The sequence below is a fragment of the Zingiber officinale genome, chromosome 11A (assembly GCF_018446385.1).
Source record: "Zingiber officinale cultivar Zhangliang chromosome 11A, Zo_v1.1, whole genome shotgun sequence".
Classification (NCBI taxonomy): Eukaryota; Viridiplantae; Streptophyta; class Magnoliopsida; order Zingiberales; family Zingiberaceae; genus Zingiber; species Zingiber officinale.
Genome location: NC_056006.1, coordinates 52833785 through 52905873, shown reverse-complemented (window position 1 = coordinate 52905873; position 72089 = coordinate 52833785). Strand labels below are relative to the sequence as shown.

General features: G+C 39.3%; 1 protein-coding gene across 1 annotated transcript; it reads left to right on the top strand.

Annotated features, from left to right (window-relative positions):
• Window positions 1-26100: 26100 nt before the first annotated feature.
• Window positions 26101-26815, top strand: LOC122031932. Its single transcript, XM_042591164.1, has one exon. The coding sequence runs from the start codon at window positions 26123-26125 to the stop codon at window positions 26501-26503; it is 381 nt and encodes a 126-aa protein (XP_042447098.1). The 5' UTR covers window positions 26101-26122; the 3' UTR covers window positions 26504-26815.
• The last annotated feature ends 45274 nt before the right edge of the window (window positions 26816-72089 follow it).

Below are 72089 nucleotides of genomic sequence, written 5' to 3'. Positions count from 1 at the left end.
TTGAATATCGACTAACATCAACAAAGAAAGGATGTAATGGAAAATGAAATACTAATATAACTTGTTCCCTAAAGATAGCGATGCTCTCTAGGGAAGGATGATGAGGATGGTCTTCCGGAGTGGGAATGACTATATAGGAAGAAATGTCGTGGTGAGAATGGAAAAACATTACATATACCACTCATTACCCTCACCCATTTTTGAAAAGAAAAGATTACATGAGCCAAAGAAGGAGGAGAGCAGAGAGTTAGAGAAGAAAGAATGAAGACGAAGATTAAAAGAAAGCATGGTTTTTTCGTAGAATGTTTATAAGGATCCTGTGAAAAGGTGTTCTAAACAAGGTCGTCATATCATAACAGCAAAAAAAATGAGGGACTAATTGTGAACCATGGGATGATAAAGATAAGGCGGTGGAAAAAGAAAAAATGGTACACCTATAATGATGTGCACATACGTGTCACCAATAAAAAGCCCACAACAGTAACTGATTCGATAAGCAGTCATCTTGAGATAACAGTGCTTTTATCGAGGTAAACCTAGTTTTCTGTGTAACTCTCCAACTATAGACTCGAATGAGCTTTTATAACTTGAATGGAAAAATAGTAAGTTAAGACTTGATCAAATTTATGCGAGTTAATTTTTCACCCTAAATGAATTCAATTTTAACCGGTCTTAAATATCTTTTAAATAGCAATTTGTTATATTCTAAGGATTCTGGTATAAGATGACATAAACCTGACCAAAAGTCCGCTCGACCTTGAGGGTTGGGCGCCATAGTCCACTCGGCCTTAAGGGTCGGACATCATAATCTGCTCTATGATAACCATTATTTAGTCATGATATTTTGATTCATATAAGCATGTCAATTGATCTTCTCATGTGTTAATTCCACGTTTACATCACAGTACATGAGTTATATTCATCTGCGGACTTAATTACAAATTATATCATATTTGCGGTATTTGATGCTAATATTTTGTTATATGTTTTGTAGGATCAAAAGGGTCATGAACTTGATCAGATCAGACCAAGTTTGGATTCAAATCTAGGGCTAATTGAAGAGATTAAGTTCTGAAGCAATATGGACTGTCCATCCAAGATCGGAGCGGATCTGAGTCATCCATCAAGGATCTGGTCCATCCAAGCCAAAGGGTAGTAGATCACAACCATTGATCAAGATCTGAAGATTTGGAGCAATTGCCACTGTTGGATCGATCCGAGGAAATCACAGCCGTTCATCACAGATCTGAGATCTGATTTAAATCACATGAGAAGCTACAGTGTTCCTTTGTCAACTTCTACAGTGGGAGACGAAGAACAGAGGAGGTGCGATCCTTCTCCGGCGATTCCAATCCACTCCACCGCCGGCGAGCAAGCGAGGTCAAGGGCACTTCCCTTCCTCCGGTGATCTTTCACAAGCAACCGGAGATGCCATTTCAATCATCTGATCTCAAACCACTGCCGCGACTTCATGCAAGAAAGAAGAAGCAGAGAAGGTGAAAAATCTGGTGGTTTCAGCCGATTCTTTTGTCTTCCGACCGCGATCTTTCTTCCCTGAAGCTCCGCACCCATCTGAATGAGCAGAAGTATTTGCTTCTGCCTTTCTTCTGATCCTGTTCCATTCTAGCCGAGTCTGTCTTCTCTTTTACTTTCATGACTGAGTTTTTTCTCTGAAACACATCAGATCCAAGCTAGGGTTTCCTAGTTTGATTAGTGAGAATCTTTTGGATGCTAGTTTTCTTATCTCTATTTGAATTGCTGTTCTATTGTAGTTTATCATGGCATAGTTGATTCAAATTCCCTTGCTATTATTTTGGAACCTTTGATTAATACCACTGTTCGTGATTCTTGATGTCTACACATAGATTTGCTTAATTGTTGCATTAGGTTATTCTTGTTTACCATTTCTTGCAGTAGTTTAGATTAGTTAGCTTCTTTGTTTGTTAATTTCCAAGAATTGAATTTGCAAATGTAGCATAGCTTTAGGTCCTTATTTCTTTTCTCTGTTCAAAAGTTAACTCTAAAATTCTCAATTAATCCAGAAACCCCAAGCCAACAATAATTGATCCTAAGACTATCATTCTACCATTTACATTCCTTGAGAGAGATGATCCGAGTTATCCTATACTGCATTAGTGTAGAAAGGGATTCGGTGAAATTATTTGATACCCAAATCACGACAAAATCAGGTATATCAAATTTGGCGCCGTTGCCGGGGAATGTAGCGGTGTTTGATACCTTAGGATTGTTTCTTTTTCTTTTTACATAAAAATTTGAAAAAATTTGTTTCAATTGCTTCCATGTTCATATATCCATGTGTTTGATATTATATGCTCCTGTGTCTTCTGATTTTATTTGCTAGTGTTTCAGTGTAAGAGAAGGAAATTTCTTTGACCATGGATCCATATTATCAGTACTATCAGCCTCAGACTTGGTTCTATCAACCTGAACATCAGTACTACTCACCTGTGGATCAATCAAATTTTAGGTCTGAGGTTGCACATAGTCAGTTTACTGACTCATATCCAGCATATCGAAGCCCACAGGGAGTTCAAAATGATCATATATCTACGCGAAAAAAGATTCGTGGTATTCAACAATTCGAGGAGGAGACATTGCATGAATATTGGAAAAGATTCAAGGAACTTTGCTCCAGTTGTCCTCAACATCAAATCAGTGATCAAATTCTTATCTTACATTTTTATGATGGGTTGTCGCCGATTGATTTGTACATGGTGGATAAAGCTAGTGGAGGGCCTTTGATTGACAAGACTCCTGATGAAGCTACGAAACTTTTGGAAACCATGGCAGCCAATCCTCAGCAATTTAGAAATGGACAACCGGTTACCTTAAGAGTTGATGAGACCTTCCCTACAAATATTGAGGTGCTTGAACAGAGGGATTGTAGTGTCTTTGACAGACCTGATCTTGATTTTATTACTTCACAGGACTCCTCTAGTATTTCTTGTTATGATTCTGTAGTTGTAAGAATTTCTGACTCTACTGATACTGTTATTGTAGATGTTACTGATAATGCAGGTACTGATGTGGATGATGATGTAAGTGTAGGGGATTGCACAATGGAAGCAATACCCCAAGAATCACCTGAACCAGATGTTGATGATGAGAGTGTAGGGACTTGTGCTATGGAAGCAGAGCCCCAAGAATCACTTCCCTTAGACACACCACCTGAGCCAGGGCCTGAACCATTACTTGATGATGAGGAGGTCACAGTCACCATTCTAGAACCTCCAGGTACCTTTCAACATGACAAAGTTAGTATTTCTTGTGATTCATTAGAAGATTTTATAAAGGTACCATTTATTGATTTTGTTGGATGTGATGCATTTCTTGAATCATGTAATATAGAAACTAATATTTTCCCATACTTGCAAGAGGTGTTGTCTTCCTTTGGCTTTGTAGGTCGTCGTAGGCTTCCAAAATGGTTGCTCCATCTAAACCGCCTCCGACCTCCAGGAAGAATTTTCAAAGGAAAAATGTTGGATGAAGTGGACTTGACTGCAACTACAATTATTCCACTTCCAACTTGGATTTTGCAACTCAACCGACTCCAACCACCAGGAAAAACCATTCCAATACCGGCATGGATTCTACTCTTAAATCTTCTTCAACCTCCAGGAATAAAGGGGAGTTCGTTCCTTGTTTCTCTTTTTGCTTTACACTTTCTTTTACGTTTATACTTTACATTTGCATTGATTTCATATTTTGCACTTTGTCTAGTCTACATAGCATTTCATTTGGAATAAAAATTCTCCATGAAATTGTTCTAGTAATACTTTTTACATGGTAAAAGTTCTTTAAGTTTGACCATCAATTTTAGGTCATCTTACATGATTGAAGTCTCTACTTGCATGATATTGGTTAGTGTGGTGGTGGATTCCAATTTGATCAATTTGGTTAGATTGCATGAAAATACCTAGAGAGGACCACTTTAAGCCTATACTATAGTATTTCTTTTGTGTGACATGTACTTACAATAATTGAAACTCTAGAACTTGCTTTGCTTCTTTTCAAAGTCACAATAGCATATGTGTGCATGGGAATGAAGGTTTTTGTCATTCTTATTCTATCATAATTTCTAAATCCTTTTCCCACAATTTTCTTGAAATATTCTCATCATGCATTCTAATTCTTGATTACTTTGCTTTGCCTTCATTAATTTGAGAGTTTTGGTTGAATTCTTGATGAGTTGAATTGACTAGATGGACAAATTTTAAGTGTGGGGGAGGAATGATGAGATGATAAATTTTTGGAAATATTAAAGATGTTGCAAGGATTCATGAATATTGGTACCATTATTCAACTCTTGAGTTGCTTAGTGGAATTTTGGAGTTGAAATTTTTATGCAACTTGGATTATCCTTGCTCTTTTATTGGAGCTTTAAAAGAGGATACAACAAATCAGGATATTTGATACTTGAGTATTGTTTAATGATTCATGCCTTTATAAAAGTTGTATTTCATGGATGAAGAGAAGGACAATGGCAAATACACCAAGATGGAAGAACAGCATTTTCGTGACAATTACTTATGAGTTTCTGTTCAGCTCAGTTTTGAAGGAAGTTGCAACAAGCTGCAAGTGAGATGTTTCTATAAATTCAGAGCTTGCACTGATCAGGAAACAATTTTTAATTGGCACAAGAACTTCCTATATATCACTGATTTCAATTTCAGTTTATGAATTCATCATGGAGTAGAGAAAATTGGATGGTGTTATTTTACAGAATGGAATTGTTCACTGGTTAGGAGAGAAATTTTTAGAAATTTGAATCTTTAAGACTCCATCAAATAGAAATTTCTGAAGCTAAGATCAGAAAATTGGAAAATGTGTATTAGTGCTAGTTTGTGCCAAACCTTTTGTGTGTACCAACTTGGTATTGCTAACTTTTTAATTCATTAAGGAAGTATTTAAAGGTATTTTTCTGCTGAAAACAACTTTGATAACACTCTTATTTACCTATTGAAGTACTAAGATGAACAAGAATCTATTTCTGAAATTGTGATAGCAAGGTTTGGACTAAATGCAGTAATGATTCTACAGCTTAGAAATTTAAGAGTTTCTGTTACAGCAGCTCCAAATCTGTTTCTGAAAGATGTTCTGGAAAGTTGCAAGGTCCTGAGATCTGAAGTATCAAGTGATGAGGAAATGAAATGGGCTAAGTAAGATAGAAGCTTATGCAGAATGCAGAATGCAGCGTTGCAGAAATTTCAGAAGCTAGAAATTGCTAGATGTCCAAATTCAGAAATCTATTGGAGGAAGCTGTGATTGGTGCATCAATTCCTTATTGCTGTGTGTCAATATTTGGGTTACAGATTTCTTTAATCAGCAAGAAGTCTAAGTGGAGCTTTTGATTTTGTACTTACTCTGTTAATATTGGACAAACACCAAGTTGGATTAAGTTACAAGATCCTAGATTACAGGTTTTCAGAGGTGGTATTTCAGCTCTTAACAATTCAGAAATATTTGGGAAGATTTAATAACTTGACTTACTACTACTTGATCCCTGAATTATAGTAGGATGCAAAACTCAAAACATGGAAGTTGAGTTGAATTACTGAATTTTCCTGCTGAACTTGTCAGGCTAAAATATGTTACTTTCTCTTGTTGTCATTGATGTTGATGAAGCATGCTTGATAGACAATGGAATCATCCATCATCTGGAATTGGAAATGTAGGGAAATACATCACGGAAACAAACGTGAGGAATTTGTTGGTGCCAAATTTATACTTGGTGTTCAAAGCTTCTGATTAATGAAATCCAAGTAGAACACAAATTTTCCATCGATACTTGGTGTTTCTACCACTTTAAACCTCTCATGATTTAAAGCCTTTTGATGTATGGTTATTTCTTTTGGTGAATCAAATTTTAAAGGAAGTTTACATTGTGATCTAGATTTGATACAGTGTTCAGTAACAATACAAAAAATTTCAGCAAGTGTGTGCTAAGTTCTCCTTGCGATTCTTGAATCAATGGAAGACTCAAGACAAAATTGAGCCACTGAACTCTTCTTTTCCTTGTTGTTGCGGCTGTTGAGGAAACTTTGAAATGGAAGTTGAATCCTTGATATGATTTTAGTGCTATTATCAAAGGTTGAAGTTGGGTAGCAGTATATGCATTTCTTTGATCAGTGAAGCTCCTTACTAATCTGATGGTAGCTGTCTTTTGAAGATTTCTGAAAAATTGAAACTGAACTGAGAACAAGTTATCCAACAAATTGAAACAGAACACGAAAATGCTGTAAGCAGAAGCCAGACAAGAAACTAGAAGCATCAAGTATATGAAAATAGAAGACCAATGAAGCTGTAAATGTGGTATCAACAGCAATAAGTTTGTTCTGTGACTATCAAAATTTATATCAGAGAGGCTATATCTGTTCTTGTTGCTATAATTCTGGAATTGTTTAGCTAGAGTTTCCATGAAGTCTAATTTTGAGACTGAAATCGGAAAATAGAATTCTGTAGATGCAGTTGTTGCAGGAGCTTAATTGGTGTTCCATCAATGCAATAGGAATGTATTTCTCAAGCGAATTAGAATGGAGTATTACTTGTTTAAGAGATCAGATCAATAAACTTTTAAAAATCTGAATTCTGAAACTGCTGGTTTCATATTTTGTTGTTGTCTTTCCAGAATTCGAAATCTAGATTTATCAAAATCTGTTATAAGTGCAGAATTTGAGATATGCTAGTGATGTGCAGTTGTATGCCAAGTTTCCTTTGAAAAATTCTCTAGTCAATGTGAGAAGCAATTCTGAAATTCAACTTGGTTTACCAAAATGCAGGAATGAATTCTGAAATTCTACCAAAATGTAGGAATGAATTCAAAGATGAAGGATGTTGTTTGAAAATCAACTTGATTTAAGAATATTTACTTTGTTAATCAAGGGATATGTGTAACCTGAAATTTTCAGAGTTATGAAATTTATTCTGTGGAGTTTTTAAACAAAAGTGAAGAGTTCAAGCAAAGTCTTTAATGTGTAAGATGATATCTTCTTGGCTTAAGTTGGAGTTCGAGAGCTTCAACCAATTGATTGCAATCTAAGATGAAATCTCTGTTATTGAAGTCAGTAAGTTTTAGAAAATTCTGAACTTCTGTGTACCAGACTATCTGCAGAATTGTGTAAATCTGCTGGAATTTTGTAAAATCTGCAGGATTATAAATAAAAGCTTAAACTAAGGAATTGAAGAACTATTTTCTTCTGATTCTTGAAACTATTTTCTGGTATCAAGTAGTTTGGAGCTTCAAGAAATTGAATTCTATGATCAAGCTGCATTTTAGTTTTTGTTCAGTAAGTTGACACTGCTTTGTGTCAGGATTTTAGTTCTGTAGTTGTGGATTTTCAAGAGTTAGCATCTTTAGTGTTTCGATGTTTGGTAAGGAAATAAGTCAATAATGGCAATTAAGTAGGGGCTCAATATTGTGGTGCTAGATTCATCAACTGTAATGCTGAAAACACCACAGAAACAAAGGGAGCTGTAGTGCTAAGTATATGTGATGATATCATCTTCTACTGCTTAACTTCTGAATTCTTGAAATTTGACAATGCAATTGTGAGGAACTTCTGAATGTAGAATGAGCACTAGAAGGGTGTTGGATACAGTTTTTGCAGATGCAGAATGAACAATGAAGTGTGGGAACTCTTTCAAGTAGTGGAACTCTTTTTGGCAAGCTGATGTGAGATTATTTTAGTTTCAAAATGCTGAAATTGAAGTTCAAAAATAGTAAAGAAAAAAGAAAAAAAAAATGGTACATCAAAAGAGTATCAAATGTGGAGGAAGAGTATCGAAAATTTTGGATTGCCATCAAATTAAAGGAGAGGTTAGCTTGATATTTTGAAGTAGTAATGATAAATGGTATTCATCTCTTTTCACATCAAAATGGTCAACTCATCAAGTATATTCCTCTAATAATCTCATCTTCTCAATTTCTTCATTAAATTCTTTTCTTTTGCCTATTTCATTCACTTTCATTGTCCTTTTTTATTCCATTTTAATTCTTGTTGATTAAATCCTTTAGATTCATGTATGCTATGTTTTATAGTGGTGGAGAATTAGAAAATAAGCAAGCTTATGGTAGTGAAATGTTGTGAGTTGCATTGAGTTGAACTCCACTTATACACATGTTTGAGTGTGAGAGTTAGAATAGGTGAGTACCTTGTGAGATTGCATCTTGCTTAGTTTTTCAATTGGATTGAAATCACCATACTTACTGATTATTGTTTGGATTGAATTCATGATTATTTATGATTTTTAGATGGTCTTAGTTAAATTCCTTTTATTATCTTCTAGGTATTGCTAGGGAATTATTGTGAAGAGGGTTTTTAGTTGTTTCTTTATTTTGTTTACTTGCCCGGGACGTGCAAGAATAAGTGTGGAGGAATTTGATAACCATTATTTGGTCATGATATTTTGATTCATATAAGCATGTCAATTGATCTTCTCATGTGTTAATTCCACGTTTACATCACAGTACATGAGTTATATTCATTTGTGGACTTAATTGCAAATTATATCATATTTGCAGTATTTGATGCTAATATTTTGTTATATGTTTTGTAGGATCAAAAGGGTCATGAACTTGATCAGATCAGACCAAGTTTGGATTTAAATCTAAGGCTAATTGAAGAAATCAAGTTCTGAAGAAATATGGACCGTCCATCCAAGATCGGAGCGGATCTAAGTCATCCATCAAGGATCTGGTCCATCCAAGCCAAAGGGTAGTAGATCACAATCATTGATCAAGATCTGAAGATTTGGAACAGATTTGGAGCAATTGCCACCGTTGGATCAATCCGAGGAAATCACAGTCATTCATCACAGATCTGAGATCTGATTTAAATCACATGAGAAGCTACAGTGTTCCTTCGTCAACTTCTACAGTGGGAGACGAAGAACAGAGGAGGTGCGATCCTTCTCCGGCGATTCCAATCCACTCCACCGCCGGCGAGCAAGCGAGGTCAAGGGCACTTCCCTTCCTCCGATGATCTTTCACAAGCAACCGGCGATGCCATTTCAATCATCTGATCTCAAACCACTGCCACGACTTCGTGCAAGAAAGAAGAAGCAGAGAAGGTGAAAAATCTGGTGGTTTCAGCTGATTCTTTTGTCTTCCGGCTGCGATCTTTCTTCCCTGAAGCTCCGTACCTATCTGAATGAGCATAAGTGTTTGCTTCTGCCTTTCTTCTTATCCTGTTCCATTCTAGCCGAGTTTGTCTTCTCTTTTACTTTCATGACTGAGTTCTTTCTCCGAAACACATCAGATCCAAGCTAGGGTTTCCTAGTTTGATTAGTGAGAATCTTTTGGATGCTAGTTTTCTTATCTCTATTTGAATTGTTGTTCTGTTGTAGTTTATCATGGCATAGTTGATTCAAATTCCCTTGCTATTATTTTGGAACCTTTGATTAATTCCATTTTTCTTGATTCTTGATGTCTGCACATAGATTTGCTTAATTGTTGCATTAGGTTATTCTTGTTTACCATTTCTTCCAATGCAGTAGTTTAGATTAGTTAGCTTCTTTGTTTGTTAATTTCCAAGAATTGAATTTGCAAATATAGCATAGCTTTAGGTCCTTATTTCTTTTCTTTGTTCAAAAGTTAATTCTAAAATTCTCAATTAATCCAGAAAACCCCAAGCCAACAATAATTGATCCTAAGACTATCATTCTACCATTTACATTCCTTGAGAGAGACGATCCGAGTTATCCTATACTGCATTAGTGTAGAAAGGGATTTGGTGAAATTATTTGATATCCAAATCACGACAAAATTAGGTATATCACTCTACTTATAAGCAATCTTTATCTCATTCGATTTATTCTCTAGACGGGCTTTATTGCATAAGCTAAAGGGGAAACATCAGCTACTAATCGATGCACTTTTAGAATAAAGGTGCTTACTAAATTTAACAAAAACTTAAAGACTAACATACAGTGAATATCAATACCTGAGTCATTAAATTCACAAGTTAATAGAAAACAAGGAAAATCATGAAAGATCGGGATATAGGTCAAGGGAAGCATTTTGAGTTATCTAGTCATAGTCTACGGAACGGGTAGGAGGATTAGAAGTTAAGAATCTGCCTTCTTTTAGCTATTCCATTGCACCTTTTGCTCCAAGTATAAATTCTCTAACAATGGAATGAGCAATTGATATATTAAACTCAGGTGTTTGGAAAAGCTCATTTTTCTTTGCATTAAACCGCTCATCCTCCCTAGCCTGATAGGTTTTTAGCTCTGCCTGGATTGTTGTCACCTCCATATGGGCAGTCATCAGATCTAATATCAAGGAGTCCTGCTTGGCCTTTTGTGCTGCCAGTTTAGATTCTTTAGCAATTAGCTCAGTAATATGTGCGACCTCCTATGTTTGTAATTGAGTAGATAGTTGCACATTCTTGGCAGTTTGTTTGCCCAACTTTGTCTGTGTAGCCACTCAAAGATTTGTCTCCTATTGAAGTTGAGCTTTAACATAATCCAGAGTGGCCTTCCACTGGGTCGCTTTCTCGAACTCAACTTTGGTCAACTCTCGAGCCTCTTGGAGTTGAGCAGATAATTCTTTTATTTGCTCGGAGGCCCTTATGGACACTGCCTCAAAAGTTTACTATTTTAGCAGCTCATTTTCTTGAGCTAAATCATGCAATTATTGAGCAATGCTTATACTAATTACCTAGCACTGAAAAATAAGTACAGTTAGGAGTAGTTGAAATAAATGAAAGATAATCAATTAAAGTTATAATACCTTAGTCTACTCATATGAAATCTCATTCGCTAACTCTTTAGGGAGAAGCTCATTGAGCCAATTTTTGGCATCTGACCAAGCATCTATTAGACGATCTCCTAATAATATGGGGAGAGTAGAGGGAAGGAGAGATGTGAGAGAAATTGAAGCTTGGATGGAAGGTAGAGAAAAAAAGGATGTGTGATGAGCCAGACTCTACTTGTACAGTCACAGTGGATTTTCCCTGATGAGAGGTCAATAAGCTTGGAGCTAGTAAATCACCCGGTAAGGAAAAATCTTCTTGAGTAGGAATAGGAGTAGGTGTTGAGAGGATGGGATAATGAGAGGATAAAGTCTGTTCGGGAGATGGCTCTCGTTCATCCTCTGGGGCGGTATCTTCTGTAGCAGAGAGTGCTTGTCTCTTGGAAGTAGGGGCAAGGGTGAGTTTCCTCCCCTTGCGCTTTTTCTTTAGGGCAACTTCCTGCTCCAAAGGAATAGTGTCAGGTATTGAGGGTGGAGCAAGTGGCAACTCTCCAGAGATAGTGGCTTCAGCTCCGTGGCTTACGGGAGTCCCACTGGCAAGAACGGTTGAGGGTAGACCTCGCTCGGTTAATAGCTCCTGCTCCTTAGTGAGGAGCTCTTCCTTGGCTGAGACAATCTCTTTAGAAATCAGAGATTTCAAAATCTTGGCCACTGTATAGAACAAAAATTGTCTAAATTAGTGGTAACATATAAATCAAATTATCACAACTTACCAAATAGTGGATAGTTTCTTCTGGATGGGGCTTAAACCAAATAGGTACAAAAATCCCTCTTGCAACCACTAGTGAATTATGAACCATTGGCCGCTTAGTTTAGGAAGATAAGAAACAAAGATAGGATCCTATTTAAGATTTACAGGATCAAGAAGAGGAGGAAAAGAAGATTGCCAAGCAGTAGACCAAGTGACAGAATCAGGCATTTCTATAAAGAAGAAATGAGATTTCCCGCTCTTGTTTGAGAACGACATGTCCTCGAAGAAGACTACCTTTAGACGAGACTGAAAAAGGAAAGCTCTAGGTTCTAATTTTTTGGGGTAAGCAAATAAGTACAAATTACGGGGGGTGGGATGAGTGCTGAACAGACGAAACAACATAAATATCCCACACATATACCGGAAGGCATTCGGAATGAATTATTATAGGGGGATACGAAAATACTGACTTATCTTTGATAGAAAGGGGTGGACAGGAAAACGCAAACCAACCACTAGTTGATCGGAAAAGAAGGTTACATGATTATCAGGACAAGGGTGAGGATGATTATCCGGAGAAGGAAGACGGAAATGATAGTTATGAGGAATTTCATATCGGGAATATAGGTAAGCCCAGTTAGAGGCATCAAAACTTGAAGAGGTAGAGGAATACTAAGGGATGAAAGATTCTTAGGCCATGATAGAACAAAACTTAGACAGAGGACGAGTAACTTACTGAGGTATCTGGGTCTCAAGAAGGAAGGAATGTGGAAGAAGGAAGGTCACCGAAGGGAAAGATCGAAAAAGATACAAGGCAAAGTGCAGAGGGTGCATAATGTTTAGGTTGAAATAGCCCGCTTTTTGCGTTGCGGAAACCCCGAAGTCTTGCCACGTATACGTGCGAAGATATATAAAATTTTACATGTACATGTTTGTTATCCTAGATCTACCTTAGATCTACATGAAAAGGTGTTACTTTGAGCCCTAGAGCCAATCATTTGATGATTGTTGTATGGACTCATTGTATCATATTTCTTATGTATATAAAGACATTTATTTATGGTTATTATGCTTACTTGTATTGGTGCCAAATAACTAAGTATAATAGCGTCCTTGAGTAGAAGGTTCTTACCTATATCAATCGATTGGTTGAATCGATAGTGAGATGATATAGGGAACAATACTCTTAATCATTCCTAGTCAAGTATTAACATTCAGGGACAATGTTAATGCGACGAGACTAGCATGTAGGTCAACTCGATGACTTGATCTCACAAGTCATGGATATGGAGATATCAAGTTGACACATGGGTATGCATTGGAGAATGTATACTGAATGACCTGCCATGAGAAAGTATCATGGATCGTTATATGAGTGTCATATACTTTCTCATGTGACTATTAGTATGACTATTAGTCCTTGGACCTGAAGTCACCATGGTTCCCTACATAAGGAGTTACATACTTTGGCTTCGTCAAACGTCACCCGTAATTGGGTGGACTATAAAGGCGATTAATGGGTATGTAACAAATTATGCGGAGGGATGTGAGTGATGTAGATGAGATCTATCCCTCCTATATATCGGGAGTGACATCACTATTCTTGATAGAGTGAGACCACTAAGTGCATGGTCATGCCCAAATGAGTCAATATGAGATGTTGAGCTCATTTGATTGAGTGAGTTTACTTGGGATTCAAGATTTAGATTGATTAGAGGATGACACGGTCTATACCTCATATTGATCAATCTAGATGTCAAGGATAGAAGGACACTTGTCACATATTGTGAAGAGTCACAATTAGTAGTCACAAGGTGATGTTGGATCTCAACATTCTTGTAACTTGGGTAGTAATGATGTGTTACTAGATACCGCTCATTACTTATTCTTCTAAATGGGTTTAGGAGCATTGCCAACGTTACAAGAACCTATAGGGTCACACACAAAGGGCAATTAGATGGAGATTAGGCTCATTTGATGTACCTAGAGGATTAGGTTCATATGATGAACCAAATTGGATTAAGAGTAATCCAAAGTAAACTAATTGAGTTGGACTCAATTTGGTTCATGTGTTAAATGAGTCTAATTTGGACTTAGACTCATTGAGCCAATTTAATTCAATGAATAGAGATTCATTAAATTAAAATTGACTTGAACCAATGGTTAGATTTGATCAACCATGGGAGAGAAGTGGTCAAGTTTGACTTGACTTGAGAGGAAGATGAAAGGTCAAGTTTGACTTGACCATTGCCACCTCATTTATGAGTTGGCATTAAGTGGGCCAATGATGATGTTCCACATCATCAAGATTATCACATGTGCGTGCCACATCATGAGGGAGATCAAGAGTTGTGACTCTTGATATCCCATGGGGTTTAAAAGCCCCTTCTTGAAGTGCCCGGCCACTTTAACACAATTAGAGCATTTGGTGCTTTTCTGTAACCTCTTTCTTCTTCCTCTCTACCTTTCTTCTCTCCCTCTCCTCCACCATTGCTGATCCTCTAAGGTTGCTAGCACATCTTTAGAGGTTCTCTCCATCGATTTGTTCGTGTGGATACACATAAAGGGTTGTAAACTTGACAACCTTGAGATCCGGCGAACCTTGGACGAGCGGGATACACGAAGGGCTTCGCTACAAAGGTATAAGTCTCTTCCTTGTAGATCTAGGCTAGAAAACATGTACACGAAGTTTTTGCGAAATTTTATAACTTCGCACGGATCCGGTGGCATGGGATTCGAGGTTTCCGCAACGCAAAAAGAGGTTTTTGCAGCCCAAGAAACCCAACAAAAGGGATATACCTTTGAAACGAAGCCCTTCGCAAATCTCGCTCGTCCAAGGTCCGTCGGATCTCAAGTGTGTTCAAGTGTACACACCTCTAGAAGTATCCACACGAACAAGAGATGGAGAAGAAACCTTAGAGTGTGCTAGCACCCCAAGGACTCTCGGCAATGGAGGAAGAGAGGGAGAGAAGAAGAGATGAGGAAGAAGATGACTTGAATGAGTTTTACTCTTGTAACTCACACCATAATGTGGCCGGCCACAATAGAGAGGCTTTATACCTCCATGGAATATCAAGAGTCAAGACTCTTGGTTTCCCTCATGAGGTGTCATACCATGAAGTTGCCTTGATGATGTGGCACATCATCATTGGCCGGCCCTATGTCAAGTCACAATGATATGGCATTTGGTCAAGTCAAGGTCAAGTCAAACTTAACTCTTCATCTTCCCTCTCAAGTCAAGTCAAACTTAACTTAAATTCTCCCATGGTTGATCAAATCTAACCATTGATTCGAGCCAATTTGATTTAATGAATCTCTATTCATTAAATTAAATTGATTTAATGAGTCATAATCTAAATTAGACTCATTGGACACATGAATCAAATTGAGTCCAACTCAATTAGTCTAATTTGGATTACTCTTAATCTAATTTGGTTCATCACATGAACCTAATCCTCTTGGTTTATCATATGAACCTAATCTCCATCTAATTGCCCTTTGTGTGTGACTCTATAGGTTCTTGTAACTTTGGCAATGTTCCTAAACCCATTTAGAAACATAAGTAATGAGAAGTATCTAGCAACACATCATTACTACCCAAGTTACAAGAATGTTGAGATCCAACATCACCTTTGTGACTACTAATTGTGACTCTCACAATATGTGACAATATCCTTCTATCATTGACATCTAGATTGATCAATTTGAGGCATAGACCGTGTCATCCTCTAATCAATCTATATCTTGAACTCCAAGTAGACTCACTCTAAACAAATGAGCTCAATATCTCATATTAACTCATTTGGGCATGATCATGCACTTAGTGGTCTCACTCTATCAAGAATGATGATGTTACTCCCGTCATATAGGAGGGATAGTGTTGGTGATCGGATGGGCGGCTTGAAGGGGGGTTGGATAGACGACACCCCCAAATACTCGCTTCTTACTACGATGTTAGCTTGCGCAGCGGAATACAAACAAAACAAACAAGCTAAACACTAAAAGAAATACAAAGACTAAGAAAGACAAGCAAACCAATTAACATGTCGATGTAACGTGGTTCGGAGATATCTTGCTCCTACTCCACGGCTGTCCTTGAGGTGGACGATCCCTATCCGTCGGTGGATTAGCCCCTGGTAAACTCCGGCTATCTCAAGTCGCTCCTTGTGGGTGGAGAAACCTCATCACAATACCAACCAAGACTCTTGAGACTAGTAGACTACTAATTAGGGTTTAACACCACTAATTTCGTCAGGGATAACCAAGCTTCTAAGCCTTGGTTATATAGGCCGCGGGTTGAAAACCCCGCCTACTAGTCGACTGCCAAAACATGCAGTCGAATGCCCTCTATGGAAATTCGACCGTTACATCCCAACGACTCGATACCAGTCGACTGCTAAAACTTGCAGTCGACTGGTGCAGTCGACTGCTAAAACATGCAGTCAACTGATCCACACTGACCGAATGAACAGAACCATTCTGTTCGCACCCAATTGACTGCGCGGTCGACTGCACCAATCGACTGTTAAAACATGCAGTCGATTGCTACAGTACTGCTACAATAATGCTACAGTATTGTTATAGTAACGTTACAGTACTGCTACAGTAAAATCCTAAAACTAAGATTTTACTCCGAATACAATCTCTCGTGCACTCGTACCCTCACTCTTATGACTCACTTGACGCTTCTTTTGCAGCTTTAACCTCTTGCCTTCAAGCCTACTTCCTTTGGCTCTCGTCCCTAGGATGCATTCAAGCCCGCGGCTCGTCTCCAATGCCATCCTTCGCGTATGCCTCGAAGTCGCTTCCCTCGGCCCTTGTCCTCGTTGCCTTGTCCACGGTCCCTCGGATGCTTCATCCTTCACCGGACCCGAAGCCATCAACCTGAGTCGTATGTGTATCCTGCATACCTGTACACTCACATACACATATCAAATAACAAAGGTGAACCAAACTTAAACCCTTTGCCCAAACACCAAAACACATGGTCCCACGGACCATTGGAATTGCTCCAACAATCTCCCCATTTTTGGTGTTTAGCAATACGTTTAAGTTAGGGAAAATAATAGCAAATAAATATGCTAAAGCAAATGGACTTACGTTGCCAAGGCTACACACTTGGACTTATACCGCCGAATGGACTTACGATGCCAAGGCTACACACTTGGACTTACAACGCCGAATGGACTTACGATGTCAAGGCTACACACTTGGACTTACAACGCCGAATGGACTTATGTTGCTAAGGCTACACACTTGGACTTACACCGCCGAAAGAATGCATCATGCATTGGAACCTATCCCAAGGCTCCCCCTACACCTATGCTCCCCATTGAGCTAGGATTTTACCACAGGTTTTTTAAGAACCTATCCCAAGGCTCCCCCTACGCAAAGGCCCTTTCAGGTTTTCCCAACTTAACCTTACTTCTCCCCCTTTGCCTAACATCCAAAAAGTTCTCCAATAATATCCCAAATGTTGAAAACTTGTCATCCAAATTGACCCTAAACTCATGTATTTATCCTCCATGGATCTCATATACCTATAAGAGCTGACCCGGTCAAAATTCAGTGCTGAAAACACTTTCAGACTGGTATCCGTCGACTGAAAGAAGTACCAGTCGACTGTCCCCATGAAAATGAGCTTACAGAGACATTCTGTGCTCAGAAATACTGTTACCAGTCGACTGGTACACTATTCATGCAAAAATCAATCTTTTCTGGCCAACTTCAGAAATGCGCCAGAAATTCCACAGACCTCCAAAATTTCTCAAATTTTGTGGAGAGATCTATTATATCAATGTATACTTGGGAAAAATATATAGAAAAAATATATCTATCACCAATCCCAAAATTGACACAAAACATAAAACTAGCTAAAAAGTTCAATTGAACCTTGACCTAAAATCCTAGTTTTGGCTTCCTCTTGATGTATTTACCCATACTAACCCATAATGCATCCCTAGAATTGGTTTATATGGCATCTTTACATCCAAAACCAATTATCATGCTATATAAACCAAATGTCATATTTTCAAGCATAAAACACAACTCAATTGTGCCAAAACCCTAGGTTTGAGACTCAAGTCCGTCTCCAAACCATTTGACACATTTCATGACCCAATCTAGACTCCCAAGTAGTACCCACTTGAGATCCATTTTCCATGGGTCCCAACTTGACTCTTAGAGCTCCCCCTAGAGCTCTTAACCTTAGCCACCTCCCTAGGTGACTCATCCACAATGGCTAGGCCACATCGATGCACCTCCGATGACACTTGGCCTACAAACCTAACTTTCTTAACCTTGAACACTTTATCCTTGGTTAATTTTTCCTTACCTTTAAATGACTTTCCCTTGCCATTTATTGACTTCTCCTTATTATAGTCATATGCAACCTTAGCATAAGACTTTCCCTTAGCTTTGGAGGACTCTCCCTTGCCATGATCATTTGTCACCCTAGCATATGATCTCTCATTAGTCTTGGAGGGATTAGATCGGTATCCCAAGCCCGATCTATCATGGTTGGGTCTTTGGCTACCCAACACCATATTTAATTCCTTAGATCCAACATTGAATCTCTTAAGGAATTGTTCTAACTTATCAAGCTTTCCCCTTAAGGCTTGATTCTCCTTCTCTAGGTTCCTAACCCTAGAGTTAATTTGTCCAAATTGGACATTCCTAGACCTACCCTTTCTAGGCATATGTCTCCTCTTCTTGGGATTAATACCTTGGGTCTCCTTAGGTCTACTATTTCTAGATTTTTCATGAATGGGTCTCCTAGGGTTTTGATCTACAATTACCCTACTCCTATTATGATATTTGAAATCAAAATTTTGCATGGCTACATAATGATAATCATTATTTTTCCTAGCATACATGGGATTATAAGAATTTGAATTACGATTCAAGTTAGGGTATACCTCCCTTACCCTTGAAGCTCCCCCTTGATTTAAGCCTCCATTCTTTCTCCACTTCTTCTCCTCCTTCTTCAAATGCGCCAACTTCTTGATTTCTTTCTTCTTTGGGCATTTGGTGTGGTAATGACCCTGTTGGGTTTTTCGGGCCGCGAAAACCGCTTTTCGCGTCGCGGAAACCCCGAATCACCCAAAGCCGTAGATCCGTGCAAGGAAAAAAATTTCAAAAACACAAATACGAGTTTTATACTACGATCTACAGTAGATCTACAAAGGAAAAACCATTTTACCTTCGATGCGTGCCCTTGCAAAATCCCGCTCGTCCAAGGTACTTGTCGGATCTCCAAAGTATCAAGGTAGATACTTCTCTAGTGATATCCACACGAACAAGGAGTGTCTCTCACACTCAAAGGATGGAGAAGAGAGCCCCAAGTGTGCTAGAACTTTCTAGAGCTCTCAGATAGGATTTAAATGGAGGGAAAAAGAAAGAAGAAAGGAAACTCTTACACTCAAGAAGTAGTCTCCTCTTTTGTGACCTTCACCCTTTCTTTCTTCTCTTGGAATACAACTCAACCACCTTCTCTCCCTTCATGGAACCCACGACCAAAAGAGAGGAGAAAGCAAGAGAGAGCTAAGGAGGAAGAAGATGGAATGAATGAGAATGAATTGCATTCACTCTCCTTCATGTGTGTGTAACCCCCTTCCCATTTAATGTGGCCATTAAAGAGGGGATTTGTAACCTCCATGAGGTGTCACACACATGTGCAACCATGATGATGTGGAGCATCATCAATGGTCCACCTTATGCCAACTCACAAATGAGGTGGCAAATGGTCAATTCAAAATTGACCTTTGATCTTCCTTCTCAAATCAAGTCAAACTTGACCAAATCTCTCTCATGGTTGATCTAATCTAACCATTTGATTCAAGCCAACTTAATATAATGAATCTAATTCATTTAATTAAATTGATTCAATGAGTCATAATCTAAATTAGACTCATTGAACACATGAATCAACTTGAGTCTAACTCAATTAGCCCAATTTGGATTACTCTTAATCCAATTTGGTTTATCACATGAACCTAATCCAATCGGTTCATCATATGAACCTAATCTCCATCCACTTGTTCTTTGTGTGTGACCCAATAGGTTCTTGTAACGTTGGCAATGTTTCTAAACTCCTTTAGAAACATAAGCAATGAGCGACATCTAGCAATACATCATTGCTACCCAAGTTACAAGAATGTTGAGATCCAACATCACCTTGTGACTACTAATTGTGACTCCTCACAATATGTGACAAGTGTCCTTCTATCCTAGACATCTAGATTGATTAATGTGAGGCATAGATCATGTCATCCTCTAATCAATCTAAATCTTGAACTCCAAGTAGACTCACTCGATCAAATGAGCTCAACATCTAATGTTGACTCATTTGGGCATGGCCATGCACTTCGTGGTCTCACTCTATCAAGAATAGCGATGTCGCTCCCGTCATATGGGAGGGATAGATCCCATCTACATCACTCACATCCCACTGCATAATTCGTTACATACCCAGTAATCGCCTTTATAGTCCACCCAGTTACGGGTGACGTTTGACGAAACTAAAGTACATAACTCCTTATGTAGGGATCCATGGTGACTTCAGGTCTAAGGACTAATAGTCATACTAATAGCCACATGAGAAAGTATATGACACTCATATAACGATCCATGATACTTTCTCATGGCGGGTCATTCAGTATACATTCTCCAATGTATACCCATGTGTCAGCATGATATCTCTATATCCATGACTTGTGAGATCAAGTCATCGAGCTGACCTACATGCTAGTCTTATTGCATTAACATTGTCCCTGAATGTTAATACTCGACTAGGAATGATTTAGAGTAGTGTTCCCTATATCATCTCACTATCGATTCAACTAATCGATTGATATAGGTATGAACCTTCTACTCAAGGATGCTATTATACTTAGTCTATTTGACACTAATACAAATAAGTATAATAACCAAACAAATGCCTTTATTAATATACAAGAATATGATACAATGAGTCCATACAATCATCAAATGATTGGCTCTAGGGCTCTAACTAACAGACCCATGTCTCCACACGTGAAGCATCTAATGTGTCTTTTCTCTTTCTTCTTCCTACAACTCAAATTAGATTCAAAATGAATTGAATTGAGTTTAGGAGATACCTTCTTCTTACCCATTGGACATCTACTCTTATAGTGTCCTCTTTCATTGCACCCAAAGCATACAATGTGATCTTTTGACTTTACTTCGGTGGAGGTGCTCACTAGGTTGACTTCCAAGACTTCCAAGACTTCTTCTTCTTCTTCACTTGTCTTGGATTCTTCTTCAACCTTTGAGGATGTAGATGCTACCTCATCTTCCTCATCCACACTTGTGGATGGCCTTTCTTCATCCTTTTCCTCAAATGTGACCAAATTCACTTCCTCTTCTCCTTTTGATGTTGAATTGGTCTCCACATCCAATTGGTCCTTCTCTACTTGAGCTTTTTCATCCGTTTCTTCGGATTTTTCCTCCTCTTCTGTAGACAAAGGTTCTTCCCATTGAACATTCTTTATCTTTCTCCACAAATCATGAGTGTTCTCGTATTTTCCTACATGGCTCATCACGTCATTAGGCACAATATCAATCAATATAGATATTACCTTGTCGTTTATCTTTGATCGTGTGGTTTGCTCCTCCGTCCAATGTCGTGGTTGGAGCTTCTTGCCCTTCCTGTCCTTCGGGACTTCGAACGGTTCCTATACCACCATCATGGTGTCCCAATCCGTATTGAAGAACACCTCCATCTTCATCATCCAATACGTGATGTCCCATAAGCCTCTACCTTCAAGCTTTGGCGGTTCTATCAAGCCGGTCATCTTGTGCTTCCTTGGCGGTTAGTCCAACGGAGAGCGTCCTTGCTCTGATACCACTTGTTGGTGATCAGACGACCGGCTTGAAGGGGGGTTGGATAGACGGCACCCCCAAATACTTGCTTCTTACTACGATGTTAGCTTGCGCAGTGGAATACAAACAAAACAAACAAGCTAAACACTAAAAGAAATACAAAGACTAAGAAAGACAAGCAAACCAACTAACATGTCGATGTAACGTGGTTCGTAGATATCTTGATCCTACTCCACGGCTGTCCTTGAGGTGGGCGATCCCTATCCGTCGGTGGATTAGCACCCAGTAAACTCTGGCTATCTCAAGTCGCTCCTTATGGGTGGAAAAACCTCACCACAACACCAACCAAGACTCTTGAGACTAGTAGACTACTAATTAGGATTTACCACCACTAATTTCGTCAGGGATAACCAAGCTTCCAAGCCTTGGTTATATAGGCCGCGGGTTGAAAACCCCGCCTACCAATCGACTGCCAAAACATGCAGTCGACTGCCCTTTGTGGAAATTGACCGTTACATCCTAACGGCTCGATACCAGTCGACTGCTAAAACTTGCAGTTGACTGGTGCAGTCGACTGCTAAAACATGTAGTCGACTGATCCACATTGACTGAACGAATAGAACCATTCTATTCGCACCTAGTCGATTGCGCGGTCGATTGCACCAATCGACTGCTAAAACATGCAGTCGGCTGCTACAGTACTGCTACAGTACTGGTACAGTAACGCTACAGTACTGCTACAGTAAAACCTTAAAACTAGAATTTTACTCCGAGTACAATCTCTCGTGCACTCGTACCCTCACCCTTTTGACTCACTTGACGCTTCTTTTGCAGCTTTAACCTCTTACATTCAAGCCTACTTCCTTTGGCTCTCGTCCCTCGGATGCATTCAAGCCCGTGGCTCGTCCCCAATGACATCCTTCACGTATGCCTCAAAGTCGCTTCCCTCGGCCCTTGTCCTCGTTGCCTTGTCCACGATCCCTCGGATGCTTCATCCTTCACCGGACCCGAAGCCATCAACCTGAGTCGCATGTGTATCCTGCATACCTGCACACTAACATACACATATCAAATAACAAAGGTGAACCTAACTTAAACCCTTTGCCCAAACACCAAAACACATGGTCCCACGGACCATTGGGATTGCTCCAACAGGATAGATCCCATCTACATCACTCACATCCCTCCGCATAATTTGTTACATACCGAGTAATCGCCTTTATAATCCACCCAGTTACGGGTGACGTTTGACGAAGCCAAAGTATGTAACTCCTTATGTAGGGAACCATGGTGACTTCAGGTCCAAGGACTGATAGTCATACTAATAGTCACATGAGAAAGTATATGATACTCATATAACGATCCATGATACTTTCTCATGGAGGGTCATTCAGTATATATTCTCCAATGCATACTCATGTGTCAACTTGATATTTCTATATCCATGACTTGTGAGATCAAGTCATCGAGTTGACCTACATGCTAGTCTCGCCACATTAACATTGTCCTTGAATGTTAATACTTGACTAGGAATGATTAAGAGTAGTGTTCTCTATATTATATCACTATCAATTCAACCAATCGATTGATATAGATAAGAACCTTCTACTCAAGGATGCTATTATACTTAGTTATTTGGCACCAATACAAGTAAGTATAATGACCATAAAGAAATGTCTTTATTAATATATAGGAATATGATACATCGAGTCCATACAATAATCATCATATGATTGGCTCTAGGGCTCTAACTAACACATTCCACACTTGGTCCTATTGATCACCCAGCCTCAAAATTCTCAGGTCCTGCCTGCGCGACTCTAAAGCATTGTGTATGGATAAGGCTAGTCAGGTACACATTCAATCCAGTATAAGGACTCTAGGGATTTATTCTAAACCTAAAGAAATAATGCGCTCGGTTAGTAAATAGTTGGCCGGGTTCAAAGGATCCCGTTCAGATGAAAGGTCATCCGAACTCTAGGCACTTGAGTCTTATGAACCTCTTAATATACGATCGGCTAGATAAAGGTCGGTTAAACATGAGACTCTGTGTACGCCCGGTTGTGTAAATTATAAAAGGCATTTTGAAAATTAATACGGTTAATTCTAAGGGTTTCAATGAAAATTTTCCATTAAAGAAGAAGGAAAAATAAAACAAATCTAAGTCCTTGAATATTGCATTAGTAAAAATCAACCAAGAATAATATTATTATTTATTACTTTACATTTCACATATTTTCACTTTATTCCTTCTTATCATAATATGAATATGCAAAATAAAATTGAGGAAGTCTAAAAGAAAAAAAGTTACAATAAAAATATTGAGAAAATAATAAAAAGAAATAGTGAAGGAGTAAAAATGGAGAAACGAGAGAAAATAATTACATTAAAATTTAAAAAATATTATTAAAAAAATTAAAGATGTAACAAATATTAACACTTAGAACACTAAGACATACCGTCATAAAATAAAGTAAAATATAAAAGGAAACTATTAAAATAAAACTAAAAGAAAGTTAGAAATATGTATTAAAAATACATTATCCAATTTCTTCTTTGTTCCAGATAGGTCAACATCTTTAGAAAGAAAAAAAATATTTACAATTTCAGTTTAAAAAACAAAGAGTAGATAAACAAAAAATATAATCATAAATTCATAAGTAAGATGCTCAAATACTATACAGTGGTATCTACTATTGAGAATGAAACAATATCAAATACCTTATATAGTGTTGGGCAATCTTTATCGAAGATATAAGGGAATCAATATGATCAAATCAAAACATGAAGGTAGAATGAACAAATCATGAGAAAAAATATTAGCCAATCTAGAGAAAAATGTTTGAGATTATTATGACTAATTGATGTTGGACATATACTCTAAAGGTTACTTTATTATAAGCTAAAAGGTGTCACATTGATGGAAATGGGAAAGTAACTCATGTAGAGATAACAATAGCAAATTTTGATAAATCAATTTGAGCAAAAAGTAACAATACAAGAAAAATAACATTTTTAATTCTCTCAAGATGGACATAGGCATAACAAGTTTTGTTTTGCAAAAAAAAAGGAAATAAATAAATTAAGCATAGAAGTCCAAGCATGATCTTCATCTTAGTTCAATATTGATGATTATAGTAATCATGATTCCAAAAATTTATGAAACACCTAAACAAGGGAAAGTTTGATATGCTTTATATAAAGATAAGAAGAAGAAAATTTGATCAAAAGGAATCACCTTGTGAAACTCATCCCAGAGCTTATAGAACGAGGCATTGTGCGGCCCATGCATGATGTGGCACAGCTCATGGAGCATTGTATCAAGAACATGCTTGAATGGGAAGAAATCCCATTCCTTGCCAAGCCACCTTAGCTGAAGCTTCACCTCGACGTCACCACCAATATTTAGACCTAAAAGAGTCAGATTGGCGAGGCTACAACAACCCCCCAAAAGAATCGATAAACAAAGGTTGAAGAAATGGAAGAGTAACAAACCAGGGTAATGCTAAGAAGATATTAGGGCATTGTGATGGTCGCCATAGCTCAAGGGCAAAGGAGGCGAAGAGAAGGGTCGATCAAGTGGGCTTGAGTTTCAGAAGTCGATCACCTTATCGTTGAGTTGATCTTTCTATTTGACGAAGGAGGCATCACAGTGGCAAGGAAATTTTGGGTGCACGCGATCTCAACTAAAAAAATGCAGATGTAGGTGAAGAGATATTGGGTGTGGTCCCGAAATAAAAAGTCTTTTAATAGTGCACCTTTGCGCGCTGTTAAAATTTAATTTAAACAACACGCATTCTATGCTGTCAAAAATATATTTGACATCATATTATTTTTACACGTCGTTATTTATAAAAATATGATACTCTTCGAAACACACTTAATTGAGTGTACCATAAAAACTATTATTAACGGCGTGCCCTAATTGTGTGTCGTTGATGACACACTGCGAAAAATCATATTTGTTATAATGTGATTAGATGAATTAGATTTTTCATCATGGCCACTTAATGAAATTCCTTGTGTATGTGAGTCTTTAATTGAAGGCTATTAGTTGTGACTTGTTTAGTATTAAAATTGTCGAATCTCTTTGATATATATTGTGGTTGGTTCATCAGATCTTTATATTCCTTTCCAGCATTATGATGGGTGAAAATATATTATCTTTCCCTATATGGCCTAAGAAAGTATAAATTTTTTCATTTTGAACCTTCCTTCAATTATAAAATTCATCAACAATAAATACAGTATTTGAATATTCTAATGGCTTGTTAAAGATAAAACAAGAAAATTAATAAGATTTATCTTTAAATGGTGTATATGCCATTGTTCATACTAAGTAAATTGAAATCTTCAAGTTTAATATTTTTATTTAATAAATATTCTTAAAAAAAAAGTTTGTATGTTTTTAGATTCAAATAAGTTAGATAAACTCTTCTCATGGGTTAGAATGATATTTTTAAATTTATTAACATAATACTAGATCACATTCTAAAAAATTAAGATCAACTTCTTTAATTTTTATATTTTTAAATATGTTAGGAGGAATTTTAGATGGAAAATAATATTATAGAAGTAGCTGAGTCTAATTCATTTGCTCTCGAAAATTTTTAACAATCATCCATATGAAATATCTAATGATTTTTGGATAAATGTAATGGCAATTTGAAAATGAGATCCAGCATTTTACTAAAATACCCTCCAAATAACTTTTTAAGCTTAAAATTATTAAATTGATCTCAGCCATGGCCCAATCACACGGCCCATTGACACCCATGTGACTTTGTCTATGTGAAACCCTTATGTGAGGTCGGATGCTCGTTCGGTTCCGCCAACTCACCGAGGCGGCTGGAAGTGCGATCTCAGTCCCACCGATGGTGTCCCCCGACGGTAGAACCCCGACGACGGGAAGTAAGCCGCTCGGGCTGATGGCCAACGCGGCGAAGCGGAAACAAAGCTTCCTCCAGTTTTTCCTCATGACCGGCATCCTCATGCTCAGCATGAGGTCTTTGAGCCAGAAGTACCGAGTTAGAGACCTCTCCGACGAGAACGCGCTCCTTCGCGAGGAGCGCGACGCTTTTTCCCTACGATCTTCCGCCGTCAAGGAAGCCCTCTTCCAGGAGGCCGCACTTGACCCCTCTGGCCTCCTCGCTGACCACCTCCGCAGCCTCTTCAACGAACAATCCGACCATTAAGGTCGCTCCCTTCGCCGATCAGGTCCATCTCTCCTGTCCTTCGTCGGACGAAGCTTTGCTTTGGAGTTCCTCTTCTTTCTTTGCTTTATCCTCTTGGTTCTTTTTAGGGTTTACTGCTGAAGCGAAGTGGTTTCGTTTTTTTTTTTGTATGATCAGGCACATTAGGCTTTGCTATCCTTTGTGCTTGCCCTCATCGAAATTGATATTTCCCTTAGTTGTATTACCTTCTGTTTGAACTTCCACCTATCTAATCATGTAATGCATTTACATAAAGGGAAAGGAAATATATTTGGGCCGAAGGTGGTTATCTAATCTCATGTTGTGAAAAATTGCCTGTTCTTGTCAGATTCTACATTCATATTCCGTGACTGTTGATGTTTCACTATATTGTTTGTTATAGTGGTAGAGGTAAGTTGATGTTTCAATTTTCTGGGATTATCTATGCTCATGCTATATGAATTTTCCATGGTTGGAATCATGTTTTAATGCATGTCAGTATCAGCATGAGCAACTTTGATCTTGTCTGAACTAGAGCTTACCTAGGAAATATCTCCAGCGAACATTAAAGAAAATGCTTGCAACAGTTTCGTTTGAGGATTATTCTCCACTTCACAAATCACTTTTCATGCAATAGAAATGTGTGTTTGACTTATATCACGCATTTCTGTTGGTATCTACTGCTCAGTAATGAACATTATACATACTAATTGCAAGTAGCAACATTCTCATAAATCATATGCTATTTCCCCTCACGGGTTGGCATAGTTGATACCAGCATGGATGGTTGCTCTAATAGATCTTGGGGTTAATTTCCAACGGGTGCAAAATGTCTCGTTGGGTGTCTGACTTCCCATGCAAAGGGTTGTTGCCCAAGAGCAAAATGCCCTCCATGATTTATCCTGCGTGCATTTTGCCGTGGGGCCGACAATATTAGGCCGTTTGGAGTCAGCGATATCATTTTTTGTTCTAATAAATCATATGCCATTTATGAAATCATAAACTATTAAAAGACTGAAAAAAGAAAATCTTTTTTCAATAATCTTCTTAGAAATAATAGGTGATGGTTTTCATATGATCTTCATAGTGTAAGAGATGGTTTGGTGTAACCTTCTGTAGTGAATGGTAGTTGCAGTTGTAAGTTTCCTAATTTCTTTCCAATGGCTTTCATTACACCAAAAGCAGCCACACAAATGTTATTCTTCAAATTTATCTACTAATCTGATGCATAACAGTGGTGAGGAAGTAACCGCAGGAGGACGAGCGATCTAGTAATCTATCCTTGGTATGATTATGGTAGGAATATCAAATTTGTCACTCCTTGGCTCATGTACTCAGTCTAATAATACACCACTGTTCTTTTGAGACACGTAATCATACACTACTGCCATTTTAATACATAGACTCTTCATCTACCCTTCGATATTCATGTCACAAATGCAAACATGGACATGGACATTGACACTCTGAGTAAACGCTCCACATCCACACATATATGTATGGATCACATATACACTTCTGTTGGACAGTTAGAGGGTGGATCCACACTCGTGTCGCTGCCCATGTTGAACACCCAAGCCTAACACTAGCATTCCGGGTGCGCGACCTTTATCCATACATAGCGATCCCATCCGGAAGCTGAGTCAGACGGACCGCCGTACGAGGTGGATGGAATGTTGATCGAGTCACGATGTCTCGGAGGGGGGTATACTGAGATGACTTCCGTGTTAACCAAGTCTTCAAAAGTCCCCTGGTCAACACTACCTGCAGCCAGTGAGCGGGTCCCCCCCGGTATTCCGAGGCTCGAGGCGGATCCAACGAACATATAAGTAACAGACTAACAATAAAATAATGAAATAAATGAGAGATGAGTACAAAAAACGTACCCTGGCCCAGGGGGGCGCCCTCGGATGGGGCGCTGCTCAAATGGTCGAGACTCGGAAGAGTAGACGACGCCCGATCAGAATGAAGGGCTGGATCTGACGACGCAAAGCCGAACGCGGAATGGAACCGGAAGACAAGCTGCTGGTCGGGATAAAACACCGACATGCAGGCCGGGAGGAACTAGCGGCACGCAGGACTTGAGGTACTAGCGGCACGCAGGCTGAGAGGTACTAGTGGCACGCAAGCCGGGACACGAAATCAGCACATAAATTAGAAAAGGAGATTGGCACGTAGGCCGGGATACGAGATCGGCTCGTAGGCCGAGACACGAGATCGGCACACAGGCCGGGACACGACACACAGACGAGGTCAACACATAAACTGGAACACAGTGCACAAGCTAGATAGGTGCGAAGACCCGAACACAGTAACGACATGAAGGCCGGAGACAATCTAAATGAAAGGAACCACGCGGATGCTGGATCGTAATTAAACATGTATGACCAGATGGATCGGAGGGACACTCACTGATGAGGACGGTCAGGAGGACATCGTCAATCGCCAGAGACGATGTTGCCTGGCTGTGGATGGCGTCGACCAGCAACAGAGGGCGTTGCGAGATGGATAGAGTCTGCGACGGCAATGCTGTGCCAACTATGGCCAATTGCGAGCGGAGGAGAGGAAGCTACCAGCAGGTAGCTGCGAATGCCGGAAAGAAGAGGGAGACGGATCTGAGGCGGCTCCGGCGAGAGGAGAGGAGAGAGAGGAGCACCGGCGGGAAGCTAAGCTTGGGAGAGAAAGGCGTGTCTTCGTTTCTGGTGTCTCGGCGGCGGACGGAGGAAGGAGAGGAGCGGAGGTGGTGGTCGACGACGGCGCCGGTGAGGAAGAAGAGGACCAGCTGCGGTGCTGGCCGCAAGACGAGAGAGGTGGCGGCACGGTGAGGAGAGGTGGCAGCACGATGAGGAGAGGGAGTGGAGAAAAGGAGGCGGATCTGTGGCCGGCTTCACGAGGAGAAAGGAGGAAGAAAGGTGGGCGGCCTGTCCAGTGGCTGTGTCGCCAGGAGGAAGAGAACAGGGGCCGGTCTCTCCTGCGGGCGCGTCGCGAGGGGGAGGAGTCCAGCAGCGGCGTTGCGAGGAGAAGGAAGAGGAAGGTCCCGTATGTAGCCGGTGGCGAGGTCTTGAAACGATGAGAAGGAGCTCCTTCTCTCTGTGGTGGCGGCGCAGCCCTTCCCCCCGAACCCCCCTCTCCCTCTCGTGTATCAACAGTAACCTAAAAGGGTGCTACAACGATTTGACTAAATTGCTCTCTCCTTTCCCCCTAATTCCTCCTATGCCCTCAACATATATCCACATCACATAGGATGCTTGTAACATAGCTAGATGGTAGACAAGACAAGGAGAGGGAAGCTCAAGCAGAGGCAGTGGAGATGAGGGAGAAAGACAAGTTTTCTTCAATTTCTTTCTATCCAAATTGTCTAGAAAGGAATGGTAAAAAAAGTTCAACACCGATACCTATATTGACCAAACTGGATTACGAATTTGTTGGTCAACAATTGTCTGATTGAACGGGTTAGCAAGTGCTGACCAATCAATCTCTTTCACTTCCCCTCTCTTGGTCCTTTCCTTGCATTCTCCATTCCAGACAAACAAAACCAGACCTTTTACTTGGAATAACATTTTCCTTTGCCAATGCTTACACTCAGCTCCTTTTTCTTATTTATTTATTCCCTATTTTTAGACCTTTTTCGTGGGAAAATATTTATATAATCTGTATGCAAAACTTGCTACTTGTCTTAAATAGGTCATCTCTTTTGTTTAGACAGTAGCGTGTTCACTATGCATGGAAGATTGCCAATTGTTCTTCTGCAGTCTATGTAGCTTTGTCCTTTGACGGATAGTATGTTTGATATTCTCTTTTAGTTTTGACTTCCATTCTGGATTCTCTTTTGGTTTTGACTACTTTTAGGATTAATTGCTAAAAAATAGAATGAACTTTGTCATGTGTTACAAATCTAACGTGAACTTTAATGTCTATTGAATTTATCTCACTTTTTTTAAGACATAACAAATCTATCACAAATTTAGATTGTTGTTAATCTGTGGAAGTACCAGTCAACAAAATTGTCAGATTAAATGTTATGCGTTTAGTCATTTTCATTTATTTTTGGTTATTCCTCACCTGTGGAAGTCCACTGCAGAGGCAACTCCTTTTCCACAGCCACCATTCCTGCAGACTTTGCTGGCAGTGGTGCCACCGGCACCCTCCTGTGCGCTCTGCGACCGAACATCCAGTGTGGTCCACATGTGGCTGGTGGCAGAGAGTTGGTGCAACTAAAGTGTCAGGCATGCATGTTTGCTTGTAAGTTTTACAGGGAAGAAAGAGATTATGGAAAACTAACTGTTGCCTGAAGGTTTATAATATTAGTGTCAGTAGTGGGTGGGTGGGTGGGTGGGTGAGAATTGTTCACGTAGATTTATCAAATAAAATAAAATTTGTGATATTTTTAGCAATTAATTTTTTCTTTTATTCTCTGCATTCTTGCTGCCACTGAAGTATTTGAGGTGGAAGGCATGGCTTCCAAAACACAATCCTGTAATTATTGCTAGGACGGTAAACGAGTTGAGTCGAGCATTGAGATGTTTAAATTTATTTGATAAGATAATTAAGTCAATCTGAGCTTAAAATGAATTAAGTTTTTGAAATGATTGTTTAATCTTGAGTCGGTTTATTTTTTATGATTTTGAGTTTGTTTGAAGCTTGACTTGAGTTTGATCCATTTAGATGCTGTCGGATTCTCAATTCAAACTTAGCTTGAGCTTGATTCAAATTTAATTTGTTTAGATGTTATCGAGTTCTCAATTTAAGTTTGTTTGATTGATTATTGAACTTAATAATTTATAATTATTTATTTATTTTATTTTATTATTTATTTAGTATATTGAAAAGAGTTTTATTAATAAATATGGTTCATGAACGTTGTTCAAAAATATTGGTCACGAATGTTAACAAGTTAAACACATGTTTTCAAGTTTATTTGTTTATTTAACGAGTTATTCAAATTGATTTTTTAAATTAATTTTGTATATATTGAACGAACATAAATAAATTCTTTCTAAGTTTGTTCATGAATGTTGGATCGAGACGCGCTAGAGGGAGGGGGTGAATAGCGCTCGTGACTTTCACTCGTTTCAGATTCGTAAAACACTCGAGAAGTAGTAGCGGAAATAGAAAAAATAACAAGCACACAGAAGACTCCAAGATTTACTTGGTTCGGAGCCTAGGGCGACTCCTACTCCAAGGCCCGCGATCGTTGATCACTTTCGGTGGGCAACAACTATAATATCGCAAATCTTTTACAAGCAAATAAGTACAGGTATTAGACTTTAAAAGATTATACCGACAAATACAAAAGATGAACGAAGTGGTCGTCGATTGTCGGAGTAGCAGAGTCTGGTTGAAGCTTTCGGAGCAGCGTACAAGATCACAAGTTCTTCTGTTCAAGTTCTGTTTTGAAGCTGCACCCCGAGGCTCCCTTTTATAGCTCTGAAAAAACTGATCCAGATCCCCAAGGCTCGAGATCAAGTTTGACCCGAGGAGGATCAGTCGACCGATCCCCGTTCGGTCGACCGATCAGATGACCTCCACCTCATCTGATCCGCTTGCTCTGCCTCGATCCGATCAACTTTTATCAGAGGTTCAGTCGATCAATAAACAGGTTCGGTCGACCGATCAGCTACTCCGACTCAGTCCAACCTGCCTTATCCAATCGACGCCCAACCTTAGTTCGGTCGCCCGATCCCTAGGTCCAGTCGACTGATCCCCTGGTTGAGCCCGGTCCAACCTCTGGAAATCTAATCTGCTGGCTTGGGGGTTCGGTCGATCGATCCCAAGGTTCGGTCGACCGATCCCGGTCAGTCCTAACCCTGCATGAAAATATTAGTTTCCTGCAAAACAGAGTTAGAACACAAACGATTATATATAGAAATAAATTTGACGGTCTCCAGACTGTCCGCTTCTGATTTCGGATTTCCACCAAGAAACCCTAGCTCGAACCGACGCCTACTGTTCCCTGTTCCGGGGAACGCGTCCTCACCAACTCTACTCAGGAGATTTTACCTTTGCTCAGCGTCCGGTCCGATGCTTTCGGTCTTCATTCTAGACGTCCGGTCCACGACCCGTCTAGACTTCAACCCGGTTCGCGTCACTAGGATTTCAACCTAGGGTTACCACCCCCTAGGATTTTTGCCCGAAGTTCCGACCCGTCAAGACTTTCCGCATAGGGTTACCACCCCCTATGACCTAGGGTTACCACTCCCTAGGGTTTTCCCTTGCCTAACCGCAGCTAGGACTTTCATGAACCATTCAATCATACACATTAGTTAACAATTAAACTTAACTTTGAATCCCTTTGTCATTATCAAAACTTGAGTTCGATCGTCGGATGCTTCCCGCACTAACAATCTCCCCCTTTTGATTATGGCAACCGAAATTCAAAGTTAAGAAAAAAATACAATAAAGATCAGCATAAATTAACACAAGCATAAATAAAACATAAGTACTTTAAAGCTCCCCTTAATAGAAGCTCCCCCTTAAAATAAAACATAAGTAATTTTCTTTAATTTCTTTTGAATTTTCTTATACTCTCTCCCTTTGCCATATATCAAAATAAATAAAAGGGTAAAATGAGTATAGACATAAACACTTAGCTCTTTTTAAAAAATTTTCTTGTAAATGTTTAGCTAAGTTAGAAATTTTGCCATATGTTTGGAACCATAATTTTTTCAAGGATTTTAAAATTTTAATTTAAGAAGTAATTTTTAAAATTTCCAAATAATTTCCAAAGTATGCTTTTAAAAGAGTTTTCAAATGATTTTTCAAGGAATTTTAAAAGATTTAAATGAAATTTTTAAATAAGTTTTTGAAATAATTTTTCAAAGAATTTTAAAATAAGTTTTGAAATAATTTTCAAAGGATTTTTTAAATAATTATCAAAAGATTTAAATTAATTTTCAAAAGATTTTTAAAATAATTTTTAAAAGATTTTTAAAATAATTTTCAAAAGAATTTTAAAATATTTTTCAAATAATTTTTTAAGAATTTTTTAAATGATTTCTAAAGAATTTTTAAAATGATTTTTTTTAGGATTTTTAAAATGATTTTTCAAATAATTTTTTAAAGAATTTTTGAAATGATTTTTCAAATGATTTTTTAAAGAATTTTAAAATGATATTTCAAATAATTTTTAAAGAATTTTTAAAATGAATTTACAAATAATTTTTTAAAGAATTTTTAAAATGATTTTTCAAATAATTTTTTAAGAATTTTCAAAATAATTTTTCAAATAATTTTTAAAGAAATTTAAAATAATTTTTCAAATAATTTTTTAAATAATTTTTAAATGATTTTTCAAATAATTTTTTAAAGAATTTTAAAATGATTTTAAAAAACAATTAAAATGATTTTTTAAAGAATTTTAAAATGATTTTTCAAATAATTTTTTAAAGAATTTTAAAAAGATTTTTCAAATGATTTTTTTAAAAGCATTTTCAAAATGATTTTTCAAATAATTTTTTAATGCATTTTTAAAATGATTTTTCAAATGATTTTTTAAAAAATTTTAAAATGATTTTTCAAATAAATTTCTAAAGAATTTTTAAAATGATTTTTCATATAATTTTTAAAATAATTTTTAAATGATTTTTCAAATAATATTTTAAAAAAATTTTAAAATGATTTTTCAAATAATTTTGAAATAATTTTAAAATTATTTTTCAAATTATTTTTTTAAAAGACTTTTGAAAATGATTTTTCAAATAAATTTTTAAAGAATTTTTAAAATGATTTTTCAAATAATTTTTAAAAATTTTAAAATGTTTTTTCAAATGATTTTTAAAGAATTTTTAAAATGATTTTTTTAAAAGAATTTTCAAAATGATTTTTCAAATAATTTTTTAAAGAATTTTGAAAATGATTTTTCAAATGATTTTTTTTAAAGAATTTTCAAAATGATTTTTCAAATAACTTTTTAAAGAATTTTTAAAATAATTTTTCAAATAATTTTTAAAGAATTTTAAAATGGTTTTTCAAATGATATTTAAAGAATTTTTAAAATGATTTTTAAAATGATTTTTTTTAAAGAATTTTCAAAATAATTTTTCAAATAATTTTAAAAGAATTATAAAATGATTTTTCAAATTATTTTTAAATAATTTAGGTTAATTGGGTTTAGTTGATTTTGATTAAATTTTGAACAATTTGAACTTATTTGAACCTAGATCCATCTCACCCGATTTTAAATTATCGATCAGGTAATCTTAAGTACTTTTGTGAGATGATTATCTTTAATTTAGGTTATTTCTAAGGATTAATTTACATTTGAGTTAAACGTAGGTTTTCCAATTAGTCAATTAAATATATCTTTTCCATGATTGATTCCTAGGTCAGGGCGAGGCTCTAGGTCTTCTTGGGTATGAGATCATCCACCCCTTCCTAGACAAAATCGCTCAAAGAAATATATATTTAATTTTCTTTTTGAAACTCCTAGATTTAACTAGCAAGTGTAAATTACGTCTAGATCCTTAAGCTATTCTAGTCTAAGCATGTATATTGCAAGGAAAATAAATAACCAAGCATCAATCAGTTCTATCTATTGGTAAAGATGGTCTTTCTATTGGCTCCCCCTGGATCATAGCCTCGATATGGTCTATCAAGGTAATGGATCTGATCCTTTGGGACCCAATATTGTCCAAGTCTAACTTGATTAACCAAGTTTGACTTGGGGACCCATGCTTGAATTATGTTTCTATTATTTCTATTTACTAACGACAGATATGATTTGTACTTTGTTTTGGTCTTAAATCCAAGTCCGGATTTGTTGTAAATGGCTCGCTATTTTCCAAGAATTAGATCCAGATTCTTAGAACCCAAGGTGAGCCGTTCCAACGTGTCCTTGAGTTCTTTAATTTGAGTTTTCAAATTGGAATTTTCTTCCTCAAGTTGTTGGACTTGAGTTGAACTTCCAATTTGAACTGGCTTAATTAAATAACTCGAGGCAGTTGCTTCCTTAAGGGCTATTACCTCCTTTTGGAGTGACTTGACCCGAACATTGGATTTAGCTAATTTCTTAAGCAAGTAAGGAATTAACTTTTGCAAATCATCTAATTGAGTTTCGGCAAGTAAGGTACTTACAGTGGGGTTTGGTCCTTCGGAAACGAATGTGGATTCGTGGCTTCGCTTGGACTCAGTTTCTGACTTGCTCTCCATTTCGGATTCGAACTCGGACTCTGTGTCGACAATGTTCGCTTGCACTGGTAACGCGAGGAAGCTCATCGGTTCTTCTTCGTCAGTCTTGGATTCATCTGATGACTCAGACCAAGTTGCCTTCAATATCTTTCTTCTTTTCTTCTTGTTTGGACAATCTGGCTTGTAGTGCCCCTTCTGGTTGCAACCGTAGCAGGTGACTTTAGTCTTGTCCTCCTTGGTTGTTTGAGTCACCTTTTCAATTTGCATATCTTCCGCACAAACTTTACCAGTTCGGAAATAACCTCGTCGTCGTCTTCTGCGTCTGATTCATCTTTGGACTTGAGTTTGGTTTTGCGCCTCGACATTGGTTCACGCGTTCTGCTGGTACCTACAACCAAAGCAACACCTTTCTCGGCCGGACGTGAGTTAACCTGTTCGTGTAACTCAAACTCTGCAAATAATTCATCTAACTTAATCGAAGATAAGTCCTTGGATACCTTGTACGCATCTACCATGAATGCCCGCAAGGTATTCTTAGGGAAGGCGTTTAAAGCATACCTCACTATGTCCTGGTTCTCAACTTTTTGTCCGATTACATGTAGACCGTTGAGTAGGTCTTGTATCCGGGCATGAAACTGGCTGGCTGACTCACCTTCCTGCATTTTAATATTATATAATTTATTGAAAATTAAGTCCCTCTTACTTACCTTAGCGTCGGAGGTGCCCTCGTGTAGTTTGATCAGCTTCTCCCATAGCTCTTTGACGCTTGAGAAGGGTCCTACTCTGTTGAGTTCCTCCTTTGTCAGCCCGCATTGTAGCATGCAGGTTGCTTTGGCATCGACTTCAACCTTCTTCTTTATACTAGCGTCCCAGTTGATGCATGAGACTAGTTCTCCCACGCCGTCACGTGGAAGTTCGAGACCGGTCTGGATGATAATCCACATCTCGATTTGCGTCTTGAGGTGGTATTCCATCCGGTTCTTCCAATAAGAAAAATCCTAGCCAGAGAAGAGTGGCGGGCGGACTGTGCTAAAGCCTTCTTGGAGGGTTATTTTAAACCTTGCACACAGAGAATACGAAAACAGAATATCCCAGGACTTGATCCTGGATTAGCAGTGCGGTATGGAATTAAAAAAGAAAAGCGAGCTCGAGTGGTGTTGCACTGACTTCGAGAAAAATCAATTCGAACGAACAACTAGATCGGAATATAGTAATTATACTAATTCCGATCGACTCTGAAAAATTTGAAAACACCATAAAAAATTTGCTTGACTGGAGGTTGCACCAAATCGAAACGACCTCGCTCTGATACCAATTGTTGGATCGAGACGCGCTAGAGGGGGGGGTGAATAGCGCTCGTGGCTTTCACTTGTTTCGGATTCGTAAAACACTTGAGAAGTAGCAGCGGAAATAGAAAATATAACAAGCACACAGAAGACTCCAAGATTTATTTGGTTCGAAGCCTAGGGCGACTTCTACTCTAAGGCTCGCGATCATTGATCGCTTTCAGTGGGCAACAACTATAATATCGCAAATCTTTTACAAGAAAATAAGTACAGGTATTAGACTTTAAAAGATTATACCGACAAATACAAAAGATGAACGAAGTGGTCGTCGATTGTCGGAGTAGCAGAGTCTGGTTGAAGCTTTCGGAGCAGCGTACAAGATCACAAGTTCTTCTGTTCGAGTTCTGTTTTGAAACTGCACCCCGAGGCTCCCTTTTATAGCTCTAAAAAAACTGATCCAGATCCCTAAGGCTCGCGATCAAGTTTGACATGAGAAGGATCGGTCGACCGATCCCCGGTTCGGTCGACCGATCAGATGACCTCCACCTCTTATGATCCGCTCGCTCCATCTCGATCTGATCAACTTTTATCAGTGGTTCAGTCGACCGATAAACAGGTTCGGTCGACCGATCAGCTGCTCTGACTTAGTCCAGCCGGCCTTATCCAGTCGACACCCAACCTTGGTTCGGTCGACCGATCCCTAAGTCCGGTCGACCGATCCCCTGGTCGAGCCTGGTCCAACCTCTGAAGATCTGATCAGCTGGCTTGGGGGTTCGGTCGACCTATCCCAAGGTTCGGTCGACCGATCCCGGTCAGTCCTAACCCTGCATAAAAGTGTTAATTTCCTGTAAAACAGAGTTAGAACACAAACGATAATATATAGAAATAAATTTGACAGTCTCCAGACTGTCCGGTTCAGACTTCGGATTTCCACCCGGAAACCCTAGGTCGAACCGATGCCTACTGTTCCCTCTTCCGGGGAACGCGTCCTCACTTACTCCATTCAGGAGATTTTACCTTTGCTTAGTGTCCGGTCCGATGCTTCCGGTCTTCATGCTAGACGTCCGGTCCACGACCCGTCCAGACTTCAACCCGGTTCGCGTCACCAGGATTTCAGCCTAGGGTTACCACCTCCTAGGATTTTTGCCCGAAACTCCGACCCGCCAAGACTTTCCGCATAGGGTTACCACCCCCTATGACCTAAGGTTACCACTCCCTAGGGTTTTCCCCTTGCCTAACTGCAGCTAGGATGTAAAATACTGAAAAATGGCGAATAATGATAAGGGAATTTTTTGGAATTTTTGAAAATTTTCTGGGAATTTTTCGGAGACCTTATGGCTTCGGGTACGGGGATAAAAAAAACTGGGTCCGGGAAAGCCTGTTTAGGCTACCCCATTTAAGCGAGAAAAAGTTATTTTTCATTTTCTTTTTATTCTTTTTTTCTTTTATTCTTATTTTTTTTCTTCCCCACGTGCTTTTCTTTTTCTTCGCCGTTTTTCCTCCCAACTCCTCACCCGTGCCCTAACCTCCCTTCCCAACCGGCGCTGCAACACCACCTTCTCTCTCGTGTACAAGGTGATCGACCAAGGCGAGTCCACGCATCATCCGATTTGCCCTAGGTGCCACCGACGCCGACGCCCTCTCCGATCTCCACTATGCTGCCAGCGAGCTACTCCTCAGCCCTAGCATCGGCCGCCAACACTGTGCCTTGCCGACGCCGTCACCACTCGCCGGGGAGATCCCAGTCGCCGACCCTCCCCTGTGCCCTAGCACCACAGTCGTGCCACTGCCGAGCCTCTCCCTCTTCGTGAGTTACTATCGCACCATTAAAGGATCTCAGCGTAGATCACCGACGTCGACTTAGGGTTCAGAGCAATCTCCCCTTCTGCACGAAGGAGCCGAGCCCTAGTCTCACCTTCCGTGCCCTAGACTCATCATCGGGCCGATTTTTTTTTCTCGTCTACCTGTTGCCGACAGAGGGAATGAGGGGCTCCATTTCAGGATATTGTCATGCTTAGTTTCATGCATCATTCGCATGATTGCATGCTACGTGATAGGCTGCTCCATTATTGTAGAGCATATCGCCAGTTTCATCACTGTTTGGTGCTCCGTTGGTCCGCTCATGGGTAGCGTGACGCAGCGTGGTAGCACGTCAGTTTTGCTCTGTTCGGTGCTCCGTTGGTCCGCTCATAGGTAGTGTGACGCAGCGTGGTAGCACGTCAGGGATCCCTCCCCGTCATAGTGTACCGGGAGATGAGAGCATTGCGCTCCCCCATTTATGATTTGGGGTAGGAGTATGTGTGTACTCCGACAGCATCTCGTCCATTCGGTCACTCATCAGGAGCAGTGACGTCAGAGTGTACGGTTGTCACAGCCCTACCCACTCAGTCTCACCATTTGTGTGTGAGATGACTGACTGACGTCAGGGGTGACCATGTCTTTGGCACCATATGCATTTATTGCATTTATTGCTTGTGCTTGCCGCATTTATTTGTTGCATTTGGTTGGATGCATTTGTTTGACATGCATACAGGAGGCATATTGTGTATCTGATTTAATGACCCTTTCGTCTGGATAGGAGTTCCTGGTGAGTACAGCTTCCTCAGTTACCTTTCAGTTTTGCGTATCTCCTATATATGATTAGGGAGCTGTATTCCATGTTTATTGCTGTTAAATATATCTTACTAGGCATGTCTATTAGTATTCGCTGAGTTGTTGAATTCACCCCCCGTGGATACTATCTTTTTCAGGTACCAGGTTGTTTATGGTGTCGCTTGGAGTATCCTGTCTGCTGGTCCCTACGTCACCTCAGAAGATCTGTCTCCGCTTGTATTTATGTTGTTTTGATATACGGAATTTGTGTATTTGGCTTTGTATTCCGGTGTTGTGCCTGGAGTGTTTGTGTTGTTGTGTGGTGTAAGCCTAGCCGGCTAGCTGTTTTTGTTCTTTGGTTTGTATTGGGTTTCTGTCATTTTCCGTTGTGTTGATTTTGTTCCAGCCGTGTGGGCTGATGATATAAATATAACTGCGTGGTTGTGTGTATATTCCAGCCGTCTGTGGCTGATGTATATTATGCCTGTAGAAATGCTTCAGATTGTCACCCATATAGGGGAGGTGCTGCCGAAATTTCTTCGGACAGGGATTCCTCTGGGGGTGTGACAATTTAGTGGTATCAGAGCAGGTATACGATACTTACTATGTGTTCTGAATTTACAAAATTTAGCTGATACCAATTTATTTGGTATCAGAGATCGGCTTACGAGTCTTATTTTCCTTGTGTTTCAGATTTCGTATTTTGGTCTTCTTGATGTGACTTTTCGGGTTTTGGGATCTGACAGCGGCAGGACATCTCCAAGCTACAGGAGGTATGTGGTATTTTGTTATCCTACATTTTTGTTAGTATATGCACTGTTGACTATTACAGTTTATGACATGTATTAGCACTCTTTACTAGTACCTGTCTAGTTGATATAGCATATATTTTATGTATTAGGTAAACCACTGATGATGATCGACCTTGATAGAGATTAAGGGTTACAGTTTCTGGTGATTTATCATATCATGCACCAGTAGATTTTAGCTTCTGTTATTACTTGTTGGTTAGTAGATTGAGATACATACCAGCCTCTGCTATTATTAGCTGGGTAGTGGATAGTATCGATATCTTTATGTTGACCTAGCCAGTGTAGTATACCATTTATTCTTAGTTAATTTCATCAGTAAACATTGATTTACTCTTGTTAGATCGGTTAGTAGAAGACTGATTTACGTTGTCGACTTGGGTAGTCATAGATTGATATACCGTAGTTGCTTATGACGGATTAGTGTATTCTTGATTAGTTAGTAGATGACCGATTTAGTTATGTTGGTCCGATCAGTAGGGGACTGTCATACTCTATTTTTAGAGGTTCGAATCTTTGGATTATTTATGCTTAGTTAGGTATCTAGAGCACATTTGAGTACATGACTCGTACTGTCGTGGAAAAGACTGAATTAGCCGTATACCATTATCGGTTTGGTCAGTCTATAGAGGATCGATGTATCCTATTCCATGTAGACTTTTATTTTAGTCTGTATGCACCAAGTTGGATAACATAGAAGGTAGCATATGGAATATCAGGTTGATTGGATTAAATATGCTGATTCTGGATATCTATGTGGTGTGTACATATGATTATTACGGGTTGTAAGAGTGTTATGATGTACGGTTTAATTGCATGTAGTGAGTGTATATTTGTCCAGATGATGATTATTGTGGGTTTCTAGTAGATTATACCCAAGTGGTATGATTGGTTTATTTGAGGTATTTTGTCGATTAAATTTATGTTGTGAAATGTACACATGTGTTTGAGTGTTTTATTGGAGGTATCTTATCGACTTAATCTGAGTTGTGATATGTGCAGATGTATTCGGTGTAATATTCAAGGTATCTTGTTCATTATATTTTTTCTATGTGTACACTCGTGTTGATTATGATTTGTTGGAAGTATTACGTTGATTATACACTTGACATAGGTGTATATATGTCATGTGGGTGTTGTTTGAGGTGTATTGTGGATTATACCTATGTTGATATATGCACACGGGTTTGGTATGCATTATTGGAGGTATCACGATGATTTATACCTATGTTGTGAGTATGTTTGTTGTGTACTAGTTGGAGGATTATGTCGATTATACATATGTTGTGTGTGCACGTGTGCCAGGTGTATGATTGGTAGCATCATGATGATTCTACCTATGTTGAATGTAAAATCGGAGTGCCTACATTATGTTATTGGTTGTATTACCCTGTCAATTAATTCTCCTATTAGTGGGTGGCCGACCCACTAGGATGATGATAAAGTTGACGATGGATTTGATTTGCTTATTAGGGTGTTATACCCTTGGCTGCCCACAGTGATATGTGATAGAGTGACCTCATGCAGTCTCTAGCTAGATAGTTAGGTGTCCTGAGCACTTATGGATCTTTTGTGGTGGAGCGTAGCTCCCACATATTATTGTTAGTTTATGGTGGAGCGTTGCTCCCATATATTTTGGGTTGTTTGTGGTGGAGCGTAGCTCCCACATATTGTGGATTGCTTGTAGCGGAGCATTGCTCTCATATTTATTGCAGATACATATTTCGGATTATTTGTGGTTGAGCGTTGCTCCTACATATTATGGATTGTTTGTGGTAGAGCATTGCTCCCACATATGTGGTATTTCTTGTGATGGAGCATTGCTCTCACACTGGAGGATTTATTCTTTGGTGATTTATGTTGTTGGTGGTCAGATTTCCGACTTATTATCGGAGATCTTATGGTGAGAAATGTCTATGATACAGACATTATGTGTCTTGATTTTACCATTAGGGTTTGAGAAACCTTAGATGTTTTCAGAGACTTGATGATTTTGGTATTCCCAGAATGTTTGGATCGGTTTCCATTGTCTTTGTTGATGATGTTGTGATCTATTTCGGATCCGCGGTGAGTCGCGCACACCATTTTGCATAGTTCTAGAGATGTTTCGATGGGAACATCTATATGCGAAGTTCAGTAGTGTGTTTTGGGATTGCCTTCTGTGAGATTTTTGGGACACATGGTGACCAGTAGGAGTATACCGTGGTTCCACAGGAGATCGAGGTTATTACCGTTGGGAGTAGACGGAGTCTATAGAAGAGGCTCGCAACTTCCTTTGTTTGGCTCGATATTTCCGGAGATACGTTGAGGGTTTCTCACGGATTGCTATGCTACTTACACGCCTGACCAGGAAAGACGTGAAGTTCACTTGGACTGAGGATTGCAAGACCAGCTTCTAGGAGCTGAAGGGGAGACTAGTGTCGGCTCCGATTTTGGTTTTAACTTCTGGAGAGGACGGATATGTCCTCTACACCGACACATCTATTCAGGGTTTGAGCGCTGTTCTGATGCAACACGATAGAGTAGTCTCCTATGCTTCTCATCGGTTGAAGGAGCATGAGAAGAACTACCCTGTACATGATCTGGAGCTAGTCGCCATTATTTTTGCCATGAAGATTTGGCGACATTATTTATATGGCGTTACATTTGAGATTTTCACTGACCATAAGAGTCTCAAATATCTGTTTTACTTAGAAGGAACTTAATCTCCGACAGAGGAGATGGATGGAGTTCTTGAAGGATTTTGATTGTACCATTAGCTATCACCGAGGGAGAGCTAATATGGTTGCCGATGCACTTAGCAGGAAGTCCAGAGGGACTTTAGCTTGCCACCGAGTTGTGGTCACAGGCTTGATTCAAGGTTTCTCCGAGTTGGGCCTTGAGGATAGGGTACTGTTACCATGGTTGCTCGATCGTCAATCGGAGACGAGGATCAAGAGCCCTAGGTTGTTGATCGATGTTGCGGTTTATCTGCACCATATAGCTTCCGCAGACGAGTTCACGAGATGAGAAGGTGTTATACTCTTAGGCAGTTATCGTGCCCTCATCGGTTTTATAGGAGTTACTTAGGAGGCTCATCGCCATGATTCTGTCCACCAGTATGTACCAAGATTTGAGGTGTTTCTATTGGTGGAACGACATAAAGGAAGACATCGCGGATTTTGTAGCTAGATGTCTTGTTTGTCAACAGGCGAAGGCTGAGAACCAGATACCCGCCAGATTATTGCAGCGGATTCCTATTCCTGAGTGGAGATGGGAACACATTACCATGGACTTTAAAGTGGATTTGCCTAGGACACGACGATGCCATGACGCGATTTGGGTAATCGTTGATCAATTAACCAAATCCGCGTATTTCTTAATGATCCGGAAGATTTGTTTCCTGAATCGATTGGTAGAGCAGTATTACCGAGAAATCATCAGAGTTGTGCAGCGGAAGCGTGGTGGCCCATTGAGTATTATTTTGGATAGAGACTCTCGGTTCACGTCTCGTTTCTGACAGAGTCTGCGGCAGGCCTTGGGCACTCAGCTCTGATTTAATACAGTTTCCATCCGCAGACAGATGGACAGTCAGAGCGGATCATTCAGACTTTAGAGGACATGCTGAGGTGATATGTATTGGATTTTGGAGACAGTTGGGATGACTATTTGCCATTGGTAGAGTTCGCCTATAACAATAGCTTTCTTTCGGCTATCAGGATGGCATCGTTTGAAGCGTTGTATGGTAGGTCTTGTCGGACACCCACCCTCTGGGACGAGGTTGGGGAGGCCCAGTTGTTGGGACCTCATAGAGCTCAGCAGAACGAAGAGTTGGTCCGTATTATCAGACGGAGAATGTTAGAGGTGCAGGATCGCCAGAAGTGTTATGCTGATCGGAGACGCAGACCCCTAGCGTTCTCTATTGGCGACCATGTATTTCTGCTATTTTCACCCACGAAAGGGGTTGAGAGATTTGGCCTCAGCGGTAAGCTAGCTTCGTGGTACATTGGACCTTTCCAGATCCTGGAGAAGATTGAAGCAGTAGCTTATAGGCGGCACTACCACCGTCCCTGTCAGGCGTGCACTATGTATTCTGTAACGACCACCCTTCTTACTACTACTCTCTAAAGGCGACCGTTACCTAACTACTACTCTACTCACTAGTGTCACTTATGCTAATATTAGCAACACTTAGATTTATCACGGCCCCAGAGGAAGTCCTACCGAAAAATTTTGGCAGAGTCTCCCCTGTACCGGTGACCAAATCAATCATACAGACACTATATACACAGCCACAGGCGGCTGGAACACACTTTTTCACAACCACGTAGTATAATAACACAATAAGAAGAAGGAAACTACTCAAGCAATAGCAAACAACTATATCACTCCAACAATAGGACCCAAACACAAGTGCGGAATAAACTTAATTACAATCTCAACTCATAATAACATTTGAAGAAAACTAAAAGAACCCTAAACAGAAAAGTCTAGACAATTTGCCAGTAAACTCTGGATCTCTCCATAGTCTAGTCATCACACACCTTCATCACCACCACCTTGTCGCCTTCCTTTCATATTTTAGCTTTTCCTTTATCTGCAGTAGGAGGAAAAATAGATCTATAAGCGAAACGCTTAGTAAGTACTATACTATCTCACAAAAACTCGAAGTGCATAAAAATGCAAACGATACTGAAACTGAAATGCTAAAAGAAATCTACTAATGCTCATCTAATAGCAAGGTACTCAAATAAACTGCATACTCATGATATACCAGAATAAAGCTGAATACTAGAAATAAAACTAATCATGCTCACTAAACTGATGAGAAAAGTAATGAAACTCATGCTGTATGCTTAGAATTAAAGGAACTAAACTTCAGCAAATTCTAAACATAGGTGATACTTGTTTCATTTACTTATAGCTTTATACTTGAAATTAATCTTTTAATTTCTTTTATTTTTACTTTTCTTTCTTCTTCTTTTTCTTTCTTCTTCTTTTTCTTTGGGCTCAGGCTTAGTACCATCTTATGTGCGCTCCCTAATAGAGACTGTTGTAGTCCCATAGGGTAATGAGCTCGGTCTTACCAGGGCCGAGACCTCGGAAACGGTCACCTGGATTTGTTTAACGACAACCTCGAAAGTCGGGTACTAGCCTCTTACTTTAATTTACTTGTTATCTCTTTTTAACTAAACCTTGGTCTTTTTCTTACTTATAGCTGCTCATTATAGCAAGGAAAGTCCAAACTAAATGCTATGTGCATACATGTATATGCTAAAATCTGTTCATGCATATCTTAAAGCAAAGGGAAACAAAATCATCATACTACTATATGTTATAATCTGTTCATGCACATCTTAAAGCAAAGGAAAACAAAAATCAGCATGCTACTATATGCTAAAATCTGTTCATATGAATACTAAAAATTTGCACATGTGAATAACAAAAATCTGCACACGTGAATCATTAAAAATCTGCGAATGAAACAAAATTAAAAACTAATACTGCTCATGCTATTCTAATACTGCATACTTTAAATAAAGGTTGCCCTTCTAACTAAATAAGGGTTGTTTTGCCCTTTGAGTTGCAAAGAAAATGCTAAACCATTCTAACTAATTAAAGGGTTGTTCTTGCCTTTTTGAGTAGCAAGGAAAATGCTAAACCATTCTAACTAATTAAAGAGTTGTTCTTGCCTTTTTAAGTAGCAAGGAAAAAGCTAAACCATTCTAACTAATTAAAAGAAAACAAATCCGAACTCCCTAAGCATGCTACAATAAACATAAATCAAGGAAAGCAAGTCTGAACTCTCTAAGTATGCTGTACTAAACATAAATCAAGGAAAACGAATCTGAATCCTCTAAGCATGCTATACCAAACATAAATCAAGGAAAATGAATCTGAATTCTCTAAGCATGCTATAACATAGAGCAAAGCTATGAAATTCTAAAACTAAATTGCATGTTGAAATGCAAAGGAAACTAAACACCGGAATGTTAGATATTGTAGCAAAATAATCTAACTCCGAATCCTTATAACAAGGCTATAATCTGCTGAAGTTTACACCTATGCAAAGCTTGATACGGTAGCAAAGGAAGTCAACTATTCTATGAAGAAACTATTCTATTAAGAAATGCATTGGCAGATTTCTGTTAAGCACATGCTATTAAAAGGGGTGATTGCTATGACAATTTAAATCCCTTCTCCTTTTCTTAATCAACTCACGGCAGCATAAAGGAAATGACCAAAGCCAATATATTTGTCCAGAAATTACAGAATCAATAAAAGCTAAAACAACATCAATCAAGGCTAAATCCATTAAGCCCTTTCTCCTTCCTGAAGGCCACGGCAGGAACTTTAAACTCATCCCTAGGTCACGGCAGATTCAAAAAAAACAAGGTGAAACAAAAACTTGATCCCTAGCAAGCTTAGATTCGGCGCAAAACTATCCTACATGCTCAATTAAACAAAACCAGTTCTTGGTCCCTCTTTGAAACCCACAGCAGAACACCCAAGGCCAAAATCTTTATTTCTTATTTCGGATTCAAGAAGAAAACAAGTTCGAAACTACTCCTACCACAGGTGAGTAGTACTTACATTGCTGTTCTCGGACTTACAACCGAAGGGAAGAAGATCTAGGGTTCGAAGGAGATGAAAATCTCGGTTTCTCCTTCGTGCTCACGGCACTCTTTGCTGTTTTTGGGCTTCCTTCGTCGAGGTGACCACGCACGGGTGAAGATTGGCTGGGAAAAGCCTTTGTCGGCGCCGAAGATCGAGCCCTAACGCCTGCTTCTTCGTTTCCACCGAGAGAGGAGCCGCCGCGTACGCGAGGGAGGAAGAGAGTTTCGGCTCGGGAGAAAAGGAATTAGGTCTTTTTAAAACTAGGGTTTCCTATTACTAACTATACCTTAAATATCTATCTCTACTTATTTGGTTAACAAAACCCGCGTAGCTCAGCTGGTTAGCTGCGCCCGGTTAGGTCGGGTCCGACCAGAGGTCATGGGTTCGAGTCTCACCTTCAACAGTTTTTTGTCAAAACTTCTTTCTTTTTGTAAACATACTAAACGACCTCCAAAAATTACGTAAAAATATTCTAAAAATTCCTAAAAATCTCTAGAATATTTTAAAAGTATTTCCAAATATTTTTATGGACTTTTAGAATTTGAAATAGGGAAAATTGGGTCGTTACAATCCCCCATACCTTATAAAAAGTTCATCCTCGAACTTAGAATAGTTCTGGATACTTCTGTCTCATACTGTCCTCCCGCTCCCAAGTGACTTCCTCGTGCTTCTGGTTCTACCAGATGACCTTCACTAGTGGTACTTCTTTATTTCTTAGTCTCTTAACTGCTCTGTCCACTATCTGTGTAGGTCTGTCTCATAACTAAGATCCTCTTTGATCTGCACTGACTGAGGCTGAATCACTTGGCTCGGGTCGTGAAGACACTTCTTTAGCATGGAGACATGAAATACATTATGTATTGCTGACATGTCTTATGGTAAGTCCAGTTTGTGAGCTACTTTCCCAATCCTCTCTATAATCAGGTAAGGTCCTACATAGCGAGGACTTAACTTGCCCTTCTTGCCAAATCTCATCACTCCCTTCATCGGGGCAACTTTGAGAAAGACTGAATCCCCTACTTGGAATTCAAGTGGCCTACGGCGTGTGTCAGCATAACTCTTCTATCTGCTCTGGGCAATCTCAATTCTCTGTCTGATTTTCTGGATCGCTTGAGTAGTCTCATCTACCAGCTCTGTCTGAATGCCCAGCTCTACTTCCATTTCTTTTCTCTCACCTGCTTCTTGCCAGCAAAGGGGTGATCTGCACTTCCTGCCATACAGTGCCTCATATGGTGCCATCTTGATGGCCGCCTGATAACTATTGTTGTAGGCAAACCCAGCTAAGCATAAATACTTGCACCAACTTCCCTTGAAATCTAGCGCACAAGCCCTGAGCATATCTTCTAAGATCTAATTTACTCGCTCTGTCTGTCCATCAGTTTGAGGATGGAAGGCTGTGCTGAACTTGAGTTTGGTGCCTAGTGCATTATGAACGCACTCCCAAAAAATGTGTGGTGAAGCGCCCATCCCTATCAGAAACGATAGATTTAGGAACTCCATGAAGTCTGATTACCTCCTTAACATATAGCTGGGCCAACTGCTCTATAGAGTGTGACACTTTGATGGCTAGGAAATGAGCAGACTTGGTCAATCAGTCTACTATTACCCATATCGCATCATATCCATTTATGGTTTTTGGGAGACCCGTTATGAAGTCCATGGATATGTCTTCCCACTTCCACTCTGGTATTGGGAGAGGCTGAAGAACTCCTCCTGGTCTCTGGTGTTCTGCTTTGACTCTCTGGCATGTCAGACAGGTACTGACATATTTTGCAACGTCTCTCTTGAGTCTAGACCACCAGAACCTCTGTTTCACATCTTGGTACATCTTGGTAGAACCAGGATGCATGGAGTATGGTGTGCTATGAGCTTCTTCTAAAATTTTCTTTCTCAGTTCTTCATCATTGGGCACATAAATGCGACTCCCCTGATAAAGAATCCCGCTGTCCGTTACTCGAAACTCTGAATTATCTTCTTTCTGTATCCTTTGCTTGATCTTCTGGATGTCTGGATCTTCACTTTGCTTTCTCTATATATCCTCAAGCAGTGTAGACTCTAAGGTCAATGCAGAGAGTTGCCCTTTAATAACTTCAAGTCCGAAATCTGACAACTCCTTCTACAGTGGCAGGGCTAATGATGACAAAGACATCAGGGACACACTGGATTTTCTGCTTAGTGCATCTGCCACTTTGTTAGCTTTGTCTGGGTGGTAGAGGATTTCACAGTCATAGTCTTTGACTAACTCCAGCCACCTGCGCTGTCTCATGTTTAAGTCTTTCTAAGTGAAGCAGTACTTAAGACTCTGATGGTCTGTGAAGATTCTACACTGAACTCCATACAAATGATGTCGCCAGAGTTTCAGTGCAAAGACCACAACTGCTAGCTCAAGATCGTGAGTGGGATAGTTCTTCTTGTAGTCTTTGAGTTGTCTGGAAGCATAAGCTATAACTTTTCCTTCTTGCATGAGTAGAGCTCCTAAGCCCATCTTGGAATCATCACTGTATATGTCAAAACTCTTGTCACTCTCTGGAACAGTCAGAATAGGAGCACTGGTCAGTCTCCTCTTGAGTTCTTGGAAACTCGGCTCACATTTGTCTGACCATTCAAACCTCTTGTTCTTTCTGGTGAGGGCTGTTAGTGGAGAGGCTATCCTGGAAAAGTCCTCCACGAATTTCCTGTAGTACCCAGCTAAACCAACGAAGCTTCTGATCTCCCTGGCATTTTTTTGGGTCTACTCCAGTTGTTGACCGCTTCTATTTTGGCCGGATCCACCGGAATGCCTTCTTTAGAAATAATGTGACCTAGAAATGCTACCTGATCTAACCAGAATTCACACTTTGAGAATTTAGCATAAAGTTGTTTCTGTTGTAGAGTCTGCAGTACTATTCTCAAATGCGTATCATGCTCCTCTGGGGTCCTTGAATAAACTAGAATGTCGTCGATGAACACAATGACAAATTTGTCAAGGTATTATCTGAATACTCTGTTCATCAAGTCCATGAAGACCGCTGGTGCATTAGTCACACCAAAAGGCATGACTACAAACTCATAGTGTCCATATCTGGTCTTGAAAGCCGTTCTGGGTATATCCCTTTCTTTCACTTTCAGCTGATGGTACCCAGAGCGCAGGTCTATTTTAGAGAACACTATTGCCTTTTTAGCTGATCATATAGATCATCTATTCTGGAATGAAGGTACTTGTCCTTAACTGCTACTTTGCCCAGCACTCTAAAATCTATGCACATTAGCATGGATCCATCTTTCTTCTTGACAAACAACACAGGTGCTCCCCATGGAGAATGACTAGGGCGGATGAAGCCTTTGTCAAGCAGCTCCTGAAGTTGCTCTTGTAACTCTTTCAGCTCTGGTGGAGACATGCAATGCGCAGCTTTTGAAATTGGACCGGTACCAGCTACTAACTCAATCTCAAACTCCACTTCTCTGTCGGGAGGTAGTCCAGGTAGCCCTTCTGCAAATACCTTTGAATACTCACGGACTACCCGAACATCTTCCTGCTTGGGTTTTTCTTGTTATCTTTGTCCTTCCAGTTCTGATTACTTGACTGTGTTCTCTGTTTCCCCACTGTCTCGTCTTCTATCTTGGCTGGCTTGTGTTGCGTTTGTTGAGCCTTGTTGCTGTTCAGATAATGCTCACTAATGCCCTGCTGACCAGCTCTTCACCAATCTATGGTCGGTGAGTTTCACTACTCACATTAGGTGCTATTTCTGCTCTCAGCATTAGGAGCGTCAGTCTGACTCGTTCTTTCACTGTACTTACTAACTCTAGGCAAAGGTGAGCTAGCCTGTTAAATCTTTTAACCACTTCTTCTACAGGTAGGTCACCTTGTCTGAATTCCATAAGCTCCTCATACTATTTATTGGTGATCCGTTGACGGAAGACTTCTTCGTAAAACTCTATCTTGAAGTCTACCCAGCTCATCTGGTTGACTGCTCTCTTACTCTAAACTCGCTCCCACCACCTACAAGCACCTCCAGATAGGCAGAAAGAGGCACACTTACCCTTCTCGACTTCTGGTCAGTCAAGAAGTGGCTCAGTCGTGCCTAAGAAACTTTCTGGCTTCAGCTTCAGCCACTGTATCAGGTATGCTTCTTGTCTTCTAGGTGTTGTGGTGACTTCCAGGGCAACTGATGGGTCTTCAGTCACCATTGGTGTAACGACCCGACCCTTTTGGCCTCTTGGGCGGCCCTTGTGGCGGCCCAACTGGCGGCCCTTATGTCGTCGGCCCATTTGGCGACCTCTCATGTCGTCGACCGACGACCCTTTGGTCGTGCCGTTACTCACTAGGACTTTCCACCCCTGGCAGTGGATTTTTGCCTCCCCCAGGATTCGAACTCTAGATCTCCAGGCTAAATACTAGAGTTTATGAATCCTGGTAACCAAGTGAGATGGCCTGTAACGCCCACCCTTCTTACCCAAGGGCGGCGCTACGATCTTATACTACTTACGTACATGCTTTAGTTATACTATAACAGCGGAAAATTTTAAATCATTCCTTTTATTTAAATAAGCATGATATCACATATTCTGATTAGTTCGAATGTGCATATATTGATCATATAACTAAAAATATTAATTTGTCTAAATCGTTCTTGCCGAGCCACCACCACACACATCACTATCTGCTCCTTCTGCTGCTCCGTCGTTCCGAATATCCGTCCCCCATATCTGCGGTACAAGGAAAGTAAGCTATGAGCACTCATGGCTCAGTAAGTTCCTTTCCTACACACTAAAACCTAATTCATATCATTGCATATCAATATCATGCGAGGTATCATAAGCATACGACATACAAGGGTATCATATTCATATTCATATAATATCACATGACATTATATCTAATCATCAGATAATTCAAGCACATATGTAGGCAATGCATCATGAATTTGAAAACTTATACTTATAAGTACTTGAAATTAATATCATCATTAGAGGGGATCCCGGTTTGTACCACATACATAATGCGCGCGCTTCATAGGTAGGTCCAAGGTAGCAAGTCTTGAACCCTACCATGCATACATGTCTTACTCCATCGACCTAGGGCACTCAGAGGCCCATTACTGACGAGGCCCGAGTCTTACTCCATCGACCCCGGGGCGTTTACGGAGCCCACCCTTGGTACAAACCATACAAAAATAACTTATCATGCATAACTATCATATCATGTCCCTAACAATCTTTCATGCATTTCCTTTTTCATTTCTTTTCATTATGTATAGCATTTCCTATGCTATAACATATCATTACGTAACATAATTTCATTTCTTCTCATTATGTATAGCATTTCCTATGCTATAACATATCATGGCATATTACGTAACATAATTTCATTTCTTTTCATTATGTATAGCATTTCCTATGCTATAACATATCATGGCATATTACGTAACATAATTTCATTTCTTCTCATTATGTATAGCATTTCCTATGCTATAACATATCATGGCATATTACATAACATAATTTCATTTCTTCTCATTATGTATAGCATTTCCTATGCTATAACATATCATAGCATATTACATAACATAATTTCATTTCTTCTCATTATGTATAGCATTTCCTATGCTATAACATATCATGGCATATTACATAACATAATTTCATTTCTTCTCATTATGTATAGCATTTCCTAGGTTTCTTTCCTTTTTTTCTTTTATTTTCCTTCATGGCCGAAACCTACCAGTCCTTAAGCTAGGTTTCTTAAGTGGCCTAAAGCATGGAAAGCCTAAGTAAATATCATGGCAAAAGTTACTAAGAACATCATACACAAAATTGGATCATAAACAAGCTAGGACTCTTGTGATCTTACATGTCTTATATCATGTAACTAATTTTCTACATTCCAATTAAACATGAGAGCATTAATCAACTTTCATATCATAATATCACAGAGGTCTTGAGCATATTAATATTTTTGTTTAGGCTAATCTAAGCTATCCCTTTTATCATGGCCGAAAAACCCTAAAAAGAGTTCATGAGTTTCTAGCAATGTGAACACCCTTTAAGAAACTTTATATCCTATCATAGGAGCATGTTTAGTCTTTCTAACCCTTAACCTTTCTGGTCCGAAGCATACAAGTGAGTTTTCTTTTGGTTCCAATTAATTTCCAAGCAAGAAAACCATAGAAAGGTCCTTAGCATTTCATAGAAGGAACCTTGCACTAGTTTGGTTAGACTATAATCTTCCTAGCCTCTTTAAAATATTTTTGGTTAAATCCTAGGGTTAGATACTCCTCTGATCATACATCATATCAGTATAAAATCATGGAAAAGAATCCTTCTATATAGCATAGAAAATCTTATCATGAAATGAGGTCTTGTTTAAATCATCTTAGATTTGAAAACCTTTTCTTTAGCCGAATTTTCTTAAATTCTTTCCTAGGTTTTCTAATCCTTATAAATCGAAAATCACATAAAAGCCTTGTACCACAGGTGAGGGAAGCTTACCTTCTTTGCTTAAGTTTCCTAGAGTTGAGAACTTGCTTGTGGACCTTTCTTCCTTGCTTGCTTTGCTCGGCACCAATGGAGGAAGAAGTGGCTAGGTCTTTTGGTGGAGAGGAGGAGGAAGAAGAGGAGGCTTCTTCCTCTTGTGTTGCTCGGCAACAAAAAGAAAGAAAGAAAAGAGGGAGTGTCTCGGCACCTCTAGGAGAAGAGGAGGAGAGTGAGTTGAGGATGAAGTCACCCCTCCATGCCTATTTATACTAAAATGAGGGGAGGAAAACTTGACTTGATTCATCCTCCTTATTTATTTCTCCTCTTTAATGATAAGAATATTCTAGAGAAATGCTTCTTGAGTTCTCTCTTTTCTTTCCTTTAATTTCTCTCTTTTCTTTCCTTTAATTAAAATTCCTATCTCTCCTCTTACAATATCCTCTCCTATCACACTTGGTTAACATATGCATGCATCCACAAGAGAACCAAGGATCAAAACTTGGTTATGTATATTTTTACTTCTTTTTACTTCCTTTTCCTTTTAAGTAAAAAGAATCCTTTCTTATTCTTAACTACTTAGTCCTTTCTCTCCTTATCAATAATTCTCCTATCCCCTTTGATATCCTATACATGTTCCTTACAAGAGGTCCAAGGTTCAATCCTATTTCTCTCCTAACATATTATTGATATTCTTTTGTACATAATAATTCATATATCACCATATTATGCATTATGCATAAATATTTCATACACATATATATTATCTCATATTCCTTCCTTTTGTTTACATTAATTCCATGTATTATAAATATAGATGATTTATATTCTCAACTTTATTTTCTTTCATAAAGTTTTAATCATATAAATCCTTCCCATCTTAATATTCAACTTAGAATATTTACACCTTCTTTTCACTACCTTCAAACTCTCATTATCCTTACTTTCTTATCTAGGCTTTCTAGGGGTGTTACAATTGGGGTCTCCACATTAATGGTTGGGAGAGTGGGAGGAGCTAGCTTCTGATTGACCATCAAGTTGACAATCACTTGTTGCTGCTCTACTACTTGTCTCTGGAGTTGGGCAACAACTTCAGAGAGAATAGGCCCAGGGGTTCTGGGCTCTTCGTTCTCCTGAACTCGGTTCTCAGTATGAACGGTACGGGGACGTCCTCTTCTTGACATCTAATTATGCAGAGGAAAAGGCTTGATAGCTTCTCTAACCCTTCTAATCATAGTTATATATGAATATAGAAAAGGGAAACAAAATCTTCTATCTTACTTAAGCATTCAAAAACAAATACTCTATACTGCTGTTAATAATAAGGAAAGCAGAATAAAGAAAGAATTTAAATACTTTCTTACTTGAAGATGGCAAGACTGATGCTGATGTGTGTGTGATGCTGGAGAAAGGAACGCTGCTCTGATACCAACTGTAACGCCCACCCTTCTTACTACTACTCTCTAAGGGCGACTGTTACCTAACTACTACTCTACTCACTAGTGTCACTTATGCTAATATTAGCAACACTTAGATTTATCACGACCCCAGAGGAAGTCCTACCGAAAATTTTTTGCAGAGTCTCCCCTGTACCGGTGACCAAATCAATCATACAGATACTATATACACAGCCATAGGCGGCTGGAACATACTTTTTCACAACCACGTAGTATAATAACACAATAAGAAGAAGGAAACTACTATAACAATAGCAAACAACTATATCACTCCAACAATAGGACCCAACAACAAGTGCGGAATAAACTTAATTACAATCTCAACTCATAATAACATTTGAAGAAAACTAAAAGAACCCTAAACAGAAAACTCTAGACAATTTGCCAGCAAACTCTAGATCTCTCCATAATCCAGTCATCACACACCTTCATCACCACCACCTTGTCGCCTTCCTTTCATATTTTAGCTTTTCCTTTATCTACAGTAGGAGGAAAAATAGATCTATAAGCGAAATGCTTAGTAAGTACTATACTATCTCACAAAAACTTGAAGTGCATAAAAATGCAAATAATACTGAAACTGAAATGCTAAAAGAAATCTACTCAAGCTCATCTAATTGCAAGGTACTCAAATAAACTGCATATTCATGATATACCATAATAAAGCTGAATACTGGAAATAAAACTAATCATGCTCACTAAACTGATAAGAAAAGTAATGAAACTAATGCTGTATGCTTAGAATTAAAGGAACTAAACTTCTGTAAATTCTAAACATAAGTGATACTTGTTTCATATACTTATAGCTTTATACTTGAAATTAATCTTTTAATTTCTTTTACTTTTACTTTTCTTTCTTCTTCTTTTTCTTTGGGCCCAGGCTTAGTACCATCTTATGTGCGCTCCCTAATAGAGACTGCTGTAGTCCCACAGGGTAAAGACCTCGGTCTTACCAGGGGCCTTGGATGGAACTCGGTTGAGTATAAAAGCTGCCGTGTCTAGAGCATAACCCCAAAGGTATGTCGGAAGATCTGTGTGGCTCATCATAGATCGCACCATATCTAATAGGGTACGATTCCTCCTTTCGGATACACCATTCGACTGTGGTGTTCCAGGAGGAGTGAGTTGGGATAGAATCCCACACTCAGTTAGATACTCACGGAACTCATGGCTAAGGTATTCTCCACCTCGATCGGATCGAAGTATCTTAATACTCTTGCCAAGCTGGTTCTGTACTTCATTCTTGAATTCTTTGAACTTTTCAAAGGATTCAGACTTATGTGTCATCAAGTACACATAATCATATCTACTGAAGTCATCAGTAAATGTGATGAAGTACGAGACATCAGAAACGGTCACCTGGATTTGTTTAACGACAACCTCGGAAGTCGGGTACTAGCCTCTTACTTTAATTTACTTGTTATCTCTTTTTAACTAGACCTTGGTCTTTTTCTTACTTATAGCTGCTCATTATAGCAAGGAAAGTCCAAACTAAATGCTATGTGCATACATGTATATGCTAAAATCTGTTCATGCATATCTTAAAGCAAAGGGAAACAAAATCAGCATACTACTATATGTTATAATCTATTCATGCACATCTTAAAGCAAAGGAAAACAAAAATTATTATGCTACTATATGCTAAAATCTGTTCATATGAATACTAAAAATTTGCACATGTGAATAACAAAAATCTGCACACGTGAATCATTAAAAATCTGCGAATGAAACAGAATTAAAAACTATTACTGCTCATGCTATTCTAATACTGCATACTTTAAATAAAGGCTGCCCTTCTAACTAAATAAGGGTTGTTTTGCCCTTTGAGTTGCAAGGAAAATGCTAAACCATTCTAACTAATTAAAGAGTTGTTCTTGCCTTTTTGAGTAGCAAGGAAAATGCTAAACCATTCTAACTAATTAAAGAGTTGTTCTTGCCTTTTTAAGTAGCAAGGAAAAAGCTAAACCATTCTAACTAATTAAAAGCAAACAAATCTGAACTCCCTAAGCATGCTACAATAAACATAAATCAAGGAAAGTAAGTCTGAACTCTCTAAGCATGCTGTACTAAACATAAATCAAGGAAAACGAATCTGAATCCTCTAAGCATGCTGTACCAAACATAAATCAAGGAAAACGAATCTGAATTCTCTAAGCATGCTATAACATAGAGCAAAGCTATGAAATTCTAAAACTAAATTGCATGTTGAAATGCAAAGGAAACTAAACACCGGAATGTTAGATATGGTAGCAAAATAATCTAACTCCGAATCCTTATAACAAGGCTATAATCTGCTGAAGTTTACACCTATGCAAAGCTTGATACGGTAGCAAAGGAAGTCAACTATTCTATGAAGAAATGCATTGGCAGATTTCTGTTAAGCACATGCTATTAAAAGGGGTGATTGCTATGACAATTTAAATCCCTTCTCCTCTTCTTAATCAACTCACAGCAGCATAAAGGAAATGACCCAAGCCAATATATTTGTCCAGAAATTACAGAATCAATAAAAGCTAAAACAACATCAATCAAGGCTAAATCCATTAAGCCCTTTCTCCTTCCTGAAGGCCACGGCAGGAACTTTAAACTCATCCCTAGGTCACGGCAGATTCAAAAAAAAAACAGGGAGAAACAGAAACTTGATCCCTAGCAAGCTTAGAATCGGCGCAAAACTATCCTACATGCTCAATTAAACAAAACCAGTTCTTGGTCCCTCTTTGAAACCCACGGCAGAACACCCAAGGCCAAAATCTTTATTTCTTATTTCGGATTCAAGAAGAAAACAAGTTCGAAACTACTCCTACCACATGTGAGCAGTACTTACATTGCCGTTCTTGGACTTACAACCGAAGGGAAGAAGATCTAGGGTTCGGAGGAGATGAAAATCTCGGTTTCTCCTTCGTGCTCACGACACTCTTTGCTATTTTCGGGCTTCCTTCGTCGAGGTGACCACGCACGGGTGAAGATTGGCTGGGAAAAGCCTTCGTCGGCGCCGAAGATGGAGCCCTAACGCCTGCTTCTTCATTTCCGCCGAGAGAGGAGCCGCCGCGTACGCGAGGGAGGAAGAGAGTTTCGGCTCGGGAGAAAAGGAATTAGGCCTTTTTAAAACTAGGGTTCCCTATTACTAACTATACCTTAAATATCTATCTCTACTTATTTGGTTAACAAAACCTGCGTAGCTCAGCTGGTTAGCTTGGCCCGGTTTGGTCAGGTTCGACCAGAGGTCATGGGTTCGTGTCTCACCTTCAACGGTTTTTTTGTCAAAATTTCTTTCTTTTTGTAAACATACTAAACGACCTCCAAAAATTACGTAAAAATACTCTAAAAATTCCTAAAAATCTCTAAAATATTTTAAAAGTATTTCCAAATATTTTTATGGACTTTTAGAACTTGAAATAGGGAAAATTGGGTCGTTACATATTCCACGTATCTATGTTGAGGGGATACATACCCGACCTGACGCATGTACTGACAGATATCACAGTTCCCGTTCAGCCTGACGCCACACATGAGGAGGTTCCGGTACAGATTTTGGATCGGAAAGAGCGTCAGCTGCGGAACAATACAATCCGACTGGTTAAAGTCGGATGATAGCATCATTCCGACGAGGGGCTACCTGGGAGCTCGAGGATATTATCCGAGCTCGATACCCCACCTTTTTACTTGAGGTGTGTGAGTTATTTTTTGTTCAGCATTTATACTTTCTATTTGTTGTTAGTACTTGCTGATGGGAGATAACTAAATTTGGGGACCAATTTTTTTATTAGTGGGGGAGAATGTAAAATACCGAAAAATGGCGAATAATGATAAGGGAATTTTTTGAAATTTTTGGAAATTTTCTGGGAATTTTTCGGAGACCGTATGGCTTCGGGTACGGGGATAAAAAAAATTGGGTCCGGGAAAGCCTGTTTAGGTTACCCCATTTAAGCAAGGAAAAGTTATTTTTCTTTTCCTTTTTATTCTCTTTTTCTTTTATTCTTATTTTTTTTCTTCCCTGCGTGCTTTTCTTTTTCTTCGCCGTTTCTCCTCCCAACTCCTCACCTGTGCCCTAACCTCCCTTCCCAACCGGCGCCGCAACACCACCTTCTCTCTCGTGTACAAGGTGATCGACCAAGGTGAGTCCACGCATCATCCGATTTGCCCTAGGTGCCATCGACGCCGACGCCCTCTCCGATCTCCACTATGCTGCCAGCGAGCTCCTCCTCAGCCCTAGCATCGGCCGCCAACACTGTGCCTTGCCGACGCCGTCACCACTCGCCGAGGAGATCCCAGTCGCCGACCCTCCCCTGTGTCCTAGCACCATAGTCGTGCCACTACCGAGCCTCTCCCTCTTCGTGAGTTGCTGCCGCACCATCAAAGGATCTCAGCGTAGATCACCGGCGTCGAGTTAGGGTTCAGAGCAATCTCCCCTTCTGCACGAAGGAGCCGAGCCCTAGTCTCACCTTCCGTGCCCTAGACTCATCATCGGGCCGATTTTTTTTTTCTCGTCTACCTGTTGCCGGCAGAGGGAACGAGGGGCTCCATTTCAGGATATTGTCATGCTTAGTTTCATGCACCATTCGCATGATTGCATGCTGTGTGATAGGCTGCTCCATTATTGTAGAGCATATCGCCAGTTTCATCACCATTCGGTGCTCCGTTGGTTCGCTCATGGGTAGCGTGACGCAGCGTGGTAGCACGTCAGTTTTGCTCTGTTCGATGCTCCGTTGGTCCGCTCATGGGTAGTGTGACGCAGCGTGGTAAAACGTAAGGGATCCCTCCCCGTCATAGTGTACCGGGAGATGAGAGCATTGCGCTCCCCCATTTATGATTTGGGGTAGGAGTATGTGTGTACTCCGATAGCATCCCATCCATTCGGTCACTCATCAGGAGCAGTGACGTCAGAGTGCACCGTTGTCACAGCCCTACCCACTCAGTCTCACCATTTGTGTGTGAGATGACTGACTGGCGTCAGGGGTGATCATGTCATTGGCACCATATGCATTTATTGCATTTATTGCTTGTGCTTACTGCATTTATTTGCTGCATTTGGTTGGATGCATTTGTTTGACATGCATACAGGAGACATATTGTGTATCTGATTTGATGACCCTTTCGTCTGGATAGGAGTTCCTGGTGAGTACAGCTTCCTCAGTTACCTTTCAGTTTTGCGTATCTCCTATATATGATTAGGGAGCTGTATTCTATGTTTATTGCTGTTAAATATATCTTACTAGGCATGTCTATTAGTATTTGCTGAGTTGTTGAACTCACCCCCTATGGACACTATCTTTTTCAGGTACCAGGTTGTTTATGGTGTCGCTTGGAGTATCCTGTCTGCTGGTCCCTACGTCACCTTAGAAGATCTGTCTCCGCTTGTATTTATGTTGTTTTGATATACGGAATTTGTGTATTTGGCTTTGTATTCCGGTGTTGTGCCTGGAGTGTTTGTGTTGTTGTGTGGTGTAAGCCTAGCCGGCTAGCTGTTTTTGTTCTTTGGTTTGTATTGGGTTTCTGTCATTTTCTGTTGTGTTGGTTTTGTTCCAGCCGTGTGGGCTGATGATATAAATATAATTGCGTGGTTGTGTGTATATTCCAGCCGTCTGTGGCTGATGTATATTATGCCTGTAGAAATGCTTCAGATTGTCACTCGTACAGGGGAGGTACTGCCGAAATTTCTTCGGACAGGGATTCCTCTGGAGGCGGGACATAGGACTTTCCTGAACAACTCAATCATACATATTAGATAACAATTAAACTTAATTTTGAATCTCTTTTCCATTATCAAAACTTGAGTTCGATCGTCGGATACTTCCCGCACCAACAATAAATGCTTAATTCATTTATCACTCTAATTATTTTAGAGGAATTTATTGTGGAAAGGGTGATCCATAGTTTTTGAAGAAAGTTATTTCCTCAAACTGGGAGGAAAGCTAAAGAAGATACCAAAGAGGAATAAAAGATGATAGTGCCCATGGCTCACCCATCCTGATCACCATCGCGTATGCAATAGTAAACACCAGGTATCCATTCAAATTTGAATGACTTTCTTCTATGATTCAGTGGTAACATTATGACTGAGGGTGAGCGTATTTTTTTTTTTTTTGCCATCGTGGTAAGTAACATTATGGCTAACTTGGAGTCTTTCATTCCAAACATTAGGGTCAAGATATAGTGTCCGTTAATTTGTAAACGAAAATCTTTCTTTGAGCTGAAACTTAAGAAATCAATGAGAAACAAAGCCGCAAATATTAAGGAAATACTAATGGGTTATCAATTCATTCATTCCCAATGACTTATGGTTTGTTTTGATTTATCTAAAGTATTGATTTTGATTGTTCTTGTATCATTATTCTGAAACCTAAAAAGCTATAAATTAGGGAAGAATCTGATTGAGCCATTTATGATTTTGATTGTTCTTGTATCATTATTCCCAAATCTTGTTGTGAATATGATTGCTCCTATTTGTGCTTGAACAGAATTGGGTCCAGTCATTGATTAAGTACTTGCGCAATGGTTACAAAATTTGAGCAGTCATGTGTCATTCATTCATGTCCTTGTCTTATTCCTGTGTACTTTAGTTTATCCTTTATTTTTAAAAAACATTACTCTTCCGTCAAAATCGTAAATAAATCAACTTATGATATCATTTATATAATCAACGAATGATTTATAGATAAAAATTAATGGATTTAAAATAATATTTCTTTCATAGAGCATGCCCACCTTGTAAATTGTTTGAACTCAAAGTCCCATAATTTGAGCTGAAGAATCCAAACCGTCAAATTTATGTCTTGAAATGGGGAACCCACTTTTCAGTTTTTAAAATCAATCAAAAGCCTCCGGTTTTGAATTAGGACATCTCTTAAAATTTTAAATGATTTTTTTTTTTAAATTTTAACATGCCATATTAACATTATAAAAACTCATTGAAATATTTCCAACCGTTAAAGCTTTAAGTGAGTTTTTTTTAAAATTTTCTCCACATATAGGTGCATGGCTCCATGCATATTGTCCCTCGGATGAGTCTAGTGGTTAGCGCATAGGGTGTTGCCATCATGAGATCTGGGGTTCGAATCTCAATAAAATCGAGGTAAATATCTTCATTATGTGTTAGTCACTATTTTAAAGGCTAGTAGTCATCCGTGATTTATCTCTTCCGTGTTAGTCCTGGGACGGATTGGCGGGGCACTGGGGCAAGCGTATTCACCTTTTGCCATCATGGCTCCATGAATATTACATCACTTTCAATATAAATCTATTATTCTCTCCACAATTAAAAAAAAAACCTACACACAATTTTTTTCATTTAATATCTTTATATAGTCTTCATTTGATATTTTAATTAATTATAATCTTTAATTTAATTTATTTATAATTAACAATTAATAAATTAAGTAATTTATAATTTTTTATTTAATATAATTTATCATTTTATTTAATATTTAATTATTTTATAAATTTAATTTAATTATAATCATTTGTATATTTTTTAACTTATCTCAAATATATTTATTTTTTTTAAAAAAATATAATTTTAATTATTACTAATTATTTATAAACTGAAACATTATAATTAACTCATCAAATAATTTTTTTTATTTATTTAAAAAAGTTCAATCATGTACATTAATTATTGGTTCCATCTTCATGAGAAAAAGTAGATTTGAAAACTCAAACCTACTCTTGAATTAAAAACTCTAAATCTTACCTATACAATCATAAAAGTTTTTTTAATGAAATTTTTAAATTTTACAAACCTTTTGACAAAGCTTGTATTAGAGATGCTCTTAGGTCCACTTATTTTGAATAAGAAGTGGCATCAAAAGAAGAGAACTTTGTATTTAAAAAAATGGATGATCAGGATAATATTGAATCTGGGACTATGTGTTTGATTTTATTAAAGTTTTTACATCAAGTAAATTAGGAAGTGTTTGTGACGGATGATTCAAGAGTACATTGTTTAGTACATTGTGATTGTGTACCATATTTGGAGAAATTATTTTTTGCGAATGTAACTAGTTGGGGATTAAATTATTAATATCTAGGGAAAAACTTATGCCACCTTGTCCCGGAGGAAAACTCTGCAGGAAATAAAAAGGCATAAGGGAAGAAGAGCTGGATTTGACCACCAATCAAAGAATTATAGTGAAACTACTCTTTTATTTTCAATTTATTTGTATCTGACTACAATTATCATGCTATGTTATGCATCCAAAGTTTAGTAGTATTGTTTGTAATTTATTAAAAGGTGTACTTTTTTAAGCAAAAAGCCAAAAATATCCTCCCTTGTTTTCACTTTCTATGAACCATGTAGGAAATTACCATGCCGCCTAAATTGTTATTTAGATCGATTGTTACCCAAATATGTTGTAAAGTTATTTTTGCTAAAATACATTAGCAGTCATAAAATATCTCAATTTAGTATCTAAGGATGTGATTTGATTCCTTGAAATATCTTGGACACAGGGTGTTTTAGCCAAAATTGGACTATTTTTTGCCATCAAGAACGTTTTAATTAAAACACTTTGAAAGTCAATATCTATCCCTTTTATCATCTTGAACTCAACTGGGGAGTTTATCTTGCCAAATGTGGCAACAAGATCAAGGGGTTATGGTCAGAATACGTTAACGGCAAGAATATTTATCTAATTTGCCATGTGAGGTTATGGATGAATTTCTTGGAATTTTCTAAACTTACTTGGAGGTATTGAACTTTTGATACTTTAAAGTCCATCAAAACTCATCAAAGTTAGAAGGCAATTAAGGTATTTTAGCAAAAACACTTTAATTGTCTTTCAAGGGGCAAAAAAAGCTCATGGAGTGTTAACATTGTGGCAAAAGGCGAATACGTTCGCCCCCAGCGTCCCTGCTAACCCATCTCAAGGTCAACACAGAGGAGGTAAATCACGGATGACTACTAACCTTTGGAACTCATGGAGTCTTAACATGTTCATATACTAGGGCTATCAAGTGTTTTTATCAAAACAAGTTGATGGCTTTTTTAAAGGGACAAAATTAAGATATTCATGTTCTGCTTATATGGGATGATTTGGACAACTTTGAGGTCATTAATGTGTTTTGGCAAAACACTTGATGGCCTTGCAAGAGGACAAAATCAAGGTTATAGAATTTTTGTCACGCCCCAGGTAGTCCCTGCCTGAAGAAATTTCGGCAGCATCTTCCTTGTACGGGTGACAATATGAATCCAAAATACATATATCTATACCTCGACCACACACGGCCGGAACAATACAATACAAATAAGAAACAAACCACGCAGTTTATATTAACATTCCACACAATTCAACATATACTCAATCCACGCAGTTTAATAAGGAAGGACGATATAGAATCCTCGAAGATATATGTAAACATCCTACTCCACTACAACGAAGAAAACAAATCCACGAAGTAATGAGAAAATCCGCAGCGGAAAACAAAAGTAGCAAACCCGAATGTTAAATGTCCACAATACAAACCCACAATACAAGTATATAAGATGCAAAAGCAAAATATAATCCGACAAAGAAAATCCTCGCGATAATGGGGCTAGCGACTGGAATATCTCCCGACGGTCTCAACCTGAAAAATAGTAACAACGGGGTGAGTTCAAAGAACTCAGCAGGTAATCCAATAGATATGTACAGCAACATATAACCACCAGTAACATCCTATGGTACAGTACACTAAACCATATAGCCTACAGTACAGTTTCCTAACAGTACAACCTACGGTACAGTCTCCTAACAGTATAACAGATATGCATAGCTGAAATAAACTGTAATAACCATCAATAGGCATAAAGTACATTCTATAGCAAGAATAATAAGAAAATGCATAACTGAAATAAACTGTACTTATCTGCGAGGCTTGTGCAACTGACTGTGAACATACACAGATAAAAATAGTCAGAGCAAAAACATATAACCTGTATGCATGTCAATCATATGCAATCACCAAAATGCATCAATCACAAATAATGCAATCTGTGCATATGATGCAAATGACATGTCCTGGTCACCCCTACTGCCATGCTCAGCCATCTCACACACAATGGTGAGACCGAGTGGGTAGGGCTGTGACAACCGTGCACTCTGCCGTTACTACCCCTGATGAGTGCCCGAGTGGACGGGATGCTGTCGGAGCACACCTATCCTCCTACCTCAAACATAGTGAGGGAGTGCAATGCTCTCATCTCTCGGTACACGATGACGGGGAGGGATCCCGGCTGCAACCCCCGCTGTATCGTGCTACCCATGAGCACCCCGACGGTGCACCACCGAGCAACTTGCCATACACACCCTGAGTGTTGTGCCACTACCCATGCAGTGGTCACGTTGTGTGCAGGCCCTCATGTAGCCGGCCGACGAGCTCAACAATAATGGAGTCGTCAATTGCCCAGAATGCAATCATACAATATGGTGCGTGCGGCTACAGTATGTCATATCTGAACATATCCTCCTCCGTATATGTGTGTGCTAAAAAGGTAAATACATATATATATATCCATGATATAAACAGCATAAATCCAAGAACATCACATATAATAATGATATAAGTATCATGAATTCAATAGCACGTATCAAACATGTAAAGCGACTAATCCAGTATAGTGGAGCACTATAAATATACATATCCATCTCTATAAACATAGATACACATGGCAAAAGATAAAAGCATCCAGTTCTAATGTAAAGCAACTAACAGTAGGAACATGATAAGTATCAACTAAACTAAACTAAGGAAATACTAACTACTAACACTAGTAAGTATATATAAACTGCACATATCATAAGACACTATCAAGAGATAAGTCAAAGGGTACCTGCATCAAATAGAAGGTACAATCAAGCAATCCAAGGTCGAGACACCCATCTCGAATCAGAGTCCTGTGTCAACAAACAATATATATATTTTATTTAGCTAAATCCAAATGAATAGCTAAATAAAATCCCTAAAACAAAATTAGGGCAAAACCCTAATCACACAACCTCAATCTACATAATTAAATCTAATGGTTAATTAGGATTAGTTATTAATCCCTAATCACCAATTAGATTAGAAATCCAACGGTTGACTAGGGTTAATTACCTTAACCCTAACCATTCCATTAGATTAATTCTACACACAATCAACAACTAATTACAACATGTATCACCATCTAAATAAATCAAATCTAACCATGATCTACATCTAAAATAAAAAACCAACATACACTAATCAATCACTCTAATCATGTATCAACATCACTAAACCTTACCTCAATTCCCAGCTATTGTTGATGCTGGAACTAGGAGGCTGCTGGTTGGTGTGCTGCCGGAACCAAGAAAGGATCCCACAGAACTCAATTTCTGATCACAGAATACAACACCTGCTAGAATTCTTTCCCACTTCAACCGATACCTCAAACACAGCAAAGAAGCTGATCTGGAAATTATAGCAAGTAGTTAGATCAAGCCATGGGGATCACGGATCCAAACACCAACCTAATTAACAACCTAACCTTACCTCAAAAGGTTGTCTCCAGAAGAAATCACCCAATCGGAAGATCATCACTGATCAATTACAAACCTAGACTCTGCCCGACAGCTCAAGAACAAACTCACTGATCTCCAATGCCTCCAATCCGTGACCTTATTCAACCACAAGAAAAATGAGGATCAAAAACATAGATCACTAATCCAAACTGCAACCTAATTAATCACCAACCTCCAAGATCTCTGCTAGGGCGACCTTGTGCACCTCGCCGTCAGCCAGAGAAGAGATCGGGGAATCACAGACAATGCTAGGGCACAGATCGGAGAAATAGAAGGAATAAGGTTCGAATTGCTTACCCTTGAAGCCCTAATTGCCCCTTCACGCCGGCAATCGAGTGGATCTGGCTCGATCCAGTGGCATCAGTGATCGGCACAAGGAGACACAAGTGTCTACAGCCCGGAGATGGAAGACGTCAGCCGGATCTGAGCTCAATCCAGCGGCGCCAGAACAAGAACTAGGGCTCGGCAAGCAGGCGTGAGAAGACGTGATGCTGTGATGCGGCCCGGAGAGGGAAACACCAGCCGGATCTAAGATCAATCGAAGATGATGCCGACGGAGAAAGATCGCCGGAGATCGAAGCCCCGTTCCCGTCAGCGCCGATTCGTCCGCGAGAGAGAGAGAGAGAGGGACATAGTGTGAGCAGAGGGGAGATCGGGGTCGGGGAAAGAAGAACGGGTTCAGGATCACAAGGAGAGGAGAAGAGCACGGGTTCGGCGTTTGGGGAAGGAAAAGGAAATAAAAGGAAAGGAATTATATTTAAAAACATTTCCTCACTTAAATGGGTATCCCAAACAGGCTTTAATCTAAACCCGAAATTGATCCCCTCAAAACCCGTCTTACAAGCTCCGAAAAATTCCCAGAAAATTTCTAAAAATTCAGAAGAAATTCTATAAGGCTATTGTTAGGTCCTTCGGATGCGGCTAGAGAGGGGGGGTGTGAATAGCCGACCCCAAATTTGCGTTTCTTTCTACAAATCAAGTTAGCGCAGTGGAAAAATAACAACAGAAACGTAAATGGAGAATTCAAACCTCAAGCACAACGATGTAACGAGGTTCGGAGATGAAACTCCTACTCCTCGGCGTGTCCGTAAGGTGGACGAAGCCTATCAATCCGTCGGTGGATGAGACCCCGGAAAACCGGCTAATATAAACTCCTTCTGGGTGGAGAAACCTCGCCACAATAACTCTTGCAACAACAAGATAGAAGTACACAAAATACAAAGAAGCACAAGACAATATGAATGTAAAACAAACAAGCTTGCCTTCTCGTCTGGAGATCCGTTGATGAAGCAGCAGCTTCACGGATGCCAGCAACAGGGAAACTCACGCGAAGCTTCAAGAAGTACGAGCTCAGCAAAGCTCGCAGAAGGAACCTGGAAGAACTTGTAGAAGCAAGAAGAAGGTCCTGTAGAGTCGCTCGACTCTTTATATAGCTGAACCTGCAAACCTGTGAAGGCAGAAGAAGACACAGAAAACTAAGATCTAGCCGTTGTCACTCACAACGGCTAGGTCTGGACCGATCAGGCTCTAACCTGATCGGTCCACACTGTCCCTGATAGGTCTTGGGGACCGATCAGGCTAAGCCTGGACCGATAAGGCTATGTCCTGATCGGTCCAGGAGGAGTCTGATCGGTCCCTAGACCGATCAGCCTTTCTCCTTCTTCTCTTCTGTTTGCTTCCTGATCGGTCTTCAGATCGATCAGATAATCCACAGAAGCATTCTGTTTGGTTACTGATCGGTCACCAAACCAATCAGCCGTATCACTGGATCGGTCCCCAGATCGATCCAGAGCTTGGTTTTTCCCAATACCAAGTACCAATTCTCCCACACCAACATCCGGTCAACCTTGACCTATTGGTACATCATGCTTAGCATCTGGTCACTCCCTTGACCTGCTAAGACTCCCCACCAAGTGTCCGGTCAATCCCTTTGACCCACTTGGACTTTTCTCTTCGTGCCAAGTATCCGGTCACTCCCTTGACCTACTTGACCTTTTCAACACCAGATGTCCGATCATCCTTGATCCATCTGGATTTTTCCTTGCCCGACTTCACTCACCAGGACTTTCATCTAGCTTTACTCACTAGGGTTTCCAATCTGCCTGGCTTCACTCACCAGGACTTCCAAACTGCCTAGCTTCACTCACTAGGACTTTTACCTGGCTTCACTCACCAGGATTTTCCATTTGCCTTCCTGGTCTAGAGAACGAGCTACCGAACCCTCTCTGACCTAGTCCGGAGAACGAGCTACCGAGCCTTCTCCGACTTCGTCCGGTCCAGAGAACGAGCTACTAAGCCCTCTCTGACCTAGTCCGGAGAACGAGCTACCGAGCCCTCTCCGACTTCCACATCAGGTCCAGAGAACGAGCTACCGAGCCCTCTCTGACCTAGTCCGAAGAACGAGCTACCGAGCCCTCTCCGACTTCGTCCGATCCAGAGAACGAGCTACCAAGCCCTCTCTGACCTAGTCCGGAGAACGAGCTATCGAGCCCTCTCTGACTTCCACATCAGGTCCAGAGAACGAGCTACCGATCCCTCTCCGACCATAGTCCGGAGAACGAGCTACCGAGCCCTCTCCGACTCCATCAGGTCCAGAGAACGAGCTACCGAGCTCTCTCTGACCACAGTCCGGAGAACGAGCTACCAAGCCCTCTCCGACTTCCACATGCCAAGCTTCCATACTTGTACTTCTCCGTGCCAAGTCCCTGCTTGGACTTTTCCCATGCCAAGTGCCCTGGTTGGACTTTTCCGTGCCAAGTCTTTATACTTGGACTTTTCCCGTGCCAAGCTCCCTACTTGGACTTCTCAAAATAGATCAACTCAAGTCGGGTCAACCAGGTCAACCTTGACCAAGGGTTGCACCCACAACCTCCCAAGTTTTCCAATATTCTTGATACAACTCTTCTATTCTCGTCAAACATCAGAATAGAACTTTTCTATTCTCGTCAAACATCAAAATACAACTCGAGTCAGGTCAACCAGGTCAACCTTGACCTCAGGTTGCACCAACAATCTCCCCCTTTTTGATGTTTGACAAAACCCATAATCAAGTTAGGTTAAACTGATAACTTAACTTAGGTTTTCCAATGTTCTTCCTTGAACATTCTTTGGACATTCTCCCATTCTCCCCCTTTTTGACACACATCAAAAAGAGTGAATCAAGGTCAAGAGTTTCTTCCTAATAAAAGTCCCATACCTTTCATTGAAATTCTTAATTTCCCCCTTGATACTAAGGTCAACAATTAACTTAGTGATAATCCCATATCACTCAAGTCTTTAGGAGTAAAAACTCCCCCTAAAGGTCAACTCCCCCTTGACCAATAGGTAAAACTCCCCCTAAAGGTCAACTCCCCCTTGACCATTGAACCAACAATGTCTTGGAGAGTTTCAAACCTTTAGAAATCTAAACTACCAACTTCCATAGCTGAAATTTCAGTCAACAGTCGAAAAATCAGCATTTGGCACGCTCTGATCGGTCACCAGACCGATCAGCCTTCACTGGATCGGTCACCAGACCGATCCACACTCTCCTGGATAGGTCCTAGTGACCGATCCACACTTTCCTGGACCGATCAGAATCCTCTCTGATCGGTCCACAAGACTGATATCAGAATTTCTGATTTTCCTCCCGAAATTCAGAAACTCCTAGAAAATTTCAAAAAATTCAAAAAATTGTAAAACTTTGAGGATATATTCCTCATAACATATACTATCAATAAAAAATATTTTTCTATAAAAATAACTTCCATTTTCAAATCTTGATACAAAGTTCAAAAGATTTTGAAATAACTCAAAGTTAATCAATCTTTGTATCAACTTACTCAATGATGAATGCTATCACTAGAAAAGTTTCATCAAGGTTTTTCAAATCAACTTTGAAATGATTTTAAACCATTTAATTTAGGACCACAATCTTTGGGCTAAATGTACATGACTTGTACACAAGCTTTCCCTATGATCCTCAATTTCGAATTAGGCTCATCTAGGTACAAGAACTATGCACCTTGATCCTAACTCATGATCCTAATATCTCACACACATCTAAGGTGTATCAAACACATCCAAGTCAATTTTGATGTGAGATATGGGTTTAGGTCATCTTAGGCTAAGTTCTCATGCATTTTCTAAACAACAATTTGATCTCCATATCAAATTGTGTTTTTGTCCTTAAATCAAATTAATTGATTATAAATGCAAAAGATGATGACATGGCATATAATGATATCATAAGTAAAAACATGTGCCAAAGTCATGATGTCATGGCATAAAGTATGAAACTTAAATAGAGCATGACATTTAACTAACCTAAGCATTATCATGACATTTCAAATGATAATAAATTAAATATGATGTCATGACATGGCATATGGCAAACAATATATGACAAATAACATGTAAAGGTATATAAGATACCTAATTCTAGCCTTAATTGCCATTTTTGATAGTTTTGATCATTTTGCCATAGGTTATATATTCCTAAGTGTAATAGACCTAGCATCTTATACCAAAGATTTTTAGATCACTATGTGCCAATTAGATTGACTCTAGACAACTCCTCAAATATGATTGACACATCCTAATCACCTTAGGAATAACTTTTCATTTCATTTTCAAGGCTTGATTACACCTTGAAAATTCCTAAAGTGCCACCTTTTGCCATGATTAGGTTAACTACCAATTCAAGTAAGGTTGGCACACCCTAAACCATCTAGCGTGATGAAATCACGCTCCTAGGAACCCAAAACCTATTTGATCTCATTGGGTTCACTAAATATTCACTAGGGATGACTTCCCTAGCAACCCTCCTAATGACCCTCCTAGGCTTTAAAGCCTTGGTCATTTGGGACTCATCAAGATCAACTCTAGGGGTGACTCCCCTTGTGACCTTGGTGATGGTCTTTCTAGCCCTAGGTCTTGTTCCATAATCAAATGGAACATTATGATAAGTGGGCTTTGATTTTTGACCCTTAGACCCTTGAGTTGACTTCTCTAAATTCTTAAGGGCCTTTTCTAAATTGTCAAGTCTTGACCTTAAGATTTGATTTTCCTTTTCTAATACCTCAAGTTTTAATTTGTCATTTTTCTTTGAGGTATACCTAGGCATATGTCTAGTTGTTTTGGGATTCCTACCTAGGTTTTCCTTAACCTTAGATGAGTCAATTCTAGGGTTGGTTTTTCTAGTATTGTCCTTATCTAGGCTAACATGTTTGGCACCTAAGCACGTGTATCGGTTACTATAGTTATCATGCTTATTATTATTGACAATAGCAATAAGGCTACTAGCATGCATCCTACTAGAATTGCAAGAATGTGCCTTAGAGATTACCTTAGGGTTTGCCTTAGCTCCCCCTATAGACATGCTCGGTCTCTTGTCCTTGTGAGGTTGCCTCCCCCTCGGACATTGGCTCCTATAATGTCCCCTTTACTTGCATTGGAAGCACACCACGTGCTCCTTACCCTTGCGTATCGGGACTCCGGCTTTCTTGACCTTTGGCGCCGGTGGAGTCTTCCTAATCCTCCTTGGACACTTACTCTTGTAATGTCCATATTCCCTACACTCAAAGCACATTATATGTAATTTACTTGAAAGTAAATTGCTTGAGTTACCTAGGGTTGAGGATGGTTGTATGCTTTCTTCTTCATCCCTTGCGGAAGTAGAGGCTTCTTCTTCTTGCTCCAATCTTGAAGAAGAACTCTCCTCCTCTTCTTCCTTAGATGTTGAGTAGCCCTCAACTTTTAATTCCTTACCTCC

Coding starts and splice junctions, on each gene's coding strand:
- LOC122031932 (XM_042591164.1), top strand. CDS start 26,123: ATGCTCGTTCGGTTCCGCCAACTCACCGAGGCGGCTGGAAGTGCGATC.